Source organism: Chenopodium quinoa, unplaced genomic scaffold, assembly GCF_001683475.1.
Source record: "Chenopodium quinoa cultivar QQ74 unplaced genomic scaffold, ASM168347v1, whole genome shotgun sequence".
Classification (NCBI taxonomy): Eukaryota; Viridiplantae; Streptophyta; class Magnoliopsida; order Caryophyllales; family Amaranthaceae; genus Chenopodium; species Chenopodium quinoa.
Window position 1 is genome coordinate 8,384,428 of NW_018743920.1, and position 71,436 is coordinate 8,455,863.

At 36.6% G+C, this 71,436-nt stretch overlaps 7 protein-coding genes and 2 pseudogenes across 17 annotated transcripts in view; 2 read left to right on the top strand and 7 right to left on the bottom strand.

Annotated features, from left to right (window-relative positions):
* LOC110688419 (bifunctional protein FolD 2-like) overlaps nt 1-5,606 on the top strand; it is a 7,519-nt gene extending 1,913 nt beyond the window's left edge. For 2 of the 9 annotated variants that reach the window (XM_021865160.1, XM_021865161.1), the window contains exons 3-6: nt 413-649; nt 739-906; nt 4,405-4,684; nt 5,285-5,606. In XM_021865160.1, coding sequence (XP_021720852.1) covers nt 413-649; nt 739-906; nt 4,405-4,684; nt 5,285-5,313 — 714 coding nt within the window. In that variant the 3' untranslated portion in view covers nt 5,314-5,606. The other 7 variants (XM_021865162.1, XM_021865164.1, XM_021865163.1 and 4 more) reach the window with 6 other exon arrangements.
* Nucleotides 5,607-8,365: 2,759 nt separating this feature from the next.
* LOC110688420 (pentatricopeptide repeat-containing protein At1g07590, mitochondrial-like) lies at nt 8,366-14,381 on the bottom strand. The gene is made up of 4 exons (XM_021865166.1): nt 14,224-14,381; nt 12,105-13,744; nt 9,775-11,171; nt 8,366-9,067 (listed from the first exon to the last, which is right to left on the bottom strand). Exons 2-3 carry the CDS (start codon nt 12,438-12,440, stop codon nt 9,921-9,923), a joined length of 1,587 nt encoding a protein of 528 aa, XP_021720858.1. The 5' UTR covers nt 12,441-13,744; nt 14,224-14,381; the 3' UTR covers nt 8,366-9,067; nt 9,775-9,920.
* A 1,276-nt stretch (nt 14,382-15,657) lies between these two features.
* On the bottom strand, nt 15,658-19,223 carry LOC110688602 (annotated as a pseudogene).
* A 48-nt stretch (nt 19,224-19,271) lies between these two features.
* Nucleotides 19,272-22,942, bottom strand: LOC110688421. Of its 2 annotated transcripts, none has more exons than XM_021865169.1 (4): nt 22,638-22,942; nt 22,484-22,548; nt 20,057-20,408; nt 19,272-19,975 (listed from the first exon to the last, which is right to left on the bottom strand). In XM_021865169.1, the coding sequence occupies exons 3-4, from the start codon at nt 20,405-20,407 to the stop codon at nt 19,391-19,393; spliced, it is 936 nt and encodes a 311-aa protein (XP_021720861.1). In that variant the 5' UTR covers nt 20,408; nt 22,484-22,548; nt 22,638-22,942; the 3' UTR covers nt 19,272-19,390. The 2 variants fall into 2 exon arrangements, with proteins under 2 accessions (XP_021720861.1, XP_021720860.1); XM_021865168.1 differs by having other exon boundaries at nt 22,634-22,942.
* A 2,425-nt stretch (nt 22,943-25,367) lies between these two features.
* LOC110688422 (probable GTP-binding protein OBGM, mitochondrial) lies at nt 25,368-31,272 on the bottom strand. Its single transcript, XM_021865170.1, has 7 exons — nt 30,899-31,272; nt 29,787-29,953; nt 29,553-29,661; nt 29,353-29,435; nt 29,180-29,242; nt 26,100-29,084; nt 25,368-25,833 (listed from the first exon to the last, which is right to left on the bottom strand). Exons 2-6 carry the CDS (start codon nt 29,934-29,936, stop codon nt 27,837-27,839), a joined length of 1,653 nt encoding a protein of 550 aa, XP_021720862.1. The 5' UTR covers nt 29,937-29,953; nt 30,899-31,272; the 3' UTR covers nt 25,368-25,833; nt 26,100-27,836.
* Nucleotides 31,273-31,667: 395 nt separating this feature from the next.
* LOC110688423 (protein TRM32-like) lies at nt 31,668-35,005 on the bottom strand. 2 transcript variants are annotated; one of them, XM_021865171.1, is made up of 5 exons: nt 34,606-35,005; nt 34,170-34,347; nt 33,990-34,072; nt 32,609-33,593; nt 31,668-32,499 (listed from the first exon to the last, which is right to left on the bottom strand). In XM_021865171.1, exons 2-5 carry the CDS (start codon nt 34,333-34,335, stop codon nt 31,907-31,909), a joined length of 1,827 nt encoding a protein of 608 aa, XP_021720863.1. In that variant the 5' UTR covers nt 34,336-34,347; nt 34,606-35,005; the 3' UTR covers nt 31,668-31,906. The 2 variants fall into 2 exon arrangements, with proteins under 2 accessions (XP_021720863.1, XP_021720864.1); XM_021865172.1 differs by lacking the exon at nt 34,606-35,005 and adding an exon at nt 34,441-34,547.
* LOC110688603 (zinc finger MYM-type protein 1-like) lies at nt 34,342-37,707 on the bottom strand. The gene is made up of 2 exons (XM_021865367.1): nt 35,932-37,707; nt 34,342-34,347 (listed from the first exon to the last, which is right to left on the bottom strand). The coding sequence occupies exons 1-2, from the start codon at nt 37,705-37,707 to the stop codon at nt 34,342-34,344; spliced, it is 1,782 nt and encodes a 593-aa protein (XP_021721059.1).
* A 1,929-nt stretch (nt 37,708-39,636) lies between these two features.
* Nucleotides 39,637-43,834, bottom strand: LOC110688424 (annotated as a pseudogene).
* Nucleotides 43,835-45,341: 1,507 nt separating this feature from the next.
* Nucleotides 45,342-47,401, top strand: LOC110688425 (fasciclin-like arabinogalactan protein 4). Its single transcript, XM_021865173.1, has one exon. The coding sequence runs from the start codon at nt 46,030-46,032 to the stop codon at nt 47,311-47,313; it is 1,284 nt and encodes a 427-aa protein (XP_021720865.1). The 5' UTR covers nt 45,342-46,029; the 3' UTR covers nt 47,314-47,401.
* The last annotated feature ends 24,035 nt before the right edge of the window (nt 47,402-71,436 follow it).

Below are 71,436 nucleotides of genomic sequence, written 5' to 3' on the forward strand. Positions count from 1 at the left end.
TATTTGCACTTACTAATATTAACTAACATACAAACCAAGCTCGTAGTGTCAACTTACTAGCTTCCTACAGCTTTGTCTGGGTTCTTGGGGGTGGAAAGTGGAAGTTCATAACTATAACTAAATATAGTCACGTTCACACCTCATGGAAGCACTAAGTTAAAAATTGTTTCGCCCCACTTTTAAAAAGTCTATACTTAGTGAGTAATCAATCAAGTTGTGTTAATGCCATAACTGTTATATCAACTGACTGTTAAATCAAGCAAGTTTCTTATGTTCTTTTATTGGGTAATACCATATTTTTGGGTTCATAGCTATTAAATCTTCATTAATTTTTGGTGCTGCTAGGGTTTGTTGGATCATTTATGGAGTAACATTCATTGGCTTCTGCTAACTGGTGACCTGTTTTGCTCAGCATTTGGATGAGGAGAAGATTCTGAATGTTGTTAATCCTGAAAAGGATGTCGATGGTTTTCATTCCTTCAATATGGGAAGTCTTGCAATGAAAGGAAGGGAGCCCTTTTTTATTCCATGCGCAGCCAAAAGTTGCATTGATTTATTGTTGAGGTCTGGTGTTGAAATCGCGGGAAAGAATGCAGTTGTGATTGGGCGAAGCAAACTTGTTGGATTGCCTGTTTCATTGTTGCTACAGGTACTTATTTCACATAACTCGGTATAAAATTTATGCGTCGTTTGTGGAAGATGAATTTACGGATAATGTTAATTTCATTTTTCTGGAAGAGGCACCATGCCACAGTGAGTGTTGTGCATTCATTCACCAAGAACGCACAAGAATTAACTCGTGAGGCAGAGATAATCATCACAGATGTAGGTGTGCCCAACATGATTCGAGGCAATTGGTTAAGATCAGGTGCAGTTGTTATTGATGCAGGAACCAATGCAGTTAAGGTAAAACACTTGCAACTTCCTACAGCCAATTGAAAAATATTACGGAGTACTGCATTATTTTGTTTCCATTAAAACAAGTGTGGCCTTGTAGAGTTGTGTTGTAGTTACAGAGTATTACTTCCTGGTACAAATTATGGCTGTTTATCAATAATAGCTGCTATTTATGTCAAGGTCATGTTGCTTAGATAATGTGCCGGGCCAAGGTGGGCTTTGGCAAAGTTTGGCCTGTTTTCGGCTTGGGAATATTGCTATATAAGGTATAAGCCAAAGTGGACTAAAATTTTCCATTGGGGTCAGTTGCGCCCAAAAAATTTCTCCTACCCAATTGCAACGGGAAATTCTGTCCCCAAAAATATCGCCGGCCAGTTTGATACTTTGATGAGCTCTATGTTCAAGGTGGCTTACGTTGTTTGATACACTGAAATGTATCTGTGCTTTGCAGGACCCAAATAGGAAAAATGGGTTCCACGTAACTGGTGATGTATGCTTTGAAGAAGCTGTAAGGGTGGCATCTGCTATTACCCCTGTTCCGGGAGGTTTGGGACCTGTAACAATCTCCATGCTGCTCTCGAATACTCTCGATTCTGCTAAACATGCTTATGGATTTGTCTAAGGTCTGATCAGTATGTATTCTCTAAGACACAGCACCTGCTACTTCAGGCTTTACTTGTATTTAGGATTCATTTTGTTGAACTCACTTGTTCTTTTTGCCGGGACTCTTAGTTGTGGAGGCTATTTAGGTTATTTGTGTCAATCTGTAGTTCTACTGATCCTCAGTCGAGGTTCTCTATGCAATTGTAGGAATCAATAATACTTGCTTGGTTCTCTCAAGTGGCTGTAGAGTATAAAGCTTATAGTGGCATTAGTGTATAAGCGCGAGTTTCTCAGTGCAATGGCAAATATTGAGCTGTGCTGGTGACTGGCAGTAAATATACTAGTGTAGCCCGGAAATGGTAAAGGTAGTTTCAAGCTTTCAACCTTGGCCAAAGGTCATATGCAGGAGTCGAATTGGATACTTAACTAATCCTGCTGAGGATTCAGAACATAGATTATGTGTATTGATCCAGTACTAAGCTTGACATAAGAATCATCATGGAAAGTTTTTACAGATGACATAAGAACCCTCATGCAAAGTTTTAACCGATGATATCTTCTAACATAGCAAAATACATATGGTGACGGGCTCATCACTCAGCACCATTAAGCTAGTTTTGTATGGAGGAATCAAATCATTTTAGTCCATTGCTTATAGCTTACTCTTTTGCTTTCATGTTGTTTGTTTTAATCATATCCGCAACAACTATGTAAGGACTATACTCCCTATTTTTGGTGCCTAGTCATTCAATGGTTCTGACCTCTCCTTGTCAATTCGGTTTTAGTTAGTTTGTTTTTCATTTAAAAAGTCCTTGTTGATAGTGGAGTTGGCATATTTCATAGACAGCATTTTCCTTTACAGCAAAGGTCTCAATTCTTTTAGGACATTTTGTCCCATCCTATGACTTTCCCATATCCTTTAAAATTTTCCTTTTTAATACTAGATCCTTAACGAAAGTGCTTGTAAATTTATCGATCCTGAACAGAACTTATTGTCTTAACAAGGATATCAATTAATTAAATTATTCGAACCTCATCATTCTCTATTATAGGAAAAGAAAAACTCCCTTATCCAAAATTTAACTTAAGTAATGGAAAAGTAAATGATGGAGTACTAAATTGACCATTAATTGATTAAAATCCATGGATAATTGTATTCACCCTTTTGACCCCGTACGTCAACTGACGCTTAAAATACCTGAATGTCTTCCTCTAGATGCTTCAACCCGCAATCAAAGAACATAAACCCACAACTTATCAAACTTTATCACGTGTAAATTCTCAATCACTCTCCTTGACGTGTCTTTGTCTCTCCACACTACCCTCCATTATTGACCTCTAAAAGAACAAATACCTTCACATTTCCTCCAAACAAAAAACTCCTCACCTTTATTCCCCTAACCTAAAATGACGAATCAAATCCACTTCCTTCTCATTTTCTCTCTCCTCCTCTTTTCCACCGCCACTTCCTCCTTCATCGGCGTCAACTTCGGCCGAGTCGCCGACAACCTCCCACCACCTTCCTCCGTCGCTAACTTCCTCACTTCCCAAACTACCCTCACCTCCGTCAAACTCTTCGACTGCGACCCTCAAATCCTCCAAGCTTTCGCTAACACCAACATCTCTCTCACTGTCAACATTCCCAACGCTAACATCATCCCTCTCACCGACCCTTCCGCCGCCCAATCATGGGTTTCCTCCAACATCCTCCCTTACCATCCTCAAACCATCATCCGCTACATCGCGGTCGGTAACGAAGTTCACTTCTCCGGGGACAAAACCCTCATAGCGAACACTGTCAAAGCAATGGAGTCAATTCACCAAGCACTACTAACCTCGAAAATAACCGATATCAAAGTTACCACACCACACTCTCTCGCCATCTTACCTCCTTTGATGTCCCCGAGTTCTGGACACTTCCAGAAGGGGTACGACCACGTGTTCTTCGGCCCGCTGCTGGAATTCCACAGAAAAACTAAATCACCTTTCATGGTTAACCCCTACCCTTACTTCGGGTTCAATGCTTCAATGATTGAATTCGCTATATTCAAGAAAAACGACGGCGTTTTGGACAAGGCAACTGGGTTAAAGTACTACAACATGTTTGATTACTTGATGGATGGGGTTTACTCTGCTATGAAAAGGTTGGGTTATGATGACGTGGATATAGCTGTTGGTGAAACCGGTTGGCCCTCGGCCGGTGATCCGGCTACTGAACCGGCGGCTACTCTGGATAATGCGGTTTCTTATAATGGAAATTTAGTTAAGCATTTGAAGTCTGGTAAAGGAACTCCTTTGATGCCGAATCGTACTTTCGATACTTATATTTTTGCTCTGTTTAATGAAAATCTTAAAGAGAGTGTTAGTGAGAGGAATTACGGTTTGTTTAGACCGGATTTTAGCCCGGTTTATGACGTCGGGGTGTTGAAGTCGCCTTCTCAGGTATGGGTATTTTCGTCTTTTTACTTCTTGTTTGTGGTAGCTGCATTGATTACTAAGCTGACATTAAAAAAAAAAACCGCCCTTTGTAGTTTGTACAGTAAGGTGTAGGGTAAGCTACTTTATTAAAACAGTTTTTTAAAGTTTCAAAGTAAAGGGTAGTATTGTCATTTCATGTCTTTATTGGAAATTGTTTTCCCGGGTTTCTGTACCATGGTCCATGGGTTCCATCCATTTAAAACGGGAACTTTTTCCCTAAATTACATAGGATCTCACTAATTTCTGTTTTGAATTATTTGCAACAATTAGAATTTTTAACTCACATATTTTATTTAAATTATTGTAAATAATTTAAACCAGACATAATTTTATATAATATTACTCATATTAATTTAGATGTCACTAACTGAATTGATGGATGATTTAATGTTGCCCAATTGAATTGTTTTTTAAATTGAATTTTAGGCGGGAGGACCCACAACGGCTCCATCACCAACGGAATCAGGTGGGAAATGGTGTGTGGCAAAACCAGATGCTACTGATGATAAATTACAAGGAAACTTAGATTATGTATGTAGTTTAGGAATCGACTGTAAGCCAATACAGGATGGTGGGCCCTGTTTCGATCCCAATACTGTTAGATCTCACGCATCTTACGCGATGAACGCTTACTACCATATCAACGGTCAGCAAGATTCCGATTGTTTCTTCGATGGCACCGGTGTCGTCACCTCTAGTGACCCTAGTATGATCTCTACTCTTACTTGTATATAGTCGCGTTCTTTTCCCCTTATACTCACTATATGTCTATATGAATCATGTTTTGTGTTTATGCATAACTTTACTTTAATCATGATTGTTTTTAGAAATTGCGAGTAATATTTTGAAAATTGGTATTGAGGAACGTCTACCGAGAAAAATGTAGTCTTATTACTTTTGACTACCATAGTTTTTTAAAATGGATGGTTGAGATTATTTGGTTTTTGATTTATTTTTAATTAGTAATTTTAATTAAAAATAATTTTTAAAATAATTTTCAATATATTTTTATCTTTTAGAAAATTATTTTTTAATATTTTAGAAATTTTGGAAATTAAAAAAATATAAAATAATTAAAAAATAATTTTTAATTAAAATTACTGATTAAAAATAAATTAAAAAACAAATAATCTCAACCGTCGATTTTAAAAAATTGTGGTGTGATCAAAAGTCTTAAGACTACGTTAGAATTTTCACTACCAAGAAATATAAAATTAGCTTGTTAGTCCAAATGGTGCTAGTAAAAATAAAAGTGTACTTATTTTATTTTGAACTCTAATTTTATTTGTTTTTTCCTCTAATGAAGGCTACGAAGCATGTCAGTATGTGACATAACGACATTGGTGTGATCGTGGGAGCTCCAGAATTACTTATCAGTATTCAAACTATTTTGGGTAGTAGCTCATTAATTTTTATTAGTTAATCATAAAATGTCAGTAATTAGTACTTTAAGATGAGTTGGATGTATTGTAGACTTTGTAGTTAGCGAGAGTATCGCTGCAATATTCTAGCAGATGATACATTATGCTGTTGTGAATGTTACTTTAAATGTATAAAATAAAAATAATTTTAGCATGGTCATGCTACGATTTGATTTGTGTTTGCTATAATGTGTATTGGTTACTTTATTTCTTGTGTTGCAATTACATAGAAGTATATTGGTTTTTTCTTCCCTTATAAGACTCAATCTATTCAATATGAGGGATATATAATAAAAATAAATATAAATTCTAAAGTGTAGATCTTAATCTATTTGAGATAATTTTAAATGAAGTTTTTTAATACTACCTCCGTTAAATAATATGTGCAATAAAATGTGAGTTTGCGGTTGCCAATGCAAAAGTTAAGGGGCAAAGATTAGAGAAAGTTTAAGGAACTTGTAATATGTAATTAGGGTGGAGAGAGAATGTTTGGATAATTAATCAACCACCCACTTCCACCACCAAGACCAGCCAACACCACCCACACCGCCTTCACCACTACCACCCCCACGAAACCACCACCGTTACCACCCCACGAAACCACCACCACCCTCACAAAAACCCACCATCCCCACGAAATCACCACCGTACCACCCACAAAAACTTAGGCCACCACCTCCAAACAACCCCTCATTCGTCTTCCCCTCCCTTTTTCGGTAGCCCCCTCCCCCGTCTTTCCCTCCTTTTTCCGGCAGCCCTCTCCCTAACCTAAAACCCCAGAAATCTAACCCAGAAATCCCAAACCCAAAAACCCAGAAATTGTCACCCAACACCCAGAAATTGTCACCCACATCACCTAAAACCCATGCCCTATAACCCTAATCCAGAAATCCGACCATCATCATCACCTTCAATCGAAATCAAAACCCAAAAAATTAAAACTCAGAAAATCAAATTGAAATGTGATCAAATTTCAATAGATAGTGTGATGTGTCAAACAAAATTCAACCTAGAAAATGATAACGAAAATAAAATATATTCAAAAGATGATACTCCGTACTTAAATACCTTGAATACCTTAATAAACATGTTGTTCAACATGGAATCTATACAGAAAAAAGTACAAAAGCATGGTGCCCAAGCCAGTTGCTATGACCAATCATCTTCGTCGAGAGAACATATTAGGCACATGTATCAATTAGGAAGCTCAACAATTTAAAGAGCAAGCCCAGACATTAAATCATTATATGTCATAGGACCGCGACAAGTAGTACGTGTCTCTAAAAACCATCTGCTTATACAAAAAGTGTGAAATCTATGTCCGCAGTGCCTCAAAATTGTTACAGGAAAACTATTACGTATAACTTCACTACCTCCTTCTATCGGCTCCGTGTCAAACGACTCAAAACTATCTAAACAAATCGCACAATCCAAGCAACTTTGAGTAATTTCATTTATCCTCTCTTCGTCAATTTGCATCATTACTGGATCCTCTTCGAAAAAGTAGCCGCTTTGGATTTGGATCGTGTTGGTGGTAGGCATTGCACGCAAAGTAGGCATAGCTTGGTTTTGAGCATCATTGTTACAACATTTGCAACAACAATTTATTAAAATTACTACGAACAATAAACCAACAAAGAAAACGAGATTCATTAGTTCCATTGTTGTGTGCTAGGTCTCTCTACCTTCTATACAACACATATATAGATATTCAACCTTGATAAGTTTTTTAATACGAACAAACAAGCCCCCTATTCAACGTATATACAGTATATTTGTAGTATAATTAAAATCCTTGCTATTCAAGATATTATTTTAAAAAAAATCTCAATGATACGAGTAGGATTTATTATGAGTGCAAAACGTGATATAATTTGGAATTTGAGAAGTTTTAAGATTGTTTTGGAGTATTTATTTTGTATATCTTAAAAATAATTAAGACACATGAAAGATATTAGAGTTGGTAATTTTTGGATCTTAAAAATAAAATAAATATGAAAATTTTATAGAACCTTATATTTATAAGAACTATAAGAATTAAACAACTATTTCCATAAATATTATCATAAGCCTATCAGAAGAATATTAATTAGCACTTATCTTTTCATTAAAAAAAGATAAATAATCAAACTTTGGTGAAACTAAAAACAATTCATGTCTAGTGTAAAGAATAAAATTGATAAAAAAAAAACCTACACACTTCTATCAATGAATCAAGTTTACTTGATAAAAAACCGACCGTTTATTTTTTCTGTTTTCTTTTAAATAAACACTTCTCATTACACGTTTGTCAATATATTATTCCAATCATTAATATCTTTAATAATAATATAAAAAAAAATTTAAAAATTTGATATTAATAAACTATATAGATAGTGTTAAAACTCTTTAAAGTGTTTCTCCGCATAAAACATTAAAACTCTTTAAAGTCTCCCTACTCTTTCAATTCCCTGTCCATTCACCCCCACATCCTCCATTAACAAATTATCAATTAACAAAAATTAAAAATCGTGTTTTTGCAATTTGATTTCACCAATCAACTAACCTGGTTGATTATATGGGAGTGAACGAAAAAATAGAGGACAAACCAAAGTTACGTTGCTGCCAAATCCATATTAATAACAGTGCTATTCAATAACTTTAAATAAAAATTGATCATTAACTATCGCCAAAAAAAGAAAAAAAAATCAATTAAATTTGTATACAACATTGTGCCAATCAAAATTGCCTACAAAAAAAGGGACGGATGGGATATATAAGCACATTACACGGGTAGTAATTAACTTAAATTTTCATTCTTAAATAAAAACTTATAATGATTTAATTTCTTACATTGTTTTAAAACATTTAACAATGATAAATAACTTTTGACATCAATATACATATAATATTAAAGTTATTTTGTTTTAATTGAAAACATAGTGTTTTTTTTTTTTTTTTTTTTTTTTTTTGCAAATTATTGTAAATTAACATTGTAATTCATAATTAAATTATGTAAAACCGTGCATTACACGGTACTTAAGCTAGTTTTAAGGAAATTGAGTTGTGGGTAATTGGAATGATAAAATATGACTATCAATGTTATTTGTTCATATGATTTCAAGCAAAGAAGATGATGGAGAGGATACCCTGTAGAAGATATAAGCCAAATCAATGAAAAGAAAAAGGAAATTGCGGAAAAATATTATAAAATAGAGAAAAATTAATGAAAATCTAGCTATGATTTTTTTTTTTTTTTTAAAATTGAAATATCATGCCATGTTATGTAGCTAAAGATTCAAGAAATTGATATACAAATGCGACAAAGAGGACACGTTTGGTGCTTTCTTAGCCATCTCTGAATACCAAAACTGTGAAACCTATGCCCACATTGCTCCAAAACCTTAACACAACCATTTTTAACATCATGGTCGTTTTTTACAACGTCAAAACTATCCAAACATATTACACAATCACAGCAACTCAGAGAATTTTGCAAGATTTTCTCCACGTCTAACGTTATTGATTCCACATCATGCTTGGGCTCCAGTTGGACTTCCCCTAGACGTCAAGGTTGTCCTGGGTTGACTGATATACTTTGGACTTCCCGAAGGACTCGACCTTGAGGTTGTGTTGGGTTGGCAGACACATGAACAACACCACCGTAGGGGCGATTCTGGCTGCAGCAGCTGTAAAAGCAGGAAAATATGAGATAGGAGATACTGATAGCGCCGCACATGGCTAACGTTAGATAAAACATAAATAAGAAAATTTCCCAGCCACTCATCTCCTGATCCATGATTTTTTTATATGCTAAAGAATTAAGATAGAGTTTCTTCTTCAAAAAAAAAAAAAAAAAAAAAAATTAAGATAGAGTACTTCTGAATTTTTAATCTTGAAGGTATTCACCTTTTTTAGAGTTCTAATAGAACAAGGAGTATTTCCTTTAACATCAGGATAAACTTTTTCAGGCTTCAGCCTATAAAGCCCTTTTCGGTCCGGACTTAATTTTACAGTTCATATTCTAAACAGGTAATTTCTCACATTTTATAAGATATCTATTAACAAAATTTCCTTGATACTTACCGTAACAATGTACCATCAAATAAAATCTTGAAGGCACAAAAATTCACTAAATACTACACCCATCATTCAAATGCAAAGAATAATAATAACAATTCAATATCCACCAGCATTCCAAAATTAGTTTGAATAGTATGGAGAAAACAAAACCTAGAAGGAATTCAACTAAAAAAAATCCTACAATGATTTGACTGTTTAAATTAGCGAATTAAGCTGACAAGTCTTAAAGATTCACCTTTTCAAATATTCTTTAACCTGTGGTAAGAGTTTCTTCACTAGTGCAAACCTTAAGATTCAAGAAATTAGGACAGACCTGAAATTAAAGATCAAAGATGTCATCTTCTATCGGCCAGATCACTCAAATCTTCCACCAGCCCCTCGTCCATTTGATTTTACAGCATAATTCCAATATCGTTGTGGCTTTTTATTCTAAAACCAAGCAAAGGATGCAGTTTCCACTCAAGTCCTAAACTGTTCAACAAGCTTAATCAAGCTGTAGGTCTCAGCATCTGGCCTAGCCCCTCCGAGAATCATTCTTCTTAAAAGGTTGGGATTATAGACCTTAGCACGAACATAAGCTTTTATTAAGCAGTTGTACACAAATGTATATCTAGTATAGTTAGCTTGCTTAAGCTCTTCAAACAAATTCTCAGCAGTCTCTACATCTCCGTTCTCGGCAAACATCTCAAGAATGGACAAGGTAGTCTCCAGCCATGGGGTTGATTTTTTCACCTTGCTACTAGTGAATTGCTTCGAGCCCATTTCTATTGTTTTCAATGCTTCCTTGGTCAATCCAGCTTTTAAGCAGCCCAAAGTAAGATGTCTATAGGTTATGGCATTAGGTTTGCATCCATTCATCTTCATCTCTTTAAAAAGACCCGAAACCTTATCAATAAATCCATTCTGGCCATACACAGATACCATGGAGTTATAATGTTCAGTTGATTTCATACCCTCCCGCGATTTTATCTCTTCCCAAAGTTCCTCAGCACGATTCAGCTGTCCAATCCTACCAAATGCCTCTATTGCAAGCAAAAAGCTCTTTGACCTAACATGAGGGAAACCTTGCACAATGCACCAGATCCGATCAATCTCCTGTGCCTTCCCCATGTATCCATACAAAATGATGAGGACATCGAACGTTGACCAATTATTGCCTGTTTTTGACTTCTCGACAGCCTCTACATATGTCTCACATCCACAATACAACCTTGCAACTGCATGTGCAGTCGCTAGAATGCAATATGTAACTTCATTTGGTTCAATGTTTGCCCGCTTCATATCCCCAAAAACTTTCATTAGTCCTTCTATGTTATGATCATTAGCTTCAATCTTCAAGAGAATGTTGAAAGTTGAGACATGAGGGGAAACCTTATCTGCCCTCATTTGAGCGAGGATTTTGGGGATCATTTTCCTACGCCTAGGAGAGGAATGAAGAATAATGAGACGGTTGAAGATCAAGTGAGAGATAGGATGTCCTAATTCTCTCATTGTCTTCATGTACTCTAAAGAAAGCCTGACCACTCCTTTATCCAAGCATGCAATTACAAGATTGTTGTAGAGTAAATCGTTCTGGAATTCAACAGGAATATTAGTAAACAGTCTCTCACCATGAGATATACCGTGAAGTTTAATGGTAAATTCCAGCAGATATGAATAATCCAACTCCTTTGGCCTATATGGCTTCTCTCTAATCACCCACTCCATTACCTGTCAAGCCATAAGATAACTTACATTAATGACAGTCGGCAGAAGGTACTTCTACAATTTGTTTCTCAACTTTAACTAATTACCAGCAATGATCAAAATCATAAAACTCACATCAATGTCAGTTGGCAGAAGTTACTTCTACAATTTGTTTTAAATTTTTACAAATTAGAAGGAATAATCAAACACACAGAATTCAGCAACTAGGTAAAAATGCAAACACTATCATATTCTTAGGGCCAGGTTTCTGTGGTCCTGTGGAAACATGTTGAACAATGGTTATTTTCCCACATGAACAAAGCAGTTCAGAATTTTTCTTCTTTTATACATATCTCAGCAAATATAATAGTACTTAAGGATGAGTGATTACATTCAATCCTGATGTAGTATGATTGAAATGGTTCGTCAGATGTCCTTCATTTTTACAGCAACAACATAAAGTCAGTCATATGATATTTTTCAGTTATACCAAGATCCTTTCCAACGCCTTTTGCGATTGCAACTTCGCCATCTTAGTGTAGCATAAAGTGTTTCTACATTAAAGAACTTATCCAGATTCAGCTCCTTTAGAATAACTTCAAGCCTTAAGAGGTTGATGGTTATCCTAGACATATGTATAGATAATCTATTTGGTTCTGGACTGAAAATACTGCTGCCTATCACACCTTACTTTTTACTAAGAAGTAAGTTTACCAATGGTTATTTCAATAACATAATCAAAATACCCAGTTCTATGGTCTGCGCCGAAGGCAGCTATCATTCAATCAATGCTTGACTACTCCTAGTATCTGAGCATCTATACAGGAAACCCCTTTTCAAGCAAATTTATGCAAGTTCAATACCAAAGTTAACCGATTTTTAATAATGAATATCACATGATAATAATACAAGATATAAACCCAATAAAATTAAGCAAGAGGGAAAGAGAGAAGCGACCTCAAGAGCACGTTTATGCAACTGAAGCTTCCTCAAACGATTAATGGCATGAAAAATATCACCCCTATGAACAGGAAAACCTTCACCCATCCATTTCTGAAATACAAACCCAATTGATTCTCCTCTTGGAAGCCTCTCTATTCTTAAAGACAACATCTTGGGTGCTTCTTCGCCATTAGAGCTCGAATTCTTCAAACCCAATTCAGATTGCTCACTGATTGTTTGAGTACAGAATGTAAATGGGGCTAATTTGTTGCTCGTTTTCAGAGGCACACCAACTGTTCGATGAAATGCCGCAGTGAGCGAACGCCCTAAAGCAAGGGCGATTACTCTCATATTTGTTAGATGTGAGATCAACCCAGTTCATTGGAGAGGTGTTTCAGGATTTCTACAGAAATTTAACCAGCATTAACGCCTTGTTTAATGTGTTCTCTTTTTTTTTGAGCTTGACTTATGAGACGTAAACGTTAAAAAGAGAAGCTGGTGCTTAAATGAATAAAGTCCTACCAAGATGTGAAGCCAATTCGATTAGTTGGTTAAATCATAGATTCAAAGACGTACTATAGACTATAGTATAACCCAATTTTTGTGACTTTAGCATCATGGGGTGCCCTTTTATGACTTTAAATTTTCTCGTATTTGCTTGCTGCTTATAGTCTTGTGATCACTTGTTTGTAATATAATTTTATTCTCCTTTTGGTTAAAAAAAAAGACGTATTGTAGTATGCTAGGCCTAACTGCGGGCGGGTATAGTAAGTGTTTTATGTTTGAAGCTTAAAAGTTGAATGTAGTAATATAGTCAGTTTTAAATGTTTGAAGTTTAAAAGTCGAGCCTAATTAGGTTACAGGTGAAACAAAACTTTCTACGAAAATATTGTGAAATTTTTTCATTTGTTCCTTTGCAAAAATGATGTAAATTTTTTGCCATATTTTTTCTTCTAGGTAACTTGTAAAGTTAATTTTTAAAATAATTACTGCTTATCGATACGTAACTACCTTGTTTGTCGCTATGTTTTTAACTAAATATGATGAAATTATTGACTTTATGTTTGTATAAGTCTTGGCTTAAACAATTGTATTGACTAAAGCTAAGGGTTGCCTTTAGCCATCTAATTAAGTAAAATTGTAATCAATGATATAATTAAATTACTGTATTATTTCTCTTTATTCAATTGTTTTGATGATTCTGAACATAAAATATGGATATGGCTTCACTGAAATTGTCTCTTGGCCACATAATCACCTGTTGTATACTTATTTAAGTTGGACCAATGTTTAAGCTTCATAAAGACTAGAAGGAAGGAAATAATCACACAAACAATATAAGTTTTATAAATTCATGCCAATAGTTTATGAAACAAAACAGGCAACATACATATTCAAATTAGATCTTTCTTTTAATTCAGCAATCAGTATTACACGCAGTAAGAAATCCATGGACCATGAATCATCAACAGATTTAGTTATACACCAGATCTGATTATGCCATGGCCCATTTATTCAGTTCACAGAACAATCATTTTTGAAAAGTAAGCAAATCACACATATTCATAACACAGGATGGTTGGCAAGTTTAATCGCAGTTGCATGGGTCACAGCTGCAGTCGTCTCCACAGCCACACTCAGTCCTTCCGTACATCCTGCAAAATGAATATAAATCAGCATATTATTCACGCAAGCAAATTTTGTTTCTTAAACATTCAATTTTCTTAGAAGAACATCTTTATCCACAACCTAGTGGCCAATCAAGATACATGGCAAGTATTTCAATGAGCTAGAGCTAATCAGTAATCGCTGGCTAGGAAGCAGCACACACAAACAGTCTGACCAATGGAGTTCAGGCTGGAGATCATAGATCAAACCCAGCCAATTAAACCAGGTCAGACTTTTTACAGCATTCCATCAAGCTTATGAAAATTTGCTCATCCTTTAATGCAAAATCAACATGAGTATTAACTCATGTAAGCCTACAAATCAATTAAGTTATAGGCCTAGGTGTACAATGATACAAGGAGAGAGCAACGAAAAGATAACAATCACGAGTAGTTACTAATACTTGAAAGTTTTTAGTATGAATGTTCAGAGTCTTCAGACCCCAATCATCAAGAAGGGAATATACCTGTTGCAGTTGCAGTCATCACAGCTGCAGTTGTCACCACATCCACAGTTTCGGGCCATTTTCTTTCTTGGAGATTGCTGATTACAATTGGGAAAAGATTTTGCAAAAGATTGATATGAGAGAAATGCAGTTTGTTGGTGATTCAGAATGATGAATATTGAAAACTATATATAGAAAGTAGGAGGCAACATAGGATAGTTTCAATCATACACGTCTAAGAATCTTGGCCTTTCAAAATGTCAACTGACCCCAAGATGTCACACATCAATATCGCACAAGTAATGAAGGGTAAGTCTTAAAATATTTTTCAAATGTAGGGGAAGAAATGGTCGGCAGAGCTAAAAAATTTCTGACAGATTAATCTGTCGTACACATTTTCTACCATATATCTACTTTCTCTCATACAACCTAAGACAGGATCTTTTTGTTGTCTCATTACTAGTTCAAATTACGTTGTCAATGTGACAATTACATACTGATCAGAGGATATATGTAGTAAAGATAGCTTCTTGTTTTACCAACATATAACCCTCAGCTGAAAGGCAGATAAGTCTGAAGTGGTGCAGATCAGTCATTTGCAGCTAAATTTCTAGCTCTCGACCTTCAATCTCATCAAATTCACCAGAATTTCATTTTTCTAATCATAGGTAAATCTATAATATCCAGAAGCTTTTAAGTTTTAACACAGTGGTCCACTGGTCCCATATGTCTTCATTATAATAAAAATTGAATATTTAGATGTTTAAATGACTTGTGAAAAGCAATTAAAAAAAATTAAACTTATAAACTGAAGCAATTGACTCTGGCTACAAGTTTTATATGTTCTTTACAAATTTAGAAACCTCTAGATTTAACTCTAATACAACCAGAATCTTTTGCACCAGTGCTGCACAATTATTATGAATAAAATAAGTTAAGTATCCCACAGAAGCAATATCCAGATTGATAAACTCAATTACAAGAATATAATATCAAGTGATGTTGGTTTTAAAATAATCAAAATCAAAACATTGCATTATTCTAACTCAATCTTCTGATACAACGTAACTGTCATAAAACAGCATGAAGCATGCTTTTTTGCAATTTGAGATTGAAAATTCTGGATACAAGTCCCAAACATAAGAATGTTTTGAAATGCTTTTATCCATTATTAGTAAAATTGTCATAAATAATTGGTTTGATGTGGCCATAAAATGTATAAACTATAAATTAATATTCGATGGTATACTCTCAAATTTAAATTGTGTTTCTATTTATCAAAAATAATGTGATACAAATTCTATCTCAATTTACAATTAACAAATAATCTGATTACATATTTATAATCAGCCTATATCTAAATAACTAATGATGCAAATTATCGTTATATAATTTGCCATTGATTATTTCTTATTTTGCTACTACTCTCCTTTTTCGCTCCTTCTATTCCTCTCATTCTTTTTCTCTTCTTTCTTGTAAATTCTCCTTTATTTATTTTTAGCAAACTCTAATAATAAGGAGGAATATTATCCAACAACAAACAAGGTACGGATCAACTAAACTACTTTGTTTAAGCCGGGCAATTCCTCTATGAGCATGTCTTGGGTGAAACTATTTCACAACATACAATATGTTAGTGTGTGACCATCTCATCCTAGACTTGGCTTTCACCTATTCGTCAAATTGTAGCCCAGGTAGATTCAAATCTTCTCGATTGTGCTCCAACTACAGAAACAAATTTTGAGCTGTGCTCAATGCAGATTATTTTTTGCTGTCTTTAAGAGCAGCAGTTTTGGTCCTTTGCTAGAAATTAAGATCAGACGCTATAGTGCTGCATTTTGTAAGGCTAAGTAGTCCTATACAACAATTACAATTTTATACAAGTATTATGGTAAACACCAGAAACATGACCTGATACAAAATTTTTGGAGTATAACTAGAATGCTTGTTGCAAAGCACAGAATGAGATAATGAGATACAAACCTGAACAAATTGTATAAAATTGTAATTGCTGTATAGAACTACATAATATATGCGTCAATGAAAACTCCCAAAAATTGCATTAGGATCACAACGAAACCTTTGCCCACACCACAAAAGAAAAAACAAATGTGATAAACTATGTATAAGAAACATAAGCAGAATCATTCTAGATCTATCAGGTGCAAAAGTATCATATCCAGACCGAATCCACAAGGTCTGGATGAATACGGCCTAAGAAAGGTATTTACAGACGATTGCATCAGGTTGTGTCCTATCATTACTTTCTCTTCATAAGGAACCAAAACCAATTAATAAAAAAAAACACAAACAAATGAACAATGACTATACTGCTCTGTTGATTTGTATACATAAATTCTATTGTAGCACCCACCTTTAAGAACCATTTGGCCGTGTTTGAAAGAAAACACAGCTTTATGCTAAAAAATGATGTTGTCCGGAATGAGATGATTTGCATTTCACAATATATAGACAATGCATACTAAAATCTTAAGTTTACACAACTAAGGAAACATAAATAAAATTTACAATCTTAAATTTGCTATTATTACCCAAACAAAGAAGCTAAATCAGTAAATCACATTTGCAATGGAGAGTAAAACTTCAGCTGCTGTCTGCTGAGGGTCAGTTCAAATACCTTAGCCTTCAACATCCAAGAGACTCCCTACAACTGCAAATAAACAAGAAGTGTGTTCAGCTAAATGAATCATATAAGATAGGTAGTAGACGGTTATAGGAGAGAGCGAGAGCTATGGTTAAGGATACATACCTAAGACATTAGAGTGATTAGACAAACTTATAAGCACGCTTAGCAGAATCAAGGGTATTGGAGAGCAACGTGGAGATTGTTACAGGCCCCAGCCCACCCGGAACAGGGGTGATTATAGATGCCACCTTTACAGCTTCTTCAAAACATACATCACCCGTTAAGTGGAATCCGTGTTCCCTGTTTGGATCCTACAATCAAAGAATTTTTCAGTGCATCTTGTAAACAAATATGAGCTGCTTCTTTTGGAACAACGTGCCCTCGAACTAATAACGATTGCCATAATTGATAAACAGGCCCTTCATATCAGTTTTAAAGCTGATAATTACAAGACCACACTTTGTTTTAATGGAAACAAAATAATGCATTTATTTAAGTTTCCTGTAGGATGTAGCAAGTTTTTACCTTAACTGCATTGGTTCCTGTATCTATAACAACAGCGCCTGGTTTTAACCAATTGCCTCGGACCATGTTTGGCACACCTACGTCTGTAATGACTATATCTGCCTCAAGGGTTATTTCTTGTGGATTTTGGTGAATGAATGCACAAAACTCACAGTGGCTTGATGCCTCTTCAAGACATACCGAAAATAACATAGCTCAATTAAATAATGCTCTTAAACCAAACATAAAATAGACTAGTCATATGTGTTAAGTACCTGCAGCAACAGTGAAACAGGCAATCCAACAATTTTGCTTCGCCCTATCACAACCACATTCTTTCCAGAGACTTCAATACCAGACCTCAACAGCACATCAATACAGCTTTTGGCAGCACATGGAACAAATAAGGGCTCCCTCCCCTTTATGGCAAGACATCCCATATTCGAGGGATGGAAACCATCAACGTCCTTTTCAGGATTACTAACATCCATAATCTTCTCCTTATCCAAATGCTAAGCGAAAAATGTCAACTAGTTACAAACATAGAAACCAGGAAATGATAAATGCCACAGCAAACACTAGTGGCACCAAGGATTAAAATATTTACTTCTGGAAGAGGAAGTTGCACAATGACACCATGAACTGATGGATCTTTATTTAGATTTGAAACAACATGAAGGACTTCAACCTCTGTACAGTCAGCATGCAACTCAACAATGGACGAAGAGATTCCAACTTCATCACAAGCTTTTATCTTGGTGTGGACAAAAGAATGAGAATCATCTCTTTCACCCACCAAAACAATAACCAAACAAGGTTGTTTCCCAACGGCATCTTTCATCCTCATAATTTCAATAGCTACTTGTGACTTAATTATTGCGGCAATAGACTTCCCATCAATGATTTCAGCACTCGGTCCATCAACTGCATCAAAATGCATAAATGGCACAACTCATACTTATTGAAGAACAAGCAATATAATAGCAACTGACTGTTCAAAGGCCTAAATAAACTAGTTAATAATAAAATAACGTGTGTCAGTTTTTTTGGATAAACTGGATTAATTGGGATATAACGTGTTGGTTAACATGTTCAATGATATTATTTAGAAGTTTACAGATGAGTTACACAGCATATACTAAACACCAGACATCTGCATACAAAAAAAGAGAAGGGCCATGCATCTGAAACTACAACTGGGCACTGTAAAAAACTTCTATTTCGTAATCAACACAGCAGCGCTGATAAAAGAAAACAGAACAGAAACAGTAGGCAGCTTAAGTATCGATCCAGGACAACATTGATAAAAGAAAACAGAACAGAAACAGTAGGTACCTAAAGCATCGATCCAGAACAACGTTGATAAAAGAAAACAGAACAGGAACAATAGGCCATGTAGTCTCCTTTACATCGATCCAGTCCCAGAAGGCACACTCACAGCCATGGCCTTAAACCTCGGCCTCATAACTCATCATAGTTACATTTAGCCTTCAGGATGTATAGGCATAAAGACCATAGTGACCAATTTAAGGTTGCCTCTGGATATAGCACCCAAAATAGTGCTTTTGCTAGTTCTGGCATTCCCACAAAGCCCACATTGAATCCTTTCAACCACACCCATGAAGCTGGCCTCCGGCTCAGACAAACCAACTCATAGGTACCTTTAAACTTTCAAAATAATCATTCCAATCAAAACCACAATTCATATCAGGTGTCTCCTAACCGACACACTACCTAAAGCATCTACAATTACATCATCAGTCAGCAGCAATTACTTGCTGCTCTTCATCAAAATGTTCAACATTATCCAGTAATTTTTTCCCAGTCTTCTGCAACTCTTATCAACCTCCACATCACTATCACCTATCATGCTTTCATAATGTTATTTTTAGTCGAAGTGCAAAACTGAAAGCGAAAGTGATAAATTATACATGTGCTTTGTATTAAATGGAAGGAGTATTGTATTAATTTACATCATCATTTTGAAAATACATAGGACCTTTCTACTACAAGGTAGCTGCAAGCCTGCAACAGAGTTTAGGAACAACCATTATCACTAGAGCCAAAGAGACTTTTGACATACTGCCTTTTCAAATAGGTGGGACAATTGAAAAAAATAATGAGCTTATTTGGTTGAGCGGTTAAAATATTTGCTGCCTCCAAAGCCTCAGCTGGGGTTAAGCCATCTAGTTGTAATAGTTCACCCAAGACTTTGTTACACTTATCCGCTATATCTTGCTCACGGTCATCAGCACGAGACCAAACATTAGCCATGGTAGAAAGATGGGCATTCATGTCTTTCATGAAATTCTGCAAGCATGCTAACTCTAAATCACTGGAGCTCTGAGCCGCCTTATCACTTCCTTTTTTCTTAGAAGTCTCGTCTCTTTTCACCTTCTTCAATGGAGGGGCAGATTCTGTAGTAAGGATTCCACTACCACCCACATCATCATCACTTGATTCAATGTTAACTTGCGCAACCTCCTCTTTATCCATGTTGTCCACAGCATCTAGAAAACCCTCGGCAGGCTTTCCAGTAGCAAAATCCTTACCATAGATCTCCATCATAACATGCAAGTGAGGGAAAGACACTCCATACAAATTTTTGCAAGTAGGATGCGCCTAGGGGAGAGAAAGTCAGCATATGTATTAGAAGAAAAGTTGAAATAAGATTCATGCCTAAATAAAAATTAAAAAGTTTACCTTGCAATATTCTTCATACACTGATCTCTCCACACATATCATGTGCTTCTTCTCATCCCATTTGAATCCCTTTGTTGCCAACATTTGAAGGATAGCTCTAAATTTGCCAACAAGAGTTTTTAATCTAGAATCAATGTGAGGCGAAGCTTTAAGCCCACAACCTGGAACTGACTTTCCAATCATCTCCTCCAAGCGAATCATATAGCCATTTCTAAATCCATAATCACATTTCCAACGTGGATCGGTAGATAATTCATGCAATGCATCAATGAGAGCCTTGTCTTCTTCACTATTCCAAAATCGCTTGTTTCTACCCCTTCGACTACCAATTGCACTACTACTTTCATCCATCCTATTATAACAATCAAAGGTAATGAAATGAGCAAAATCCAACATAATCAAACAGAAAAAAGCCAAAGGTCATAGTTCAAACAGCACAATATAACATCTAATAAAACATGATAATCAAAATAAGGTATCAATAAATCAACTGTTGAACATAGTCACTCTCCAAGTTTAAACATAGTGACTACTACAAGTTTAAACCAAGAGCATCCAATACAAAATAGCATAGTCACTCTCCATGGCCTCCAGCTAGACAACTGTTGAACATAGTTTGAGCTAATGAATTTCTAAAATTGGTCCAAGGAACTAATGTATCAATAGAACTTATATATTCAACCTCACTGTCTTCATCATCATCGCCACCACCATCACCATCATCATTCTCATCATCCGATATGTCTTCATAGATAGAACCAGGAGGCATGTATCTCTTTATTAAGTTATGCAATAAACAACATGCCAAAACAATACGACCATGAGTTTTTAAACTAAACCAAGAAGGGCTTCTAAGAATCTTCCATCTTCCCTTAAGTAACCCAAAGCATTGTTTCATCACGTTTCTAGCCATTGCATGTCTTAAGTTAAAATTCTCTTCCGCGCTTTGTGGTTGGCGAGATCCATTGTTCCACTCACTAAGATTATAAGGATGTCCTCTAAACGGTGCAAGGAATCCCTCTCCGCCATATCCAGCGTTACACAAATAGTAGCAACCTTTGCACATAAAAATGAATAAAAAAAAACCATTTATTACGTACTCATTTTAATCGTATTTGACTTGAAAAAAATACTACTTTTAACTACTTTACCTTGCGGAACAACTAATCCATTAGGCCTAGAAATAGCATCACATAATACTAAGCCATCATCTACTGAACCCTCCCATCCGGGTAACACGTAAACAAATTCCATATCAGGTGAGCATGCTCCTAAAACGTTCATTGCAATGCTACCTTTTCGTGTTTGATATTTAGATCGATCCTCAGGAGGCACACTCACACTAACCAATGTGCAATCAACTGCACCTACACAATTCTACAAAACAAATAAAACTTTTTAGATGGTGTGATGGCAGTATCGTTGTTTTCTAAAAATGAGATTGCATTAGTAGTACCTTGAAAAACTTCCACTTATCATCACTGCAAATCTACTGTTATAGGTGAAGGTTTCTTAAGCAACTCAGTGTGCAACTTTAACACAGCCTTTAAGCACAAATGAAACTGCCTACTCACAGTTTCACCACTTCTGTAAAAATAAGCGCCAACATATCTATTCGTCTTGTGGTGAGCTAATATATACAAGAAAGTCGCAACAATCTCTTCCACACTCATGTGCCTTGTCCGACTCAAACCACCAATCCCCTTAACCATCTCACAAAGTTTGTTAAAAGTAAAGCGATCCATACGAAGATGCTTCCTACACAAATCATCACTCTCTCCTATAAACCTATTTAAATTACTCAATCTCAATCTCCTTCTCATCCTCTTCTTTCCTTCCAATCGTTGTGAATTATTCGATGCCTCTTTCATCGAGTACCACATCATATAAACCAAAACCACAACATTTATCATGAGTATAACATATTGAAGGAACTCCAATTCTCTTCTTCTTTTCAAAGAAAGACCACGTCGAGCCATTTCTGTACATATATTATAAATTAAATCATGCAAAAACCACATAATGAGATACTTATAGGGTCCTAAATCCTAACCATGTGCAACACACCACAACAAGAATATCTTTCTTTGAATACACTCATCAATCTACCATTAAATAAAACAAGGAGTCCATAATCATTGACCATATCATATCATACAAATTATATCAAGCAAATACCTTAAAATCTTGCAGCTAACAAATCTTGCAAATTTAATATTATACTAAAAAAAAAACCCCAAGAGATAAGACATTTTTCAGAAGCATTACTTAAACCAAATAAAAACAGAAATTAAAAAAAGGGCTAAAGATTTAAACTTTATCACAATAATTGTCAAAATAATAACACAAAAAATAGAAATCAAAGAATATAGCATGACTAGATAAGCGTCAAGATTAACCAACAAAAAAAGGGAGAAGATTTTATACCTTGAACAATTTGCAGATGATAGTAAAAGTTCGCCGGAATTTTGCCGGAAACCACCAAGTTTTACCTGAAGATACGAGGAGAGAGAGAGAAAAAAGTTAGAGGGAGAAACGCCGTATCAGAAAATATGGGGTAAATTAGGTGAGACTTACAAACCGCCGTGAAATTCGCCGGAGATCTGCCGGAGGTGAGGACGACGGCTAGGGTTTGATTGAGAGTATGAGGTTGTAGAATTGAGGCGAATGAGGGAATTCAAGTCTGGGGGTGTTGGAATTACGCCGTACGATACAGGTGTTTGGGGGAACTCAAAAAATGAATTGGGGAAATGGAATTAACAACACTAGTCAACCAAACGGCTCCAGGGCTACACACTTGTATTTTTGGGTCGAGCTATTTCAAATCGCGTTATATGTGGGTGATGAATCGTTTGTTACGTTTGGTTTTGGTCAGTCCTGAACGATGAAATATCATTCATACAAGTATTATAGAGTAGTGTAACGGTGAAATCAGTAGCGTATGTAAAAAATACTTCTATTAAGTAAAATTGTGTAAAATTACACAATTGTAATTTATACTATGTATAAAGTAGTACAATGAACAATAACTTGTGTTTTAGGTCACCGAATATTGTTATTTCAAATAGAGTTTGCATTAGTTTTGTCAATTAATCACAAACGATCCAATTCTATCAAGTCCAATTTCAATAACTTCATTTACAAAGTGATAGTGTCATAAAGGTGGAGTATAAAGCAATACTCCTTTGTAATAAACTTCAATTGTTGTATGCAAACTATCTCTACGTTGGCAATGATTTAATTTAATTATTGACTAAAACTGAATACGAGTAATTAATATGGTGATTGTTTCCTAATAGTGGTAAGTTGTACGAGTATTATGCATCCAAACGTTGTCGCCACTTTTATGTTCATTAATTAATGAGCCTCTACTAATCAAGAATTATCAACATGAATTTCAAAATTGAATTTGAATGGTATAACTATATATTGATATGTATACTAGATGCACCATAGTCATATACAAGTATGAATTACAAGTAGAGCTGTGAGTTTCTGTCCCGCACCGTTAAACCTGATTGTTTCGAATCGATCCGAAAAGGAGCTAAACCGTTAAAAACACATTTTTTTAAAATCGAAAACTGACCTGATCCAATTTTTTCTAACCCGAAATTGAACCAAACTGAATTTGTGCGAACCGATACCAACTTGACCCGTTATCAAGTTAAACCATTACAACCCGAACTGATTACGTTTGAACCCAATAGTAACCCAACCTATTTTAAACCGAAAATCGTTCAAACCCGGCAAAAATTCGGTAAGACCCGTTGTGACCGAACCATTTATAACCCGTAACCCGTTGGACCGAACCGTTTCCAACCTGTAATCCGTTGAGGCCGAACTGTTTACAACTCGTAACCTAGACCTAGCAATCGTGTCGTGTTCGTTTTCGTGTCGAAAATTAAACGGGTTAGAGAAGGTCAACACTAACCCGACCCATTTAATAAACGTGTCGTGTAGTGTTGACCCAATTAATTAATCGTGTCGAAAATCCTTAACACTAACCGGCTTTTTTCGTGTTCGGTTCGTGTCTGTTGTCGTGCTGAATTGGAAAATATTGGTCTTGTTCAATAGATTTATCAATAATTCCATAAATTATTGGATTTTTATATTAGGCGGGTTGAGTCATGTTAATTTCGTGTTGAGAATCTCAACACTAACCCAACCTGTTTAATTAAACGTGTTAAAACCCTTGACTCTAACGCGTTTTTTTTTCGTGTTCGATTCATGTCGTGTTATCGTGTCATGTCAGTTTTTGCCATCTCTACCATAACCCATTGAGACCAAACTGTTTAGGACCGGTAACCCGTTATGACTGAGTCGTTTACAACTCGTAACCCAATATGTTTATGATCTGATTTGTTTCAACCCACTACTCGATAAACCTAACTTATTTATGACTTAACTTGATTATAACATGACCCGTTCCTACACAATATCTGACTAACTTGACTCGATAATGATCCAACTTGATTTTAACTCGATAAGATTTGGACTGAAACCCGCTTTAAAAAGGGTAAACCCGTTTCCAAACCGATCAAGTTCAATCCAAACCGATTTTGACCTGAATTGATAATGATCGGACCCGATTTCACCCAATCTGTTTTGAACCGAAACCCATTTTCAAACCGACCCAATCTAACCCAAATTGATTATGACCTGAACCGATTACAACCCAACCCATTAGGACCCGAGCTGTTTTGCACCGAAACCCACTTTAAACTGGCTAAACCCATTTCAAACCGACCTGGTTCAACCCAAACTGATTATGACCCGAACCAACTACAACCCGACCCGAATAGAAACCGCAATAAATAAAACCAAACCAAACTGACCCAATGATTTTCAAAACCGACCCAAACCGACCAGCTAACCATTTCAACCCGTTATAAACCGACTCGTTATAACCCAAAACTGATAAACCCAACCCAAGCCCGAACTGTTTACCTGAATTGGCACCCCTAATTACAAGCATTGTTTGTCTTAAACAAAGTATATGTGTCTTGTGGCATTTAGGCAGCTTGAATTTATACATTTTTTTTTATCGTGTTGGGGTTTCCTTTTATACAAGGTAGAATTTGTATTGACATTAAGCCACATAATTATGTAGTACAAGTTAAATTTAGAAATTATATCGACACCAAGCCACATAATTCTATGGATTTTGGGTATAGATGGCAAAATGCTAACCAATTTCCAATTCCTGTTGTCAACAAGGATCGATCCCCAACTCTGCAACCGAGCACTTGGGAAGATGGGCGCACCACTTAAACCTAAGACACGGATAGACACAAAATTCTAATCATTGAGGTACCAAACGGAAAAAACCAGTTCTTTTCTTCCACTTCATTCAAAGGTCATCCAAATTGGAAAAGTTTCACAAAAACCACAATATCAATCAACAATTGAAAGACCAGAGCAGACAAGAATATACTTGTATATACTAAACTGTAGTACTTTTTTTTTTTTTTTTTTTTTTTTTTTTTTTTTTTTTTTTTACTTTTTCAAATCACAAATAAAAGGAAGTATTACATAGACAAGTCACACAAGCCATAAACATCTACAAATATAGATATACACCAGACCAGAAGAAGCCATGGCCTATTCATTCAACTCACAAGACACTCAATTTTTTTCTTTTCTTGTAATTCTGACAGCTTAGCAACCACACACAATCAGTTCATAATACAGATGGGACAATTCCTCGTCTTTAATCACAAGTGCAAGGGTCGCAGCTGCAGTCATCTCCACAACCGCACTCAGTCCTTGAATACATCCTGAAAAAAAAAAAAAAGGAAAAAAAAATTGAAGCATGTTCTGATGTACTCTTGCAAGTTGCAACCAATTTCCCCTAATAACGGACATAGAGAAGAACGATTGATGTTCAAAAAATATAAAAGAGAACCAGTTTAAGTCAAATCTATAAACTGAAGAAGTCTAAGGGCATGAAGGATATTAACAGATAGGGGAAAGCGGTAAGACAAATATCGTAGTTTACTCCATATTACAAAGGAATATTGAACTTAGAAAGAAGTAAATATACCTGTTGCAGTTGCAGTCATCACCACAGCTGCAGTTGTCGCCACAGCCACAGGTTCTTCGGGCCATCTTCTTTCTCAATGAATAAAAATAGCGTTTCAAAGATTGATTGTAAGAATACGTTTTAAAGAGAAATGAATTTGTGGATGTTTCAGAATTGATGAGCAACAACACCTTTATAAAGAACCTTGAAGGGATTTGGCAAAAATCCCAATCATACACGTCTGATATCTAATATCTTGGCCCTTCACCATGTCAACTCTACCCCACATACATCTCAGCTCTAAGAAATGAAAGCAAAGATCTTGATAATATTAATGAAAAAAAAAAAAAAAAATTAAAATTGGTGGATGACAAGGTCATGGCGGCTAAAAATTACATACAAGACTTTAACTTGTCATATAATACATGTTTTGTCTTGTATAATAAATCAATGACAACCACTCGTTGCATGAAGTCTTCCACTCTTTATTAAACACTCTGTACACACATGCAACCTCAAATGAAAGATGAATACGTCTCAAGTGCAGCAACTTACAAGTCAATGAATTTTAGCCACATTTCTAATTTTGATTCCTTAAATTAAATGAGGGAGGTGGGAAAATGGAGTGCCCAATGAGCATGAATTACAGATAACCCAAAAATGAAGTCGAGCTCAGAGATATAAACACACGCAAAAAAAATAAAAAATAATAATAATAAAAAATAAAAAAATCTGAAATGAACAAAATCGATATCAATGATTAACATACAGAATGTATATTACAAACACAGAGTATATAGCATACTCATTTTGAGTCCAATACCTATCATATTCATTTTTAAAAAGATATCATATTCATCTTGAAAACATAGACTAGTTATTTGGAGCAAAATCTGGGGGTGTAGCTCCAAAGATCATATTCACCAGCGTATTATCATTACGCATCACATAAATTCATAAGTTTAAAGCTTTGTCAAAGCAGCCAAAATTACCCTCCTTTTTCTTTCCATTTTTACAAAGTCAGGATATTAGATGCCTTCTGACATGAATCAATTAAGAGATAAACTGAAGCAATTGACTATGTCTGACAGAGCGAGCCTTTCAGACACCTAACATTTCAGGTGCAGAAACATCCTATGTCATGATACAGTTTTAGATTGAAAAAACTATAAGAAAGAATAGCTAATAATGATTTTTTCAAAGCTAATCATAGTCCAGATTGACCTATCCCAACAAGATCTTATGCTGTAATTTCAACATATTAAAACACCATGAAGCTTGCTTCTTTAAAAGTTGACATTGAAAATTTAGTAGATTAAAGCATCATAGCTAAGAAGAAAGACTTCTTGTAAACATGTCTTATTAGTTGAATCATATGACAATTGACTTCAAGATGCAGGGAAATCCATATCTCTAGCCATACCAACAGAATGGCACTATATAAGAAATCTAAGCACTGCCTACCAGAAATAACCACCATCAGACATTTGAAAAGAAAGAACCCCTGCCCCCCGGGCTCCTCACCCCGGAGAAAGGGATAAACTTGGTGTGTTGACATGAATTTTCAAAGAGAGCTAGCCAATATATTCAACTTGATCCCAAGAATAATAGTAAAAGATATGAAGGCTATGTTCTAAAGTTCTAAACAACAGAAATAAGGAATAATATCAACTAAGATATTCTTTTCTTCCTCTTCCTTATATCCCAACCCAACTCCCAACTCCCAACTCTCCCCTTGGTGACTTAATTATAAAATAGTTAATCAACTAATATATTATCTAGTCTCAGACTGGCAGGTTCCCCACCATTAACAAGCACTCTTAACCCAGCTTTCAGATCCGGTATCCCTTCCTCCAAAACCGCACAAACTGGGTAGATAGGAATTCCGCGCACCCTTCTCTGTAGCTCCTCCAAAACACATTCAGCCCCTGCCTCATCAGTTTTATTTGCCACCACTATAGATGGACGGTCAGATAAGCCTTCTTGATAATGCTCCAACTCTAAGACCAAATCTCTGAGCTGCTCCCAAGGTGGAATTCCTTTGCGGCCATCAAGTGCAGCAGCCAGGTCAACCACATATGCCAGGATTTTTGTCCTTTCTATGTGTCGCAAGAAAGCATGTCCTAGACCACGATTCTCATGAGCACCCTTAATGAGTCCTGGGATGTCAGCCACTGATATTGAGAGTTCATCATAGTTTAACTTCCCTATATTAGGTCTCAATGTTGTAAAAGCATAATGTCCTACAGCAGGTTTGGCCCTAGAAATAGCACCCAAAATAGTGGATTTTCCTGCATTAGGCATTCCCACAAGCCCCACATCAGCAATACTCTTTAGCTCCAGTATTATAGTAGCCTGTGACCCAGGCAAACCAATTCTTATGTTAGGTTGATTGTCATCATCAGAACTTTCCACGTCATCATTCTTATCAATAACTAAATTCTTATTTTTTAAGTTCTTTAGATGACGCTTCCCAGCTGATACACTGCCTAAACCCCCTTCTCCCCCATGAGCAACAATTAATTGCTGACCCTCTTCAGTCAATTCAGCAACATTACATTGTATTTCTTCCACATCTTCTTGAAACTCCTCTTCAAGCATACCACTATCAATTTCTAGATCACTGTCGTCAGCCAATGTACTTTCACAATCACTTGTATTATCATAGTGAGAAATTCGAACATTCTCACTATATGTTGATTTACCACGACTATGAGAAGGTGGAGAACAAGTAGGAAGAGGTGATACAAGAGAGGGTGACTTGATATAAGCTGAACTCTTAGCAGTATCATTAGTACAAGAAGATGAGACTTGAGCACCACTCTCCACCAGATCCATATCCGGACCCCGCAAACTAGAAGTGGATAACTGATCAGATTCAAGGAAATCAGAAGTAACAGTACCTGGAAGATCCCAAGGATGAGTCACAGAAGACGGTTTCTCCACAGCTGAAGGGATTTCACCCTCCACCAGATGGATAACAGTACCAACAGGTACTTGCACAACCTGTGGAACAAGATTTGAGCAATCAATTAACCACAACACAGACACTAATAAACAGATATGACCAATAAGAAATTAAAAAGTCCATAGATCATAACCTTGTCTTCTCCACGGCTGCCAATCTTATTCTTTGAGGCTCCATGCCCACCATATCCTCCAGTCTGCCATCCACCACGATGATATCATCAAAAGTGAATCAATTAGACTAAACTAATTTTCTCAGCATTTAACTGTTCAATGACCTAATATATAGCAAATAGCAGATACATACAATGTGATGCTGCAGACCACGGAAGTCCCAAACTGCAGAGGTGCACCGTAAAATCACATCACCGCCTCTTCCACCATTTCCGCCTGTAAAATATAGGAGTATATAGACTGTAATTAGTCAAACTATGCTTCTAATTAGAAGATGTTCAACTAAAATTGCTATCACCAAGGGTTCAGAACTCATGCTAGAGTCAAACCCACCATCAGGCCTGCCATAGCGATCAGTTCGACTACGACGCAAGCTGCCATTTCCACTTCCACCATCACCTCCTTTAACATGCAATCTAAATCGGTCAATCATTCTCCTCTCCTGAAATAAATTAGCAACCTCAATTCGACTCTATGCCTAATAGAACAATAAGATGAGCAAGAGCAACCACTCTTTTCTTTGAACTTCAGCATACAATGAAATACCTATGAATATAAGTTACAAACCTGCAAAGGAGTAGCTTTAAAATTCTTTCCAGAAGCATTAGAATATGAAGCAAATGACCAAAGAAGCCTTGGTGATGTAAAAAGTTTTCTCAAAGATTCTTCCTTATGAAGGCACCTTGTTTTGCATAACAATGTCCTCAAAGCTAACATATTGGTCTTCACCCTCCCTGCATTAACAATACCACATGAACAATGCCACATGAATCTTTCTATACCGAAATTTTGGTAGTTTGCTTCAAACTAGACATAGAAAACATATAAGAGCAAGAAAAACAAAATTTGACATAAAGATTTATCCTTTCTTCACCACATAAAGAAGGATTCTAAAACCTCAAAGAAGAATAAATTACCTAAACTAATGTTATACACTAAGAAAAGCATTGCACTTTTCCATTAGTGTCAAGATTATCTTTCATCACTTTTTCTTTACTCTATTCCAACATCCAAATCCCACATATGTACAAAGAAATTAAGGTGATTCAACGACTACTAAAATCAATTCTCGCCTTGGAATGTTTGTCATTGCCTCTATTAGCAAATAATTGATTGAAGACATTCAATAGTATGTTCTCCCTCTAAGAGATTTAAACTCACAAATTATATATTCGTTTCAATCAACCAATCTCTATTGTAAATAAGATAAGCTGAGCAAATTTTAACAAGATTAAATAAAACCCTTAAGCTAGCTTACACCTACAAATGTCATCTCAATAAGGGTGCACAACAAAAGTAAAAAATTACACTTATCACCTAATTCAATTGCATTACATTTCAATTTGTGCCTCCAACACAAATATAAGATTCGGTTAATGCAAATTCAAAGCTAATGTCATTCAGTAATAAAGCTACTAGTAGAATCAAATCTTGCAAACATAGACATTTCATCAAACAGGTGGTATGCATAACTAATATGACATTAGGGTACACCCTAAGAAAAGTTAAATGAAATTCAAATTATACATCATCAAAATATCATAAACAAACAAAAATTGAACTTTTAAAAGAACTAAGTATTGTTGAAAAGCACACTAAAATATTGAAAAGAGGGAAAAAGGGAAATTATCATAGAACTTTGTTACTGAAATTATAATGTAAAAATTCAAGAATCATACTTTTCTGGACGACTTGTGATTAGTGACTGACTGACTGGGAACTCCGGCTCGGCTTCGGCAGCTGAAATGGTGTAAGACTGTAAGTGCAGCTTTGCTTTGCTCTGCTCCACGGTTTTGTTTTTTTTTTTTGTTTTTTTTTTTTTTTTTGAAGAGGCTTGTATTCTCTGATTTCCTTTACTCCGTGCTTCGTTGTTTTTTTGTTTTTCTTCAGTTGTACATAATTTCTAAAATATTTTATACACATCTGAGTGTACCGACTATTTGTATTTTATTTCTTTGTGACTTTGTTGGATAATTTGCGTATTTTTGAGATTTTATTGTTGTCATAAATCACTTAGAAAAGCTTAAATTTCAAACTTTGTCAAAAAAAAATATATAAAAATAAAATGTAACATTCAGAGATGTGTAAATCATCCATTTTTAAACCAAAAAATTTCCTATTTCTAATCTCGAGTAAGTCATTGGATATGTGATTTATGTCTAATTTAAAACAATCTAACTAATTGTTGTGAATGAAGCACGATTGCAAGGAAGTAACCCTAACCTAACCTTGTTAAGCCCTTAATTGAAAACATTGAAAGGCTCTTGGTGCGATGGTTGATTGGTGGTGCCTGCCATTCGGGAGTGTTACAACTTGGGCTTTAGATCTTTGAAAAATGGGCGAGAAAGATAAAGTGATTGATAGCACGCATGTGCTAAGTTTTGCCTTATCTATATTTTGTTTTTACAATTTCATAATTTTTAAAGAAACGACACGTGCTCTACCAGACATTTCAAAAAATTTGCAATTACGTAGTAAGTTAGAAGATAATACAAGTAATACTATTATATAAATTATGATATTTCATCATCTAATAACAACTTACACTCTTCCTATACCTTAAGTATATACGGAGTAACTAATTAATGATAAACAAACGAATAAGGCACATTACTTTATACAATATACATCATCCTGCATGAAGTATTATTGCAGGTGAGTGGTGAGCCAACCAAGAGGCATAACAATCAATAACTAACAATTTCATCCAACAACTCATTGAAAACCAAGTCCTCCAATTCAAGAGCAAGACCTTCAGTATATGTTTGAAGATTGACCCAACCATTTTTGTCCTTTGATAAGTCATGAGCCACTGCAATATCAAGTGAAGGATCTAACTCTGGCATCCAACTTAAGTACTCCCTAACAAATTTCCAAACTTCCCCAACACCGCTCCTTTTAACTGTTGTTGTAGGACTAACATGGCACCAGAATGATAAGGATTTGGGGTAACATACATAGGACCGTTCACGAATATCAATCAAAGCCTCATTGATTAAATCAAACACGAGCTTTTGGTGAGAGCTTGACATGAAAATTTCATCTTTGTCCAATGATTTGAGCTCAAAAGGACAGCAAACCTCAATTCCATCAAATAGTGCAGGATCAAGTGGCTGAGTTTGCGAGTGCCATTCTTCGCGTTGGTTTTCTGATGTAGCTAGGCCTGCTATATCAAGTACATATTTCACATACTGCAAGTCATCGTTGAAGTTTGAGTCTTGAGTGTCATCCTCCGTTTTTCTAGAGAATGTAGACAGGCGGTTTAACTCTAATGGTGATCCTGAAAAAGAAAAGTGACTGATGTTATAACCTTGTAACTTATTAAATTCAGTAAGTTTAACAAATGCTTCTAACAGAAATTTTAGTACTTGAATCTTTTGACAAATTACCTTCTGATGACATAGGCCAATCCACATGTTCAATCTCGTCATTCTGAGTACAAATTTCTAGATTAATTTCGCGACTGCTAGCTATTGCCATGGCATCAAACTGTTCCTCAACGAGCCTATTTTCCTTTCCTTTTGATAGTGATTTGGCTAAACTCACATTTTCTCTAGGGGAATCAAGCCTTACTCCTCTAGCTTCTCCATAATTCATGGTGTTCCATCTTTCAAGACTACCTCGAGATGGCTCATTCGTAGTGGGTAAAGGAGACTCAATCTCAGACAAATAAAGTCCCTCTCTAAAAGATCTCTGCCCTTGAAGATCATTCAATGTTCCGAATTCCTTCTCATTCCTTAACCTTAAGCTCTTAGATAGATGACTCTTAATTGCTTTATTACTACTACTATCAAACAAATAAGCATATTTATCCAAGGAGTGCTCCGTAACAGATAATGATCTTCCAACGTTCTGTGACTTCGCCTTCTTCAGCTGACGCGCAGTGCCAGACACAGGCCAAACTTCATTGTACTTGTGTTCAACTTTGGCAGGTCTTCTTTCTCTTTCAGAATTCGAAGAATTTAAGGAAGGAAATGTCCCACACTTAACCAACTTCGTATTTTTTGGAGGACTATTTTGCATAATTCTTAAAAACAAGTCATGATCAACTTTATACAACTCCAATACACCCACATAATCATTTTCCATCTTCGTATCCTTGTGCTTAACCTTTGTTTCCGGTTTCATATTACTCGATTCATCAACGCGATTAATGCTTTTGATCAGTTTCGGATTTGCCTTAAGAAGAGACATTAAAGTTGGAGCATAATCATCGTCATCACATGACTTATCCTTGAGGCCTTGGGATAATTCAGTCTCTTGATCAGGCAAATCTAATTCTCTTGAGTTTTTTTTTTCTTTCATTAATCCTCTAATTCTGGATTTAATAGACCTCTTACTAGCCAAACCATTTCTTGAAGAGCCCGAATTAACCTGCTCATAATTTAGTTTACAAGTTATATACTCTTGTGAAAAGTGTAACAACAAACCAAACCATTATATCCGTAATCTAATGGTAAGCTCATGTCTAAAATCAAAAATCATAGAATTAATAAAAACACAAATGTTAATCTAGTACTTCAATACGCTAATCAAGTTAAATTAAAGAAGATGTTCGAATTGAAATTGTCCGGCAATTATTCTTTCTGCAAAAATCATGTCATATAAGTATAATAATAAATAAGGGTTGAGACAATGTGATAATTCACGAGTACAGGAAATTCTAACGAGTGCTCGTGGGGATACGACTAATTTATGAAGCTACATAATGTCAAAATGACAATTTTCTTTTGTAATCAAAACATAATCATTTAAATAAGAAAAACTTACAGCAGAGTACTTTAACATCATATCCTCCTCCAATTCTTGTGATAGGTTAATTTCATGCTCAACATCTGACTTTATTCCTTTACCTACATAAAATAAATACCACATATGAATTGCTTATTCAATATTCAGCAAAAATACATAATTACATATTTGAATAAATAATAATAAAAAAGGGCTTACTTTTGGTTGATTTATTATCATGGGATTTATGCTTGTTGTAAGGAAGCATTTTTTTGACGTTATGCCAAGGAGGATAATTAAACATTTGGAATACGGTCCAAATACATCCTGGGTGATCTTCCTCCACTTTTACATACGAATGTTTTCGCCATATATATTTTCTCATCTTCAGTCAACCCTGAAATAAATCATTAATTTCTATGAAATTTGGGCAGAATAACAGAGGAAACTAATAACAAAAATAATCTGAAAATGAGAATAAATAAGTAACTTGATGGAAATAATCTGGTGAAGAAGTTGTGAGGGGGTTTAAGAGGAGAGAGAAAAAGGGGATTAATGTTATAATTAAATGAAGAAATTAAAGAAATTGAGTTGGTAACATAATAAAAATAATTAATAAAATACGTAGCTTTAATGTAAATATAATAGGGTTGACCTGAGAAAAAGTTAAATCTTCAACAATTCTTCATCTTTGAAAGAGAAGAAGGATTTGTTGAAGATTGAAGACAAGACTCCAGGTCTTCTTTGTCTGCTCTTTCTTTTTTGTTTTTTGTTTTATTGTTTGTAAGCTACTACTAAGATTAACCAGCGAAGACCCGCCAGAAAAGTTAGTTGGGGTTGGGGGGGCTTTCCCTTTTTACGCGCCATTGCCAAGTCAGTCTTTCTTTCCCTTTTTTGCTTCCAACTTCCTTTTTTTTCTTGCTTAATAGAAAAATAAATTTGATTTTTTTTTTTCGTGATGGTTGATTTTCAAATTAAAAATCACTCTAAATATATACTTCATACTTCGTATTAATAGTGTCAAAAAACTTAAGCAGCTTATCTTACAATTCACGGGGTTATCAATTAAGTCTAGATTCTTGTCTCTTGAGAATCCAACTAATATCGCATGTAAAGATAGATTATAACTGGGGTCATGTTCAGAAAAAAAAACTTAAATTTGGGAGCAACTGTTAATTGTGGTAGTACCTATCAATTATGAGATTAATTGTTAGCTGACTATCAACAAATTGTTACTTGTAAAATAGATAATTAAAGTATGAGTAGTGCTTGATAAAGTAGTTGTTGATTAGATGTAAAAATAAATTATTATTTTTTATCCTAATTATTTTATCTCTAGGTAAAAACTAGCTCTACCACTTTATAATATTTTCACCTTTACATTGCAAAAAACTCAAATCTAAGTAGTACTCAAATTATTAAAAACTACTCAAAAACTAGTGTTGAACACGCTTACCTTTATTGTTACAATTCATTCGTCTATACAATTTATTTCACAAAAAAACTTTTCTAGACAAAGCACACATACAGTCATACTAATTACCAACTACTCTTAGCTTCTAATTACCCATCTACCTCTTTATTTGTACATTAGTTGGATTGTTGGAAAGCCAATTTGTTCAACTACTTCAGTAATTAAAAAGAGAATCTTCTTCACTACTACCTAGCAAGTAGCAAATTTGTGTATATGATGTATAATCTTGACTAAGAGCCAAATAGTAGGCAGTGGCGGATCCAGGATTTTCGAGATAGTGTGTCACCATCAATTATTGATCATTTGTGAAAGTACAATTTATCACATCCCATCATCGTCCACCGACCGCATAAAATATCAAAATATAGTCAAAGCTTGAATAATGAACAAAAAAAATACATAAAAAGTTCATTTCATAAAGTAATTCAAATTCATATTACAACTAAAAAAGTACTAATTTTATTACAATTGCTCTCGACGAGTTTTCATATTTTGATAACGATGTACAATATCATCCATGCTAACATTGTAAAACAAATCTCTTTCTAGATAAGTAATCAAACAATCATTCAACATTTGATCTCCCATGCTATTACGCAATTTATCTTTTACTTGCGTCATTCCAGAAAATACTCTTTCTACACTTGTCGTTGCAACGGGAAGAATCAACACTAACTTCAAAAGTAAGTAGACTCGATCATGAGTTTCAAACTTTCCCGTCTCAACAAGTTTCGTAGAAAGTTCACTTAGACTTTTCAAATTCCAAAATCTCTCATCATTTCGAACATCAACAATGAAATTTTCAAGTGAATGTTCAAAAAATAATAACTCAGAGCTTGAAAATTCATCGGGATAAAATTTGGCAAGTTGAACTAACTTTCTTTTGTCAAAAGAATGAAACCGATTTGCAAGATTAAAGCAAGACATACACACAAGTAATTCCTTACTTACCTCGGGAAATCGATTTTCAAGTTCTTGTAATTGAAGATCAATGACATTTAGGAAGACTTCAACTCTAAAATGATGAAGATTAGTCACTTGTGGACCTTTACCTCTATACATTCTTCTCCCAGGAACAATATACTGCCCCTCCATGTTTGGAACCTCAATGTCATATTTAGCCATAAAAGAAGTGACTTTTTCCATATGTGAATCCCATCCTTCATCTCTTAAGTTTTGCAAATTAGTCTTGGTTACATCAACCATGACCATTGCATTGACAATATCTTGATCATGTTTTTGCAATGCCACATTCAACGCATTTGTAATTCCAAATATATCAACCATCAAGTGTGCTACAAACACAAAATCAAATGACATCAACAAGTGTGTAATAGATTGTGCTTTATTCGAATCAAGTGTATCAGATACTTCTGCAATGGAATCAAGTGACAAAAGTATTGAAGGATATAAATCAAGCACATTCAAAATGGTTTTAAAATGAGATCCCCAACGAGTATCACAAGGTCTACATAAGCCACGTTCTTGATTTAAACCAGTTCCCAATTCAATTTCACCCAAGGACAATGCTTCTACAACCCCTTGACGTTGTTTTTCTCGAAGAAATTGTCTCCTCTTAGGTGAACCTCCCACAAAGTTCAAGAGAGGTGCAAGTACATCAATAAAAAGCCAACCACAATCTGAGTTTTTCTTAGCAAGAGCAACTTGTGTCAATTGAAGTTGGTGAGCAAAGCAATGAACAAAGTATGCTTGAGAACATTCATTCAAAATTAGAGTTTTAAGACCATTGATTGAACCTTGCATATTACTTGCCCCATTATAACCCTGACCTCGAACTTGAGAGAAAGTTAAAGAGTGTTCCATGAGTAATGACTCAATAGCAGCTTTTAGAGTCAAAGAACTAGTATTAGGAACATGCACAATACCAAGAAAACGCTCACACACTTCCCCCTTTTTATTAACAAATCTCAAGCAAAGTGCCATTTGTTCCTTATCGGAAACATCGGCAGATTCATCAGCAAGAATAGCAAAAAATCCACCATCAAGTTCTTCCAATATTGCTTTAGTTGTTTCGTTTGCAAAAGCATTGATTATATCTTTTTGGATACTTGGAGAAGTAAGTTGACAATTACCGGGGGCCATTTTAAAAACAACTTTGGAATACTCAAGATCATGGTTTGAAAGAAGATTTAATAATGAAAGAAAGTTACCTCTAGACAATGAACTTTCCTTTTCATCATGACCACGAAAAGGCAACCCTTGGAACAATAGCCATCTGATGGTTTCAATTGAAGCTTCCAATATCTTACGATAGGCACTCATGGTTTACGCCGTTTGTTTTGATAAAGCGGTGGCAATGCTACTCATTTGATTCACGAATAAATTCATAGCAATCACAGCATTATTGTGAGCACTCTTGTGTCCACCAACATGCTTTACAATTGTGTTTCTTCTATTCCAATATCTGAAACCTCCATTAACAAAAGCATCGACTCCTGCTGTGTTACTATCCTTAAATAGATAACAAATGAAACAAAAGGCATCATCTTTCTCAACACTATACTCAAGCCATGTTGGCCAAGTATCAAACCATTGAACACAAAACCGACGTTTTTTCGGCCCAAAATTTGTTTGAGGAAACACATGATCTTTAGGTTGACATGGCTTTCTTTGAATGTATGTTCTCCGCACTAAATCCCTATCATCGGGATGAAAATCACACATCCTTCTTCTTTTTCCGGGGTCTTGTGGAAGATTAATAATATCAAGTGCACTTAATCTTCCTTCACCAATTTGAGCACTAGGATCCGAACCACCTTGGTAAGAATATTGTCCATCTTCATTTTGAGGGAAATTGTGAGAGGGGGAAGAATTTTGTTCACTTGCATGATGTGAAGGAGTATTTGGTTCACTTTCTTGGGAATTTTGTTCATTTTCTTGTAGTGGAGGATTTGGTTCACGTTCTTGAGAAGGTAAATCATTTTGTGGAGGAGGAGGATTTAGATTAGGCACTTTTTTAGTAAAAAAAACTTGAAATGTCTCGAGTTGTTTTTCTTTTCATTCTGAAATTGAAGTTAAAGGGTGAATGAGATAAATCAATCTAAATGTTTGACTTATCCAAATTTCCCACAATGATAACCAACAAGAAAACTACTTTACACCACGATAAAGATGTATAAGCATAACATTTCTATTAATCCAACTATCACAAAAATAGCATATAATCAAAAACAGAATCAATGAACATTGTAATAAATTTCATACAAACAACTACCACCCATTTTCGTTAACCTTTCTTTTATAAAGTCAAATTATTATTAATCCATCATACTCTCTAATTACTTTTTTTCTACCAACAAATCAACATCAACAAGTTATAAAACATGACTAAATCAACTAGTGTAAAGGGTTTGTCACAGGTAAAGTTGGCCTCTTTGAGTCTTTGATAACCAATTTTGCCCAATTTCACAGCCACCCCCTCCCCTTGACCCCTTCCCTGCACCACCACCGAAACCAGTAAGGCAGACAGTGAGACAGGCAGTAAGCCAGTAAACCACCCTAATTCCCTAAAATAGCACAATTTACACAAATACACAATAGTTATAGGCTTATAGAACTACAATTAAATACACGGTTAACAAAAATAAATATACAAATACAAGTACGATTAACCCCCATTTCAATTTCTACTTCCATTAACAAAAAATTCGTACACCATTTGTCAAATTGTCAAGAGTAAAGAGTTCAAGATCTAACCTGGCTGTAGGCAGTAGGCTGCTTCAATGAAGGAGCGAAGCTCAGCGTGAGGCGTGACTCAGAGCCTCTGAAAGAGTGAAAGTACGAAGCCCCTTCAATGGAGAATTTCGACCCTGCAATTATCAACTCATTTATCAACCCACAATTATCAAAATTCGAATGATTGACTCAATTATCAACCCACAATTACCAAAATTTGAAGAACCCTAAATAATTACAGAAAAAGAACTTAAACAAGATCTAACCTTTGACTCCTTTGAGATTGCTTCGGTGGAGAAGAAAAAGCTCAAACGCCCCTTCAATGGAGTTTTTGCGAGTAGCCGACTAGCCGAGTATGCTTGAATGCTTGAAGCTTCAATTCTTCAATGGAGCCATGGAGGAGAGAGTAGAGAGAAAGAGAGGGGATTAGGGGAAGCGTGGCTGTGTTGTAAGGGAATTAGGGGTTCTGGGTCTTTGGCCTTTGGGAGTGGAAAGATGCGTGAGTGAATGTAATTGTTTTTTTTTTTTTTCAAAATTAATAGTGTGTCACCGGACCCACTATGACACTAAGTTGGTCCGTCCCTGATAGTAGGTATAATGTAACTGTTATACTCTACTCAATATTCCATTAGTATGCATATCAATAAAGTAACATATTACGAGTATTATATTATGCATTTGTAATTGATTTAGCATTAAGGTGAAAGTGCATTATCCGAATCTCATTGTTGAACTGCTTACTTCAGTTGACCAACCAAACCCAACGTAAGGTTTGTGTATCATCACTTAATTAATTAGTTAATTATATTTTAGACGTGTTCAACGGGCTGAGGGATACTCCGACCCAACCCAAGCCACCCTATATACTTGGCCCAAATTCAAGTCTTCTTGAGGAGAGGAAATATGATTAAATTTGGGCTTGGGATTATAGAGTTGTGTTTTAGGCACAAAACCTCAATTTAATCATCATACCTCAGAATATTAACCATTTGATTTGAACATGAAAACAGACCAAAACTGAAATTCATAAATCACTTTGTCCAATTACAAGAGAAGTGAACACTAACAGACAATGAATTTCAAAAACCACAATGTTCGCGCCTAAATACACAACTCATGTGGTGTATATAACATAAGGTTGATTAACAAAAGCGATCCATAGATTACCATGAATTTCTGTAACCTCACTCGAATCTGTTATCTCAAATGTATCCAAACTTTCTAATATCATTCCAGACTCATCAACTCTAATTGGTTTAGTTGGATTTTTTGCAATCCAAAATTGTCCGTCGACATTTCTGTTAATATTATCTGGTAGCCCAGTAAGTTGGAGAAAAATCTCATTAATTCTAGCTTTAGGACCCTTGAGCCAATACCTTAAAATGCGGCAAGCACTTGTTTCAGCTACTAGAATAAAACCCTTGTTCTTGCTTAATGCAACCCCATTTGCAAAATATAGATCTCTCAGCAATACTGTCAAGGCTTTAGTCTTCATATCATATTTTATCAATCTTCCACTCCGTTCAAATGTGGCTATTGCCTTCGGATATTCCCTGTGACATACATTTTATTAAAAAATATATATATATGTAAGCCGAACAATAGTATTGGTGAATTGAGAACATTAACTTTATGAGTTCGTTAAATGGCATACCATCGATGATAAGTAGAACTAGTATCAGTAAAATAAACAACTCCATTCTCAGAGTCTATGTCTAGGTCATTTAAAAATTTGAATGGAATCTCCTCGGCACTAGTTGCAAGTGAAATGGCTACACCACCATTACGATTTACCTTCACCAAGCCATAACTAGAGTCCACAATATACAATTCACATGTTACCATATCGAACTTTAGGCCTAATGGTCTGCCACAAGTTTGCTCATTTGGTGAATTGTTAGTCCCGTCACACAAATTAGACCTGTAGATAAATCATAGCACATACGAAGTATTATAAAAAAAAAATAGATACAAATTAAAAGAAACAAACAACATCATTAGACTATTTTTCAATGCAAAAGTGGAATTGAATAATTACACAGGAACAAAATAATTACACAAAAGAAAAAAGTTTAAAGACTAAGCAAAAGTTATTAAATTAGTTGCTGCATGCAAAAAGGTTTGTAGTATCCTGTCAAACATCTCTAGTGTAAAAAAGGCCAGCTAGCACCAAATATAGAATTAAGTCTAAATTAGCATGATTATTATCCCGTAGCCATAGACTAAAACTATTAAAATCGACATTTAAATTAAGAGGAAGGTCTTGTTTAGTTCACCTTATTTTTACTTATTTCAGAAAAAATAAATTCAGATCAGAAAAAATAAGTTTAGATCTGATAAAAAAAAATAAGTTCAGATCAGATCAGAAAAGTTCAGATTAAATACAAATTATTATTATTATTATTATTATTATTATTATTATTATTATTATAAAAATTATTATTATTATTGTTGTTGTTGTTGTTGTTATTATTATTATTATTAATAATAAATAGCACAAACTATAAACGATAATAATTAAAATTTCATTATAAGCTCCAAATCATAAACGTTTACAAATATAATTTTCATTACAAGAAGTTCAAATTTCCTTCGCTATATTAAGTTGTACTTCGTTCATTACAGCTTTACGATTCTCGTTAAACAAATCATAATCTGCTCTTGGTTCAATTATTATACCACTATCAATGGGTATATCCAACTCATGTAATCGAATAAAATTGTGAAGTGTGAATGCAGCAATCATAATTGCCAATTGATGTTTAGTGTCCATATTTGGCATCATTGTCAATATTTTCCATCGAGATTTTAATTGTCCAAAACATCTCTCGATCGTTGTTCGAAGTGAAGAGTGAAGATAATTAAAAAGTTCAAGTATGCCTTGAGGTGGTGGACCATTTCGAAATTGGTAAACGTAATAATATATGGATAGGATAAGGTAAAAAAATGAATATCTTCGTACTACATATTATGTATATTTTCATTTTTTTTTTAATTTCATATTTTTGATAACAAGCCTAACGTTTCCCATAAATAAAAATTTCTATATTTCATATTTTCTTTCCTCCTATTATGTCAAATACTTTTGCTTTATACAATTTTTTATTCTTCCACTTACCCCATCCATATATTATTACGTTTACCAATTTCTCCCAAAACTCCCCACATGTAAAAATGGAGAAGGTATTTAAAATCCAAGGGAGTATACGTACAAGGTTTTCAATAATAATAGCTACGCATTACTAAAATTAAAATTAGTACAAAGTAACATAGAAAATGTTGCTAGTTTAAACAAACGATAAAATCAAATCCGATACATCATAAATCCATATTATTATTTAAGAATTAAGGTATTTAAAAACAAGTCAAATCTCCTTTTTTCTATGTAGAAAAAAGCTATGATAAATTTAATCTGTAATTTAGTTTTTTTAGGATCCCCATTTTAATACTTTCTTATAAAAAAAAATTCATTTATGAAGTGGGATACTGTAAATAATAAAATTATCAAATATTCCAATTCTATTACCTTATGCTATCTAGTAATTTTAATACTTATAGGTTTCTTTAAAATATTTGTATTAATAATAATAATAAATAATAAATAATAATAATAATAATAATAATAGTAGTAGTAGTAATAATAATCATAACAATAATAATTAAACATTAATATCGATTAACATTAAAAGTAGAATATTGAAATAACTGAAATAAGTTCAAATCAGAAAAAATAAGTTCAGATTATATCTGATCAGAAAAAATAAGTTCAAATCAGAAAAAATAAGTTCAGATCAGATCAAATCAGAAAATATAAGTTCAGATCAGATCATATCAGAAAAAATAAGTTTAGATCTGATCAAATCAGAAAATATAAGTTCAGATCAGATCAGATCAAAAAATATCAGTTTAGATCAGATCAGATCAGCTTAAATCAGGTGAACTAAACAAGGCCGAAGTCCAAGTTAATTACTGGGATAAACAAAAATTGTTTATCACATTGCCTCAAAAAAAAATGTTTATCACATATTATTTTGTTAAATAAATCAGCAACTCTATCTAGTCATCATCACTGTAAGACCCGCTTTTAAAGAAAAAAGTTATTGATTAATATACGAAAATGTCATTTGATAAACAATAATTGTGTATCTCAGAGATAAACTTGTATTTTCTCTTAAATTAATTAATGTTAAATATGTCGTTATTAACCAAGGGAAAAGTGTTTTCAAAGAAGCTAGCTAGGCATACCTGTTTGAATTGGTTATAGCAAAGACAGTCCAACTACGTCCTTCCCACTTGAGTATTCGACCATCAGAGACTCCCACGTATGGACCCGTACCTTGGCAATCGAATGCTATGGACTCGGGTCCAACTGCATTGAGTCCTAGTGGAAGTCGATAATAATGTCTCGTACGAGGTTGCGATCCAAACACATTTCCCCTAAAGGGAAAGATAGCTTGAGCCAAGAAGATGGTTGAGAAATAAAATGTATGAACAAAAGGACACAAGTTGTACGTTGCAACTTCATAATAGCTAATTTAACAATGAGATTGGAGTATGTTTTTATGTAATTTGTACGTCTGAAGAGTTTATAAACAAAGAAAGTGCATTGATTTTGTTCAAGGAGCATTAACGTTGCAACTTCATAATAGCTAATTTAACAATGAGATTGGAGTATGTTTGCATTTTGTACGTCTACTGAAGAGTTTATAAACAAATAAAGTGCATTGATTTTGTTCAAGGAGCATTAAAAGCACTCAACAACTAACAAAATGTTGTGCAGCATAAAGGCTAATTATATATAGCAATTGGCGAATTAAGATAATACGACTTGTATGCATGCATTATTTAGGAAATAGTGTCTTGTACGACTTCGTTCAATTAAAACTAAAATTGGATCTTTTGACCTAATTCCAAATTGGTTGAGAGTTGAGAGCGAGTTTTAAAGAAATAGGTCCCTAGCTATTAGCTATGCGCTATTAAATTGGAAACCATAGTTCAAAAATATGGTTTATTTTTATCTGCTGTTAATTCCATGAAAACCTAGATTAAAGCAATAACCAAGGCAATAGTCCAGTACAAATGTAAATTATTAAATTATCTATTAGATCTTAAATTATCCTTTTAAATCCTTCCAATCAATATATATACTTGATACGTAATACTATTAAAAGGAAAGGAAAATAAACTGATCCAATTCTATTACGTGTTTGACTTGATCCAATTCGTTCAACAATATTCTAATACTCGTAATAGAATTGGATGAGTTTATTTTCCTTTCCTTTTAATTGTATTACGTACCAAGTATATATATTGATTGGAAGGATTTAAAAGGATAATTTAAGCGCATATCCTCTCTCCCCTTTGTTCCCTTCCACAAATACTATCAAAACATTACGTAAAAGAAGAGGACTATCCCAAGCATGGAAATGACGATGATTCATTAACGAACTACGATATGGATGAGGATGGCTGACACATTAGCTAGGAACTTATTCTTCGCAACTAAGCTGTTTTAGAGCACTACCTATTTTTGTTGTATAAATATTCTAATTATGCATAATAGTGTTTCTTACTCTTGTTTGCTTAATATCTTTTAATTATAGGCTGATAAACAAAAGTGATGAAAGATTTTGATCTGAAATATATAAGACGTGTCTATGTCTAAAACGATCTCAAATTATAATTCTTATGCTTGTGTCTAAAAACATGGCAAATGTTTAATAACTAGAGTATGTAGGACATTTAATTAGATCATATGGATCGGAGTAGTATGCTAGAGAAGAAAATGTCATATGACTCATTATACTCATGTCACATAGTACTTTGAATCATATTTAATACTCCGTAAAATCATACTAAAGCATTTTAAGTTTAAACTATTTCATGAGAAGAGAACATGTTCTTGATTCTAAGTGTTATTTATCTCAATGATCTAAAATGTTTTGAAAAAAAAGTTACACTTCATAAACAATAACGTAACACAATTTGGTCCAAAAACTCCAAATACAAGGTTGAATTTCTTAAAGGATCAAAGCTCGCTAGAAATATGTTTACTTAAACTTTTTTTGTTTAAAATAAGTCAAAATAAAATGACCAATTATTGTTATTTCACTCGGATGATGCCCTTCCTCCCTACACCACCACTACATTCATAATTCATTGACATACTACTATACCAACTTGAGACTCAAATAACGGTGACAACATTATGTTTTAAATATTTCACACCATTTTAATATAGATGTCTCTAAATTTTTCCACAACTTATTTATAAAAACTTACTAGTAATTTAATTCCCAAGACATCCTCTAAGAATTAATAATTTCAATATCTTACATCGTTTTTCCTTTTTTAAAAAAAAAAAGAAAAAGAAAAAGAAAAACCCTATGCAGTCCATGTCCAATTGTCCATGATATTGAATAAAATGCGAAGATCATAAAATAAGAAAATACCATTCCATATAAAAATAAATAAAAAGAAGGGGCAAAAAATATTCTAGGAAGTACTTTATATTTGTCCTCAACACCAAATTGACTGGTGTCCAATTGTCCATACCACATGCACAGCATCTCACATTCTATCTTCCTCCTCCACACTATTATAATAATTTAATTAACTTAAATCTTCTACTCCGTATTATTATTACAACTTGCACCAAATCACACCATTCATTTCATTTAAAATTCATAAAATAACAAATTAATAATTACTCATAACAATAATTATAATAATTTGTTACAACTTTGATGTTTTCCTCATCCAACACCATCATCATCATTCATCAAACATCATCCATCATCATCATCATCATCATCATCATCATCATCACATCTTCTTTTGTTCATCCATTTTCACTCTTTCTTCTCTCTCTTGTTCACTTCACTACACTCCCACTAAAAATCTCAAAAAATGTTATCACTCCCTAAACCCCCACTAATTTCCCATCTTACCCTCACCACATTCATCTTCATCTTCTTCTTCTTCATCCTCCCAATTCACAGCTTCAACATAACCCAGATTCTCTCCCATTACCCAGATCTCTCCGACTTCACCTCCCTTCTTTCAAACTCCGGCATCTCCTCCGACCTCAACCACCGCACTTCCCTCACTATCCTCGCCGTCCCTAACTCCTTCCTCCGCTCTTCCTCCCCTTCTCTCCCCTCCGATTCCCCCTCCACCCTCGCTGACGTCCTCCGCTACCACATCTTACTCCAATACCTCACTTTCTCCGATCTCCGGCGAATCCAACCCGCCGGAACCCTAGTTACCACTCTCCTCCAAACCACCGGAAGAGCCCCCGACAACCTCGGATCTCTCAACGCTACCTTCAACCCTTCTAATGGCGGCATTTCATTTCACCCTCCCAACAACAACTCTGTTTCCTGTAACATTCTCTCTCTCCTCAAAACGGTGCCGTATAATCTCTCAATCTTCACCGTTGATTCTCTCCTCGTTCCGTACGGCTTCGATCTGATGGCGTCGGAGACTCGCCCGCCTCCGCCGGGGTTGAACATCACCAAGGCATTATTCGATGGACATGATTTTAATGTCGCCGCTTCGATGCTATTAGCTTCAGGGGTAGTTCAGGAATTTGAAGATGATGAAGGTGGTGCTGGAATTACCCTTTTTGTCCCTACTGATGAAGCCTTTGCAGACCTTCCACCGACTGTTCAATTGCAAGCATTATCGGCGGATAAGAAGGCTTTGATTCTGAAATTTCATGTACTTCATTCGTATTATCCTCTTGGTTCGCTCGAGTCGATTGTGAACCCGGTTCAACCCACGTTGGCCACGGAAGATAACGGTGCTGGTAGTTTTACTCTTAATATATCCCGGGTTAACGGCTCGGTTGCGATCAACACGGGAATAATTCAAGCCGTGGTGACTCGAACCGTGTTTGATCAGAACCCTGTTGCTATTTTTGGGGTTTCTAGTGTACTGTTGCCTAAGGAAATCTTTGGGGATGATGGAAAGGGTAAAGAGGTAAATTTGAGAGGTGGTAGTGGGAGTGGGCCGTTTATGGGGGCCCAACCTCCGGTGGTTGGGCCTGCACCGGAGAATTCGCCCGGTGATGGGTATGGTGGGCCGAGCCATTTGTCGTCGCCGCCCGGGTTTACATCGGAAGGAGGAAGAGGAAGTGGAAGGAGTTGGATGATGTTTTGTATAGCATTGTTGTGTGTATTGATATCATAAGAAATTTGGTTGATTGATTTTGATCCTCCTTGGCTCCTTCATTTCTTGGTAAATTATATACAAGTATAATTTATTTGATTTGATACTATATTTATTTTTCAATGGATTAGTTATATACATTATGTGAGTTGATATGATAGCTTAGGTAGCATGAAAATTGGGGGAAGTTGGAGCAATTTCTATTGAGAATTGTTAAATAACCCAGGTAAGAATTTTCTTCAAATTTTGTTGTATTCTTTGTTATTGAGATTGTATAAAAGCGTGAGAAATGAATTTCAAACTATTATCATAGTATCATACTATTGTTGTTATACTGTAATTTAAGTAGTACTCAATATTGATGAAATTGATCACAATGTATGCAAATTGAGTTGGGGTAATGAAAATGTGGATGGATAATCTGGTGCTGATTTTGGTGGTTAAGAAAGTGGGTGTGTATAGATAGAGTGGAAGAACAGGTTGGATCTTTAATGTCGTAAGCTGACAGCTTTTAAGAATGAAGACTTTGAGACACCAAATTGTACAACTACTGTACTATATTTTGATGTCCTTGTGTTTGTGTTTGTGTTTGTTGTCTCCCTCTTTCTTACAAAATGAGAGTACTAAATTTGGTGATGCTGTTGCTGGCAGCCAGTATCACCTGAGGTACAGTAACCCAACAAATTTTTCATGTCATTTGGCTTCTCTCTTGCCAAAGTACTCGTATGAATCTTTCATTAGATTTTGGTTCTGGTTAAATATACAAGTAAATACTCTGATAATTAATGGTACGCTGCATACATTCCAGTGTACTAAACGAGGTTTATTGTTTCTCCACCCGTCTCCAACAAATTTGTTTAGTGTTAGTGTCACTTGTGTGTACGGGCGAGTTGGTGACATTGGCGTATGGAACTATGGATGTATGCCTAGAGCTAGAGGTGAAAATGGACAAGCTGTCAATGATTAGAAGCCTGCATGAGGAATTGAGGAGTTCAGTTCATCAACAAGTTGTTACAGAAGCCCTACCACTTGAGTGGCTTTGTTGTTAGCCCAAGATATTTGGGCTATGGCCCATGAATGAGGCTTCATTCCCCTTTTGTTCAGGCCCATCTAGAGACTTGATTTCTTATTAACACTTCTCATCTGGTCACATATGCCTATCCAAAATCCTAAATATTTTTTAACTCTAAAATGTATTTTATCTACTAGTATCAAATTATATGGTCTTCATACTTTTAAATTCAAAATATGATTTTCAACTTTATTAATTTCATCTTCAATATTTTGCAAATTAAATTAGGACCTATACACTTTTTGTGCGCGAACCATTATTTTATATACTAAAAGTATGCTTCATATATTTCTTATTACTATTAATTAGTAATCATCTATTCCAGATCTTGTTGGGAATACAGTACAAAGAGATTATCTGAATACTTGGAAATTTGTCAACTGGTAATATGGTTTTGAATTTTGGTAATTTATCTTTTATCACTATATTTTGTGAGTCCATCGTTAAATTTTCGTATTGAATGATAGGATATATTTTGTTATCATAACATTAATTTTGTGTGACATAACTATATCCTTAATAATTTTATTAAAAAAAAATCTGGAGTTTAATTTATGGAAATAGAATTCCTATTTCACAAGGAATATCCTTTGTTTAGGTAATCTCATAAGATTTCTATGCTGAAATTATGTATATATAATATATTATATATGTTTCAAATCTACAATGATAATTGTGTGAGCTTAACCTAACAACGAACTAAACCACAACCAAAAAACAAAAACAAAAAAAACCTACATAATTTTTCGCATTCAATTCAACAGCAGCCGTAATGAACATGTCCAAAAATCTTTTTACACTAAACCCAAAAAAGCTCGTCTCAAATTTCAGGGTGAGTATTCAACTACGTTACCAAGGTAGAGACAAAGTAATGATATGGGGAGTGAACGTGTTAGATAACAATGAAAAATCTGATGGAGTATTGATCAAGTTTTTAGAGTCCGAAGATTTCAAGCTTCATTCAACAATGCAAAAAATAGTGTCAACAATTGAATGGAGAGAAGAATTTGAGGTCGAAAGTTTGGTTAATAGAAAATCGGAATCAGGGTTTCGGGTGTATGGCGTGGACTACAAAGATCAACCAGTTTGCTATGTTAACCTTTCAGATTGGTGTGATAATAACATGTTGTCTATTTTTGGTTGTTGGGTTCAATTGCTAGAAAAGGAAGTTCGAACTCTTACTTTTTCGAAAACACATTCAACTGTCTTTAGGATTGTTGATGTTACCGATACTTCCAAGGCCCAACGCCAATCTATTTTTCATGCTTTTCAAATCACCGACCAATATTACCCTAACATCGTCAAGGATGGATGAGGTACGTATTTTCGACTACCAACTACGGGGGAATTTTTTTTATTTTTACTTTTATTTTTATTTTATAATATCCTATACTCGTTATGTTAATAGTGTATATGTCGATGCACCAACTTGATCAACAATGTCTTTAATTATAATAAACTATATTTACTGTGATGATTCTAATAATAAATCACATAATCATATGGGATCTTGTTTGAATCGTCTTAATGTATATTTTATTAATATTCACTTTTTATAATTTTACAATGTTGATAATGAGAGATATAAATCGTTAAAATTGTGTGTTAGCAAACGTGATAAAAGAAACGTGTCATCTAATAAGGAACGGAGGAAGTACATGATTACATACTATAAAGATGATCTATTGTCACAAGGAAGCAATAAGTAATGCAACTATGAATCTTTCATCTGATTTTTACTTATCTGAACTTAACTTAATAAATTATAATTTGTATTTGGATAACTCATAAAAAAAAAATTATGTTATCATAAATCATAATCATAACTTTTGTAGGGTGACTTTAAAAACTATATTTTAAGTTAGTGAAAATCTGTCTTAATCAATAATTCATGGTTGTGCATTTTATGACTCAAAGAATTAATTCATACGTTTTCCGTTCCTTCAAATGCAGCTTTTCCTACCTATTTTGTAATAATGAAAGAAGTACTTTTTTTTTCTTTTAATTATTTTATTATTTTAGTATTTTATTTCTTTCATATACTCCGTACTAATTTTGCAAATTTTATGTTTTGTTTCATTAAGATTTACATAACTGGATGGATCTATAACATTCCCAGCTATATCCGAAAAAGAAGCCCTTGTACATATAGATACATTGCTCATCAACAGATTTTCGAGTGAGTCTCCTTCCTATATACGAAGTATTTTTTTTTGGCTTGGCAAGTTGGCAATGACGAAGTATATCTAAGGAGTAAATTGTGAAATCTATTTTACCCATAAAAAATCATGCTTAAATTAAATTGTTTTTAGTTTTAAATCTCTGTTCTTTTCACCTAACTTGTTTTTGTTGAAAATGAATTTAAATTATTTCTACATTTTAAAAATATAAGAATACTTTATTGATACTTAATACGAAATACTTGATACTTTTGTAGTTTTTTATTTTTTAGGAAATGATACTTTTGTAGTTAATATCTAACAAGGTTACATGACTGTAAATATTTGGCTTTATAATCTCACAAAAATAATTAAATAGTCATATATGTATGTTGCAGGTATGTACCTATTGTGCATGTTCCTGTTGAATATGGTGGCATCCCCCCTATTGTACAAGATAAAAGTTATGAAACTATAGGACGCCATATAGACTTTTTTACATGAGAAAATGTGGTGTTCTACTATTCTAAGGTTAGCAATTATCTATAGAGTATATGGAATTGCCTCATGCTTAATGATTTGATTTGATAAATATCGTAGAAAGATAATATTTGTCGTATATCTAAGATATACTTATCATTAAAATATATCTTAAATCTGTGATAAATATTACTTTGTACTATTTCTCATAATATCTATCACTTAACATAATTATTCAATTAATTTTTTTTTCTTCGATAGGGGAGTGAAATTACATTGCGAGCAAAGGTTATAGAATGGGATGATGTGTCATATGGCATCAACTTTGTTGGTGAAAGCACACAAAAATCATATTGGCCTCTTAGACGCATGGTTTTGTCTGATAAAGCATATGAGGAATACAAGATCAAAAATCTCCCAGAAGATGGGATACTGTTTCTTAGTGTTTATAGTACCGGCTTTTTTAATTTTAAGAAGAAACTAGTCTACCTTTTGACTTCATTTCCACAAGGTTCTTTTGTGGAAATACAAATAGAGAAAGGAAAAGGGAAAGGGGAAAAGGAGCTAAACGGTCTTCAAGGACTTCAAAAGAAGGCGAATGAGATTTTTAATCGAGTGAGTATATTGCTGCCTGATGAAACGGACCAGTATAAAGTGACTACTTGACCTATAGAGGATATTTTTTTTAGATATATTGAAAACTAGGTTAAATTCTATGCATTCATAATTATTTAAATCTACTGTTAATGAATGATAATTATTTAAGTCTTAGTATTTCATGTTTAATCTTTATAAATTTATTTATGGTCGTATATTTTTCATTGATTTTTTTGTTTTTGTTTTTTTTTTAATGTAAATAGTAGGATTAATTGAATTCAAAATATTTTAATTCGAATTAAATTTTAAGTTATAAAATAATGGTACAAATATATAAAAAAAATTGAATAATTTATGAATCCATCAGGGGGGGTTTTTTCATCCAAAAACTTCTCAAACTGTGTTACCTCAACGGACAAAGTGGAGCAAATCACAGTGAAAAGTTGTACGATGAAAGTGAGTCTCTTCATCATATGGATTATCCTAGTGTAACTGTGTAACTAATCATCAACCCCTAACATGGTCAAAACTTCTGCCTAAAAGTCTCAACAACCATTTCACATGATTGGATTCTAATGGCAAATAGTGTTGACTAGAAATTGGGATGAAAATCTCATTTTTTGGACACACGTCATTGATGTAAACAAACTGTATACCCCCATTATACAAAGAAAATTGTATTCACTTAAGGTTATATATACCTTATTAACCATCAAGTATATCATTCTCAAATCACCATCATCATCATAACCATTAGCATAACAATCTTATAGCCATCAAGTACATCAAGGACAAATCACCAACATTATCATAATCATTAACACAACAATCTTATAGCCATCAAGTAAATCATTCTCAAATCACCAACATTATCATAATCATTAACACAACAATCTTATAACCATCAAGTAAATCATTCTCAAATCACCAACATTATCATAATCATTAACACAACAATCTTATAGCCATTAAGTAAATCATTCTCAAATCACCAACATTATCATAACATTTAACGTAACAATCTTATAGCCATCAATTAAATCATTCTCAAATCACCAACATTTTCTCAATCATCAACATAAGCATATTCATCAACATAAGCATATTCATCAACATAACAATCTAATAATCATAATCATCATAATAAGCATAAGCATAATCAATATCATAACTATCTCATAATCATAATCAATATCATAATCATAATCTCAATCAATATCATAGACATATATAATCAACATAACTATCTCATAATCATAATCAATATCATAATCATAATCACACTCCAAACACCAACAGTGAACTCCACATCACCAAACGCAACCAAGCATATATAATACCCCCGGCCAGCAACAGATCACAGTTGCTTACTTGCTGGCATCCAAATATATTTTCCAATACAACTAACCTAAATAAGATAAAATTGAAATAATTCAATAAAAACTAAAAATGGAGAGAGAAGACTTAGCTATGTGGTTCACAAGAATCATGCACTTGCATATCCAAGGGCACAAATATCAACCGGAGAGGCCTGAATGTCGCATGAATCAGTTGCATAACCAAGACCTTTAGGATCAATGGGACATGACTCAATATCATATGAATAAGTAGCATAACCAAGGGCATTGGGGTCAACAGGAGGCTGACTTGGTTGTTTAGCCACTGATTCAACCTCCTCCCCACCTTGGGTTTCATCACCACTAACTGTAGGGTTTCGTAGAGACTCACTCTACGCGGAAAGAAACCCCCCAAGACCCGCCCCAATAACTAAAGCAATTAAAGCATGCAAGAACATAATTAAAGCATAATTAAGAGAAAAGGGAGAAAGAATTATACCCTTGTTCCGTGCTTCTCTCACCAAATGAGCTCTTACTTGAACCCCGCAAACGCAAGGTCTCTGACGGCTCGTACCCACGAACCCGACCCGAACGATCCAAGTCCCGAAGGTTAGTCAGGACCCGATCTATAAAAAGGGAGTTTTACGAACTTAAGGCTTTCTCAACAATTGGAGATACCTTTTGAGTTCTACTCAAGTTGTTGTTCACCAAATGCCCCAATCATGGGGTATTTATAGAGAATGGGAACTTGAACCCCATTTCATGATCAATGTGGGATCATGTGCATTTTCACTAATTTATTTAATTCTAAAATAAATTGTAAAACAATGCAATCACAAATCAACAAGTGTCATGAGGAGAGGAGTGGTTAGGTGAGGACCATATCTAAAGGGGGGACCATTGCCTTGCTCCCCAAGGGAAGCCTCTAGGCCTTGGTCCCCACCTCGTACAAACCGGCACCAAGGACAGCTGGGCTAGCAGCATGCCTTGGCTGCCAAGGCTGCCAGCTGGCGCCTGGCACCAAGGCTGGGCAGCCAGCCAGCTAGCATGCCAGCACGCGTCAGCTTGCACGCCTAGCACATGCGTGCTGCTAGCTCATCAACAGATTTTTGAGTGAGTCTCCTTCCTATATACGAAGTATTTTTTTGGCTTGGCAAGTTGGCAATGACGAAGTATATCTAAGGAGTAAATTGTGAAATCTATTTTACCCATAAAAAATCATGCTTAAATTAAATTGTTTTTAGTTTTAAATCTCTGTTCTTTTCACCTAACTTGTTATTGTTGAAAATGAATTTAAATTATTTTTACATTTTAAAAATATAAGAATACTTTATTGATACTTAATACGAAATACTTGATACTTTTGTAGTTTTTTATTTTTTAGGAAATGATACTTTTGTAGTTAATATCTAACAAGGTTACATGACTGTAAATGTTTGGCTTTATAATCTCACAAAAATAATTAAATAGTCATATATGTATGTTGCAGGTATGTACCTATTGTGCATGTTCCTGTTGAATATTATTAGAGTTTGGTTTTTCATATATGTTAATATTGTATATTTGGAAAGTTTATCTTGTTTAGGAGTTTTAGGCAAGTTAGGTATTCTATTGTATATTGGTATATATTTGTGATTAATAGAATACAGAAGGCTAAGCCGTTTTCTCCCATATTTCTCCACTTTAACATGGTATCACAACCTCTCTAATTTTTAGAGAATTTTTCGATCCTTGGTTTGTTTGTTTGAATTATTTCCGCAAATTCATTTGTTTGTGAAATTAGGCTTCAATTTTTCGTTACAACTTTACAAAGATCACATTTTTTTTCGGAATTAGGGTTTCTTTTCCCCAATTCTGATCAGTTTTGTGGTGCATTCCTTCGAGTGTACTGTTGGGCGTTTTTATTTGGTTTGTGGGGTGATGTGATCTGCTTCGTGGTGCTGCTGTGTGGTGTTGTTTGGTGTGCGTGCTGCTGCTGTGTGGTGCGTGTGCTGTGTGGTGCGTGTGCTGTGCTGCGTGAGGTAGTGCGGTGTTGTTGTTGTTGTGTGTGCTGCTGTTGTGTGGTGCGTGGGGGTGCTGCGTGTGTGTGGTGCTACGGTGTGTGTGCTGCTGTGTGTGCGTGGTGCTTTGTGTTTATTGGTTTTGGTTTGGTCGTGTTGTGAGGTGCGCTTGTGGTGGTGGTGTGTTGATATTTGTTTTATATTTTTTGGTGAGTTGTGGTTTGGTTAATCGTGGTGTAGTGCGATGCCGGGTGATGATGACACACCTCCTAATCCCCCTTCTAAGTACGAGTCGTTCATCGATTACTACCTTCATCCTAGTGAGGGCTCTCAATTGGTGATTTGTCCAGTGTTGCTTACCGTCGACAACTATGAAGAGTGGTCGAGGTCAATTCGCAACAATCTTCGGTCCAAGAGCAAGCTCGGGCTCGTGGATGGCTCTATTGTTCAACCCGATCCCAAGCATCCAGATTTTTGTCAGTGGGGTATTGTTAATTCTACTGTTGTTGCTTGGATTTATAATACTCTTGATGTTTCAATTCGTTCTACTGTTATTATTCCTGATGATGCTAAAACTTTATGGGATGATTTGCGTGATCGTTATTCTCTTGGTAACGGTCCTCGTATTTTTGAATTGAAACATGATATTGCTGATTGTAAGCAAAGAGGTCGTTCTGTTGCAGTTTATTATGGTGAATTGGATAAATTGCAGAATTTATTGTCTAGTTATGTGAAATTGCCTACTTGTACTTGTTCCGCTGCGAAAGAATATGCTAAGTTGCATGAGAATGAGTTGTTGCATCAGTTTTGTCTTGGTTTGGAACCTAAGAAGTTTGGTTCTAATGTGTCTACTTTGTTGATGAGTGATCCTTTGCCTTCTATGAATGCTGCTTATGCTAAAGTTGTTGCTGATGAGCGTAAGCAATATGTGTCTGAGGCACATGAGACCTCTTCCTCTACGACTGTTGGTTTAAATGCAACAGGTACGGCTTCCGGTCGAACTACCGAACGGATTGAGTGTACTTATTGTAAAAGGTCTGGTCATGATAAGGACCATTGTTATCAACTTCATGGCTTCCTGGGTGGGGGGTGTGGAGGTCGTGGTGGTCGTGGTGGTCGAGGAGGTAGTGGTGGTCGGTCATCTGGTAAGGGCAAGGGTGAGTTTGCTGGTGCTGCTGGAAATTCTCGTGGTAATAATGAGCCGGTTTCGGATTCTGATCGTGGGAGTGTTCCTACGATTACTGATGCTCAATGGAAGGAACTCATGTTTGCGGTAAAGGGTGCCAAGTCTGGTTCTTCGTCAGATGGCAACAAACTTGGTACGTATAATTCCTTTGATTGGCTCATTGACACTAGCGCTTCAAATCATATGTCTGGTAATATTGATCTTTTCACTGATTTACATGACATCTCTTCGCCTGTTGGTTTACCCAATGGGAAGAGCACAACCGCAACGAAGGAAGGAAGAGTTATTTTGTCTGATAATTTAACTCTTGATAATGTTTTATATGTTCCTGCTCTTACATGCAACTTGTTATCTGTGTCTCAATTGTTAGAAAAACAATGCTATTTTATTATGTTCACTGACAAGCTATGCATTATTCAGGACCGCAGTTTGAGGAACCTGATTGGAGCGGGGGTCCAATGTGATGGGGTCTATATTTTTCGTCCGGTTCGTGCTCGGATTCTGCAGGCAAACAAAGTGGTTATTTCAGATGCAAGTTTGTTATGGCATAGGCGTCTCGGGCATCCGTCAATGCAAGTTGTGAGCTCTCTTCCGGGAGATCCTAGTAGTCATAGTACTCATAGTAGTAACTATATTTGTTCGTTTAATTGTAACATTTGTTTTATGGGGAAGCAACCCCGAAACTCTTTTCCGTTAAGTATGAATAAAGCATCTGGAATTTTTGATTTAATTCATTATGATATTTGGGGTCCGAATAAGATTGCCTCTAGTTGTGATGCTCGTTATTTTCTAACCATTGTTGATGATTTTTCTCGTGCTACTTGGGTGTTTTTTATGGTTGGTAAATATCAGGCTTCTCAGTTGGTTCGTGAGTTCTGTGTTATGGCAAAGACTCAATTTGGTAAGAAAGTCAAGGTAGTTCGTTGTGACAATGGCCAAGAATTTCTGAGTCTGGGGTCATTTTTTGCTCAGAAGGGCATTTTACATCAAACGTCGTGTGTCGACACGGCTCAGCAGAATGGTAGAGTTGAGCGTAATCACCGTCACATTTTAAATGTGGCCCGTGCTCTTCGGTTTCAGGCTAAATTGCCCAAGTATTTTTGGGGTGAGTGCTTTATGACTGCGGTGCATCTCAATAATCGTACTCCGACTCCAGTCTTGAAAGGTAAGACCCCTCATGAGCTTTTATTTGGTCAAATACCTTCTCTTGACAGTTTACGAGTTTTTGGTTGTCTTGCTTATGCTGCGAATCGTCCTCGTGTCAAAGATAATTTTGATTCGCGATCTCGAAAATGCATTTTTGTTGGTTATCCCCATGGGAAGAAAGGTTGGTGTCTTTATGATTTGGAGACGAATGATTTTTTTGTGAGTCGGGATGTGCAATTTTTCGAAGATAAATTCCTGTTTCTTGAGTCTCTTCCGGATGAGAGGAGAATGTTGTGGGAAAAATATTTTGCACAACCTTTTTTATGGGATGACGAAGAGGATGATTTACGGGCTGATTTTGTTAACAAAGGGGGTGCGAATCCCGGGACAATAAGGTCCGCAACCCAGCCGCAGCAACAACCCCCTCACCGCGACCAGACCGCGGACAGCTCTGCCCAGCAGAGTTCGCAACCCCACTAGGCAGAAAACTCCGCAGCTAGGCCGCGGGGAACAGCTCCCAGCCGCAGCCAGGCTGCGGAGCTCACTGCCCAGCAGGTTACGCCCCCTGCTGGCAGTGCTGGTGGGCAGCAGCACCCCTGCACGCATCAGCAGGATGTTGCCCAGCCTGTGCAGGCGGCTTCCAGGCAGCAGGTGGCGCCAGTGAGCTTCGGTCAGTCCGCCGGTGGTGGTCCGGGCTCCGACGAATTTTTTGGTGGTGTTTCTAATGTTTTCGGTGGTGTTTCTAACGATGTTTCTCGCTCCGGTGTGGTTGGTGAGCAAGAATTAGATGGTTCTGCTATTTTTATTAACCCGGAATTTTTTAGGGGGAGTTCGTCGGAAAATTTAGGTCGTGGTCATCGTGAAAAGCGGCCTCCTTCTTGGCATCAGAATTATGTCACTCATACTATCATCACTGAAAATATAGACCCCTCTACGCCAAATATCGACCCTCCTCAATCACATTCCTCAGGTAAACCTTTCCCTATAGCTTGTCATGTTGAATATAATCGTTTTTCTAACAGACACAGGTGTTTTCTGGCGACGATCACTAAGGGAAAGGAACCGTCTTCATTCAAAGAGGCGGTTAAGGGCGTCGGTTGGCGTAAGGCTATGCAAGATGAGATTGATGCTCTATAACGCAATGGCACATGGACCGTTGTGGATCTTCCTCCAGGCAAGAAGGCTATTGGTTGTGGTTGGGTGTACAAAATCAAGTACACAGACCAGTCAAAGGTGGAACGTCTCAAGGCTCGTTTGGTTGTTCGTGGCAACCGTCAGGTTGAAGGTGTTGATTATAATGAGACGTTCGCTCCAGTTGCAAAGATGACTACGGTACGTGTCTTGTTGTCTGTTGAAGTTTCTTTGAATTGGGAGTTACATCAGATGGATGTTCATAATGCCTTTCTTCATGGTGATTTGGAAGAAGAAGTATATATGCAATTGCCTCCAGGGTACGGTACTTCGACACCTGGCAAAGTTTGCAGGTTGGATAAATCTTTATATGGCTTGAAACAAGCCCCGAGACAGTGGTTTGCAAAACTGTCAAGTGCTCTGCGAGGTTTTGGGTTTAAAAACTCATATGCTGATTACTCCCTATTTAGCTATGTACAGGGTAGTGTCTCTTTGCATGTTCTTGTTTATGTCGATGATTTGATAATTGCAGGCAACTCTCATGATGCCATCGTTCGTTTTAAAGCCTATTTGAGAAAATGCTTCTATATGAAGGATTTGGGTTTGCTTAAGTATTTCCTAGGCATTGAGGTTGCTCGGAGTCCCGAGGGCATCTTTCTTTCACAACGAAAGTATGCTCTTGATATTCTGACTGAGGCAGGAATGTTGGGTTGTAAACCCATTGATACTCCGATGGAGCAGAATCATCGTCTTGCACTTGCCTCCGGTGAGCCGTTTGTTCATCCGGAGCAGTATCGTCGTTTGGTTGGTCGTTTGGTTTACTTGTCGGTCACTCGACCGGAGTTGAGTTATTCAGTGCATGTTTTGGCACAGTTTTTGAGTGTTCCTCAAGTTTCTCATTGGGATGCGGCCATTCGTGTCTTGTGCTATCTTAAGGGTAGTCCGGGACAAGGTATTTTGTTGCGACCTACGAAGGATTTGCAATTGACAGCTTTGGTAGACTGTCATTTTGTTCGTGATGAGTTGATCAACGGTAATATTTCTACCTCATATGTTTCGACAGGTAATCAGTTGGCAGATATTCTCACCAAGGCTCTTGGACGGCAACAGTTTGGTTTTCTCTTACGCAAGTTGGGCATTCGTGATTTACATGCTCCAACTTGAGGGGGAGTATTAGAGTTTGGTTTTTCATATATGTTAATATTGTATATTTGGAAAGTTTATCTTGTTTAGGAGTTTTAGGCAAGTTAGGTATTCTATTGTATATTGGTATACATTTGTGATTAATAGAATACAGAAGGCTAAGCCGTTTTCTCCCATATTTCTCCACTTTAACAAATATGGTGGCATCCCCCCTATTGTACAAGATAAAAGTTATGAAACTATAGGACGCCATATAGACTTTTTTACACGAGAAAATGTGGTGTTCTACTGTTCTAAGGTTAGCAATTATCTATAGAGTATATGGAATTGCATCATGCTTAATAATCTGATCTGATAAATATCGTAGAAAGATAATATTTGTCGTATATCTAAAATATATTTTAATTTGTGTATATTTTATATACTTATCATTAAAATATATCTTAAATCTGTGATAAATGTTACTTTGTACTATTTTTTATAATATCTATCACTTAACATTAATTATTTAATTAATTTTTCTTTCTTCATAGGGGAGTGAAATCACATTGCGAGCAAAGGTTATAGAATGGGATGATGTGTCATATGGCATCAACTTTGTTGGTGAAAGCACACAAAAATCATATTGGCTTCTTAGACGCATGGATTTGTCTAATAAAGCATATGAGGAATACAAGATCAAAAATCTCCCAGAAGATGGGTTAAAGGTTCTTTTGTGGAAATACAAATAGAGAAAGGAAAAGGGAAAGGGAAAGGGAAAGAGGAGCTGTACGGTCTTCAAGGACTTCAAAAGAAGGCGAATGAGATTTTTAATCGAGTGAGTATATTGCTGCCTGATGAAATAGACCAGGATGATTGATACGGTTTTCGTAGTTGACTTGCTTTGCTTATCCGAATTATTCTACTTGATACATCCGGGCTCATTTGGTTGGATCATTTGGAATGAAGTTAAAATCCATTCCATCTATGTTTTTATTTGATTGAGTTTTTTTTAGTAATGGAATCTCATACCCCAGAGATTCTAACTCTACCCCATATCTATGAAATATCATACCCACCTCCCCCTAAAAGATTCACAATCCATTCTATTAATTAATGAAGAATACAATTCATTCCAATATTAAACCAAACAACTTTAGACTAGTATGAACTTTAGAATCCATACCTTTTTAGTATGATATTCCATTCCAATTAATTCCAATATAATGAACCAAACACCCCCTTAGTGAAAACATTTAATACGTAGTAAAATGCATGTTGTGGTTATAAACTTGGTTCAATTCGCCCGGTCCATTTCATTTTTGTATTTGGAATTGAAAATTACTAATATTTTCTCATTATTACCAACACAAGTATTTTTTTTTTCTGTGCAATATCACCTATATAATGGTGAATGGATCTTGTATTAATGTGATAGACATGTCGTGTACCTAGCTAATATAATCAAATTAATTAACTCTACTACGTAGCTGAGCAAGTAATTAAGAGTCGAATCCCAATAGAATAAAGAATTAGCTAATTAAGCAAGCAACCAAATCAATATTGAAAAATCCACACTAAAATAACACAATTTAATCTAATAGATATGAAATCAATTAATAAAAATCCAAGATCAATCATCATCACCATGGATATGATTAATGCAATAGTAGTTATAATTAATAAAAATCCAAGATCAATCATCATCGCTATGTTTTCTTAATTAAGAATGTTTTTTTTTTCTCTTTTGTTTCCATAATTGTCTAATTTTCACAAATATTAGTCAAAATAAGTAAGATAAATAGTGCAAAAAGTAGAAATGAAACAAGTAATAAAATACGAATAAAATATGTATTCATCTAATCGGTATATCGTGTTTCTTTGTTCCTATTTCATTCTGCCTGTACAAATCTTACTTTGACAAATGAGATTTAATTAATTTTGACAAATGAGTGCAATGTACAACAATTATATATTTCGACTAAAGCACAAATACATCCAAAGGTTTATTTCATTAAAAAAAAAGTATCTAGAGTTATAGTGTTATACAGTTATACGAAGTAGGGCAGTAGGAGTAGTACCACTTAATATACTTGTATACTTTTTTTTTGACAAGATTTACTTGTATACTTATAGGTTCTAGAAAATGTGAAGTTATTTTTTTTTACCAAAGTTATGAAAGGGCTAATATCAATACATAAATAAGGTACAAACCATAATTTATTATGGAGAAAAAAAAAGTACAAACCCTAAATATGTAAGTAGTAAATACTCCTTATGTCATTTTTTTTATTTTATTTGAATTTTTATGGGCTCTAAGACATATTTACAACGTATGGAGCATATATTTTTTATTTTAATAAACGTGAAATTATAAAAATATAGTATTAATAAAATATACAATGAAAAGAATTATCTAACAAATATTGATCCTGGGTATAGAGTATATAAACCGATCCAACGCTTCAACCATCAACTTACTTTTGATTGAGTTGGTCCTTAACAATATTAGTATTTACCGAGCAACGAAAATTTATAGCCAAAGCTTTTAAATTTTGATCCAAATAATAATAATAATAATAATAATAATGGGATAAAAATAAAGAGATAGAGGGTGTAATGGAGTATGGTGTATTAATACGGAGTATAAGTAGAGTATCCTTAGAGTAGTATGTAACGTACTAACGTGAATTAGAGGGCAAACGTTGTGAGACAGAGATTAGAGATGTACCATTTTTTTTATTTTTTTTTTATTTAATCAGAATCAGAGGCTCAGAGCTGTTGTTTTTTCATTAAAATGTAATCATGTTCATGTAATCAGTTATCAGTATATCTCGTTCCTTTGTTCCCATTTCATTCTGTGTGTACAAGTCTTTATTTTGACAAACGAGTGCAATAATGTACAACAATAAAGTTTCAAACTACTTTGAAAGGTTTATTTCATTCAAAAATAAATAATATTGTCCAAAGGTTATACGAGTAGGACAGTAGTATGTAGTACTGTGTACTGTTGTAGTCTAGTACCACTTGATTTACTTGTAGTTGTAGCCTTATGGCCGTTACAGGTTCTAGAATATGCAAAGCTAACTTTTTATCAAAGTTATGAAAGGCTAATATCAGTACATACTCCGTAGATAAGTACAAATCTTAATTTATTTAACAAAAAAAGTACAAACCTTAATTAATTAATTAATGTATTACTTCCATCGTCCTTAATAATTTGTCACATTTAACTTTTCACAATTCTTAAAACACGTCTTAAAAATAATTTTATCTCCGTTTGACTAACTTTATTATTTATAATTAAGAAAAAATATAGTCTTATGAGATGTTAGCTTCAGATAACTTCATACTCAGAAGTTGTAATACATACTTCATATGTTAAAGTTTTGCATTAACAATAAACCGATTAGAATAAAACATATATTTTAAAACAAAGAGAGTGCATTTAAAAAAATAAATTAACAAGGGGAATACTATTAAGGAGTTCGAGTGTATTTCCTTAATTAACCTCCTTAAGTTTCATGTTATCAAAATGTGTTGCACACTTGCACTACTCTAGTCATTCCTTCCATTAATAATTTTATACAGTGGCTTTAACCTTTCCTAGACTGTTGCCCTGTCGTCTGTCGTTCAGTCACATCATAGAGTACGAGTTTGCCTTTAATTTTCTCCGAACACATCTCACTCCCTTTAATCCCGTTGGCATCTCAGCATTTCAAATGTTAGAATTTTGGTAGTGCTGCTACATTTTTTGAGAAAGACAGAGGAGTAAGCAGAATGAAAAAGACAAAGAGAGACGGTTATACACAAAAATGGTTTACTTCAAGAGGTTTGAAAGAGAAAGAGAATAATAATTGTATCCGAATCCATACGAGAACACCCGAAAATAGTTTAGTTCAAAATCTTTGGAGAAAGAAAGAAGTAAGTTTACTTATTGTTTGGGTCCAATTTAGTCCAATTGGGCCTAAGCACTAAATGATCCAATTAAAAGCCCAAGGTCAAGGTTCAACTCTCCAATTGTGCTAAAGTCAAAGGTCAGCCCACAAAGCAAGCCAATTGGGCTAAGGCCCAACCTCTCCATGTATGATGAGGTATAAAAGCCATCATTATTGATACATTCATCGAGGATTCATTCATAGATTCATATGTTCATTGATATATTCTGATATATTCCATAAAAGCCTCAAGCAACAAACTCTCTTGCATAGTGTCCTCTTCTTACACATTGTACTGACTTTAGCATCGGAGGGGCCTTCCTCGGCAACACCCCCGAGGCTAGTTTACGTGTGTTTACTGTGCAGGAAACCTTCGGCCCAATATAACTTGGACCGAATCCAGCCTTCTCCATTTCAGCGGACCTTCGGCAAGGTCCCATTGTTTTCACCCGAAACAATTTGGCGCCGTCTGTGGGGAAGACTTTCAAAAATCTTTAAGCCAAATTTCTAACCAAGATCATCTTGCAATTATCTTAGCAGCAATGGCTAAGAACCGCAAGAGCAAAAGCCTCCGTCAAGGAGCGGGCGAAAAGCCTAAAACCCCTACACCATCACCCTCGCCGGACCGGAACTCTCCCAAGGGTGCCGGCTCGGGGGGAGGATCATACAAGGAGGATTCCCTACCTCCCGTAATTCATGACTCTCATTATAGGCCGGGTCACTCTCGGTCTAGCAGGGGTAAGTCCGATCATAGGACACATTCAGTGTCCCAAAGCCAACCATCGGCTGCGCGCCCTCATTCCCACACTCGGCCGAGGACCCCTTTGACGGGGCCCAGCTCGGAAGAGGTGGCAAGAGCGCTGGCAGTACTCATGGAGGCGATGAGGGCACAAAATATGCCACCACCTCGTGATCGAACTCCTCCGCATACCCGGCATCAGCGGAGGAAGTTAGACCATGATGGTGGGAAGCTTCCTTCCTTCCGGGAACTGGAAGAGTGGGAGGAGGATTCCTGGAAAAATGAAAAACAGAGGAAAAAGAACCCTCAATTTTTAAAAGGATCCTCATCCTCAAGACCAGAAGCGCATAAGAGCAGCAGCTCAGCTTCTCGGCCAGAATCTACTCACCGAGAACCTGAGACTGTTGGCAGAAGCGTCCTTGACCGACTCGGCGGCAAGGAACCGAGCGTGCGCAGTCGCCTCTCGTTCCCTGCAGCCGAGGCCCAGACTTCCCAGCCAGGGACGAAAACCACTCCTACCTCTCTAAGAGGGCGGAGCGCGGTCCCTTCGGCCAGGAACAAGGGCAAGGCTGTTATGCTACCCGCCAGTTCACCATTCGAGCAATGGATACTGGAAGAGCGCGTACCCACGGACCACGGATCCGAAGGATCACGTGGCCTCGTATGAGACTCATATGCATCTTTGCCCCAGATCCGAGGCGACTTGGTGCAAATATTTCCCAACCACTCTCAAGGGGGTCGCGCAAGCGTGGATCTCCAAGGGAGTAAGGCAAGGCTCCGTAACAGGGTGGGATGATCAGTCCTCCAAGTTCAGGAGCAAGTTTTCCACGGCAAACCGCCGAGAGAATACTACCGCAGAGCTCATGAGTCTGCAACAGGGGGAAACCGAAAGCCTCCGAGACTACCTGACCCGTTTCAGTAACGAGTCATCAAGCGTCTCCCAGCTGGACCAGGGGCTAGCCGTTTTCGCAATGCAGAATGGCCTTCAGCCAGGAAAGTTCCTAGACTTCATGGTCATGCATACCCCGCAGACCTTGGAGGAAGCTCTTAATGCTTCGGATAAGTTCATCCGAGCCGAAGAATGGAACAAAGCGAAAACCCAACCTCAATTCGGGGGAGGGAAACAGAGACAAATACCCTTGTCTGAAGGCCAAGGCCATAAGGCAAAGGGAAAGTCAAAGGCCCCGGAGCAATCTTTGGCCATCGACCCAAAGAAGGAAAGATCTGCCTCATACACAGGCAGATACGAGTCCTACACTCCGCTCTCTCTTCCACGCGCCAAAATTTACAGCGTGACGAAGGAGGAGCAGAGTTACCGAAAGCGAGACCACTCCCAGAGTGGTATCAGCGAAAAAATAAAAATCAGTGGTGCGAGTTCCACGAGTCTTCGGGACACAACACTGAGGAGTGTATCCAACTGAAGGACCAGATAGAGGACATGGTCCGGAAGGGATACTTGAAAAAATACATCGCGGATCACCGCGAGAAAAAAGAATCCGAGAGGTCAGCAAAGGACCCTCGGCAGGACCTCGACTTCCCCCGGAAAAACAGTAAAAAGCCGGAGGGGAAATTCCCTCCGATCAATGTTATCTCGGGAGGAATATACTCTCGGAGGGAGCACAAGCGCCACCTTAGAGCTTTGACTCACCAGGTGAACAACGCTGACATTCAATCTCCCCAGTCGCCGGTGCCGAACATGACGTTCACAGCCGCCGACTGCCGGGGGATTACGTTCCCTCACGAGGATCCGTTGGTGATCATCGCCACGGTGGCCAACCACGACGTCAGTAAGGTCCTTGTTGACGGTGGCAGTGGAGCAAACATTCTGTTCCGAAAGGCCTACAATCAAATTAAGCTGAAGCCCAAGCACCTTACGCCGGTACCCTACCCGGTATCCGGGTTCAATGGGGCTTCAACTTATCCAGATGGGAAGGTGACACTTCCTGTCACCATCGGTTGCGATGAGGCAGCCCGGAACGTCATGATTGAATTTTTGGTCATCGACGCTCCTTCAGTGTACAACGTGATTTTGGGGAGACCCATAATTCACGAGATCCAAGGGGTCGTCTCAACTTATCATCAGCTGATGATTTACGTCTCAGACGCCGGCTTCCCCGAAAGGATACAGGGCAACCAAAAGGACGCCCGAAGGTGCAACTACCTCAAGCCATCCAGTAGTCGCCCAGATGACGACAAGGATGAGGAGGAGAAAGAAAAAGAAAGAGAGCCAAGCACAAAAAAGCCAAAAGGCCTAAGTGCTTCGGCCCAAGGATCTGTGCCCAGAGAAAAAGGGCCCGAAAGGGAAAAGGCTAGCTCTTCAGCTGAGCCGCAAGACTCAGAGAGCCAGCCGAAGAACAAAAAGACGGGGACACCTGCTGACATTGGCAGCAGGCCAGATTCTGAAGAGTCCAGTCCATCGGCAATGGACATGGACCAACAGACTGAAACAGTTGAGTTGGCCGAAGGAGACGGTGAGAAATGTGTAGCAATCGGGATGGACCTTGATCCGAACACCCGTTGTGAACTTATTCAACTCCTTCGGGACAACAGAGATGTGTTTGCTTTCTCGGCAGCTGATATGCCCGGGATAAGTTCAGACCTCATCTCCCATAAGCTTAATGTTGACCCGACGTGTCGACCAGTTAAGCAAAAGAAGCGGAATTACTCCGCCAATAAGAACCGAGACATCGCAGCCGAGGTCAAAAAATTATTGGAGGCAGGATTCATCGAACCTTGCCAATATCCAGAATGGCTGGCAAATGTGGTGATGGTTCAGAAGCCCAATGGTACCTGGAGGATGTGCGTTGACTTCACGGACCTAAATAAGGCTTGTCCAAAGGATTTCTATCCCTTGCCGAGGATCGATCAGCTAGTCGATTCGACAAGTGGCCATGCCTTGCTTAGTTTCATGGACGCATTCTCGGGGTATCATCAGATCTTTATGCACCCCGACGATCGAGCAAAGACAGCATTCGTCACGAACGCTGGGGTGTACAATTACAAAATGATGCCCTTCGGATTGAAAAATGCGGGGGCAACCTATCAAAGGCTGGTGGATCAAGTTTTCTCCGATCAAAAGGGCCGAAACATGGAAGTCTATGTTGACGATTCGATCGTCAAAAGCAAAAAACTAGAGGACCATGTAAAGGACCTGGCTGAAACTTTCGCCACCTTGAGAAAGCATCAAATGAAGCTGAATCCGAAGAAGTGTGTCTTCGGCGTGAAGTCAGGGAAATTCCTTGGGTTCATGGTCAGCAAAAGGGGGATTGATGCCAATCCCTCTAAAGTCAAAGCGGCGCTCGACCTTCCTGAGCCGGAAACGAAGCGGGATGTTCAGCGGCTCACCGGAAGAATGGCAGCCCTCTAGAGGTTCATTTCCAGAGCTTCGGATAAGGGGTTACCTTTCTTCAAAGCCCTGAAACTCCCAAAAACAAAAGAGCTCGTTTGGGAGGAAGAGCAAAAAGACGCCTTTAAACAGCTTCGGGAGCATCTGGCTCAACTCCCAACGCTGGCTAGCCCAGCTGAAGGAGAAACTTTGTACCTATATGTGGCCGTTAGCCCAGCCACCATCAGCGCAGTATTGCTGAAGGAAGAGAGTAAGAGTCAGCAACCGATCTACTTCGTCAGTCATACACTGACGGATGCCGAGACTCGCTATCCTCTACTCGAGAAAGTTTCTTTCGCGGTAGTAGTAGCTGCTCGGAAGCTGAGGCCCTATTTTGATTGCCATCAGATAGTGGTCTTAACTGATCAGCCGTTGGAAAAAGTTCTCGGCAAGGTTGAAAAATCTGGTAGGCTAGCCAAGTGGGCTTTTGAGCTCACCGAATTCAGCATCAGCTACCGTCCGAGGGCTGCCATTAAGGCTCAAGCTCTAGCGGATTTCTTGGCCGAATGCTCATACCAAGAAGCGCTAGACAGTGAAAAGAAAGTCTGGACCGTGTTTACGGATGGATCTTCCACCGAAAACGGTTCGGGGGCAGGAGTAGTGATAACTTCTCCTGAAGGCAAATCCTTTGAGTATGCACTAAAGTTTTCTTTTAAGGCCTCGAACAATGAAGCCGAGTATGAGGCAGCAATCGCCGGCCTAAAATTGTGCATCTCCTTGGAAGCCGATCATGTCTGCTTAAAAACAGACTCTCAGCTAGTTGCATATCAGATCAGTGGCAACTACGAGGCCAAAGAGCCCTCCATGATAGCTTATCTTGCCAAGATCAAATCAGTCATTGCAGAGCTAAAAACTTTTGAGGTTCAGCTGATCCCAAGGGGTCAGAATACTCAAGCCGATGCACTCTCCAAACTTGCTAGTTCATCTTTTACCGAGCTGAACAGATCTGTATATGTAGAAGTGCGTCGAGAGAGAAGTGTCGACGAAGCACCTGAAGTGTGCTGCGCTGACCCAGAGCCTAGTTGGATGGACCCCATCCTAGCTTTCAAGCTTCGGGGAGAAACTCCTGAAGATAAAGCTTTGGCCTCCAAGATGAAGAGAACCAGCTCTAGGTTCATTGTCTTCAGGGGGGAACTTCTGAAAAAGTCCTTCTCAGCCCCATTGCTGAAATGCGTGGGATCAACAGATGCAGATTATATCCTACGGGAGATTCACCTCGGCATCTGTGGGAACCACATTGGGGGAAGAACCTTAGCCCACAAGGCATTGAGGGCTGGGTATTACTGGCCCACCATGATCGCAGATGCTAAGGAGCTGGTTCGGAAATGCGAAAAATGTCAAAAATACGCTCCAGTTATCCATCAGCCAGCAAGGGATCTTCAGCCGATCCTTAATCCACTCCCGTTTGCCCAATGGGGACTGGATATACTGGGACCATTTCCAGAGGCTGTGTACCAGAAAAAATGGCTGATAGTTGGTGTCGACTACTTCAGTAAATGGATCGAGGCCGAAGCAGCCTCGAACATTACAGAGCAAACTGTCAGAAAGTTTATCTGGCAGAATATCATCACTCGCTTTGGCATCCCGAGAGTATTTGTCTTCGATCATGGGAGGCAATTTGATAACTTACCGCTGAAGCGGTATACAGATCAGTTCGGCATCAGACTGGCATATTCAGCGGTATGCCACCCGCAAAGTAACGGACAAGCCGAAGCTGCAAATAAACAGATCTTAAATGCCCTCAAGAAGAGGGTGGAAGATCAAAAGTCCAAATGGCTAGAGGAGCTCCCTGGAACCCTTTGGTCCCTTCGGACAACTGAAAAAGAGGCAACGAACCACTCACCTTTTGAACTGGTGTATGGTGCCGAAGCCGTCCTTCCAGTGGAAATTGGCTCTGAGAGCCTTCGAGTGCACCACTTCTCGGCTGAGAATGAGCGACTGATGAGGGAATCTCTCGATTTCCTCGACGAAGTAAGAGACTCAGCCCGAGATAGAATGACCGCCTATAAGCAGAGAATCAGCAAATTTTATAACCGAAGGGTCCATGCAAGGCCTCTCAAAATTGGAGACCTTGTCCTTCGGAATGCTGCTGCAGTTCAGAAAGGTCGAATCCATGGGAAACTCTCAGCTGCATGGGAAGGACCTTATGAAATATATGATGAGCTTCAGCCAGGGACATACCGACTTCGGCAGTTGGATGGAACTGAGTTGAAAAATCACTGGAACGCTGATGTACTGAAAAAATACCATGTGTAAACCTTTCGGGGCAGAACAATCTTTGTAAGTACATTTTGAACTAATGAAAGGCCTTGGAGCCGCCATTTATAAAAATGTTTACAACTTTTTATCCTTTCAAAATTTTCTTTGTTCTATCTACTCTTTAAGGGTTTTTTATTCAGCCTCGTCTGAAACCTTCGCCTTCGGGTAACTGGGTTTCAGATTGCTGACAAAACTCGTCTTTTTAAAGAACACTGGTCTTTCAGCTGAGGTCAAACTTCAGTAAGACTTGTTCTCCAAAGACATGAGTCCATGGACAATTCTGGGATATTGCCTTAACTGAGCCTTGTATCCCAGAGAGCCATTATCCGAAACATTGCCTTAAGTTGGCCCTGTGTTTCGGGTATCCATTTTTCAAAGATAGACAGAAAATCAAGGATAACAGCAACAGTTGAAAATTTTTAAATCAGCCTCGTCTGAAACCTTCGCCTTCGGGTAACTGGGTTTCAGATTGCTGACAAAACTCGTCTTTTTAAAGAACACTGGTCTTTCAGCTGAAGTCAAACTTCAGTAAGACTTGTTCTCCAAAGACATTAGTCCATGGACAATTCTGGGATATTGCCTTAACTGAGCCTTGTATCCCAGAAAGCCATTATTCGAAACATTGCCTTTAGTTGGCCCTGTGTTTCGGATATGCGTCTTTTTAAAGAACACTGGTCTTTCAGCTGAAGTCAAACTTCAGTAAGACTTGTTCTCCAAAGACATGAGTCCATGGACAATTCTGGGATATTGCCTTAACTGAGCCTTGTATCCCAGAAAGCTAATATCCAAAGCATTGCCTTCAGTTGGCCCTGTGTTTCGGATATCCAACTTTCAGATGAAGTCAATCTTCAGTAAGACTTGTATCCCAGAAGCATTGCCTTCAGTTGGCCCTGTGTTTCGGATACCCATTTTGAAGAAGTGAAGAAATTGCTTATTCAGCTGAAGTCATACTTCAATTTCTGGGGGCAAGAAGCACTCTCAGTGCAAGTATGTACGGCAGAATTGAAGAAACAGAAACAGTAAAGCATTCAAAAACAAAGCAAGTGAAGAAAAGAGCATCAGATTAATAATTCATGCTCAGAAATTAAGCTACAAGTTCAATTAAACTGTATCGGCAGCCGCCCACAAGCGGAAAATAACAGCTGCCGAAATACGTACATAAGCAAAAAAAATAAACTGTTGTACAACAAGGCAAGCTGAAGCAAAAAACAAGGCAAAAAATTCAGAAAGCGGCAAGTCTAAAGTTAAGCACATGATGAACCGCAAGATTCTGAAGACGACTTCCCGAGTTCCTATGCTTCAGCCTGAGGATCAGACTGATCAGCGTTGAGCCCCATGGTGGCCTCAGCCCCAGCAGCAGAAGAAGCGGGCTTTGCACTCTGCCGAGCCTCCCTTTCCCTCTGTTCAGCTTCCAACTCCATTCTCTCAGCTTCCTCTTCGGCTTCCTCAGCCTTAAGAATTTCAGCTTCGACTGGAGTTGCATACTTCATATGAGGGTCTTCGGGATTCTGGACCCATTCAGCACATTTAGACCAGTCCAGCTTCGGTTCAGCATGAAGGCAGACTCTTCGGCATACTCTGAACCCGTTTCTG

Bases quoted from the DNA above. Each gene is read 5' to 3' on its own strand.
- LOC110688603 (XM_021865367.1), bottom strand. From the start codon at position 37,707: ATGAGTGCCTATCGTAAGATATTGGAAGCTTCAATTGAAACCATCAGA.
- LOC110688421 (XM_021865169.1), bottom strand. From the start codon at position 20,407: ATGGATGAAAGTAGTAGTGCAATTGGTAGTCGAAGGGGTAGAAACAAG. The intron at 19,976-20,056 runs GTAAACTTTTTA...TCTCTCCCCTAG, and splicing joins TGTATGAAGAATATTGCAAG to GCGCATCCTACTTGCAAAAA.
- LOC110688425 (XM_021865173.1), top strand. From the start codon at position 46,030: ATGTTATCACTCCCTAAACCCCCACTAATTTCCCATCTTACCCTCACC.
- LOC110688422 (XM_021865170.1), bottom strand. From the start codon at position 29,936: ATGTTAGCTTTGAGGACATTGTTATGCAAAACAAGGTGCCTTCATAAG. The intron at 29,436-29,552 runs GTGGGTTTGACT...TATATTTTACAG, and splicing joins TCGCTATGGCAGGCCTGATG to GCGGAAATGGTGGAAGAGGC. The intron at 29,243-29,352 runs GTATGTATCTGC...GGTGGATGGCAG, and splicing joins GTGGTCTGCAGCATCACATT to ACTGGAGGATATGGTGGGCA.
- LOC110688420 (XM_021865166.1), bottom strand. From the start codon at position 12,440: ATGAGAGTAATCGCCCTTGCTTTAGGGCGTTCGCTCACTGCGGCATTT. The intron at 11,172-12,104 runs GTCGCTTCTCTC...ATGGCTTGACAG, and splicing joins TGCATAAACGTGCTCTTGAG to GTAATGGAGTGGGTGATTAG.
- LOC110688423 (XM_021865171.1), bottom strand. From the start codon at position 34,335: ATGAGAAAATATATATGGCGAAAACATTCGTATGTAAAAGTGGAGGAA. The intron at 34,073-34,169 runs GTAAGCCCTTTT...TATTTTATGTAG, and splicing joins TGATAATAAATCAACCAAAA to GTAAAGGAATAAAGTCAGAT. The intron at 33,594-33,989 runs GTAAGTTTTTCT...AATTATGAGCAG, and splicing joins TGATGTTAAAGTACTCTGCT to GTTAATTCGGGCTCTTCAAG.